This window comes from Triticum dicoccoides, chromosome 6A, assembly GCF_002162155.2.
Source record: "Triticum dicoccoides isolate Atlit2015 ecotype Zavitan chromosome 6A, WEW_v2.0, whole genome shotgun sequence".
In the NCBI taxonomy this organism is placed as follows: Eukaryota; Viridiplantae; Streptophyta; class Magnoliopsida; order Poales; family Poaceae; genus Triticum; species Triticum dicoccoides.
Genome location: NC_041390.1, coordinates 177321137 through 177393225, shown reverse-complemented (window position 1 = coordinate 177393225; position 72089 = coordinate 177321137).

The following is a 72089-nucleotide window of genomic DNA, read 5'->3' as shown; positions in this document are numbered from 1 at the left end:
GTACCTGGGCCGGCCCATTATGGCCCGCGAAATCTTGAGGGCCTTTAGCTGGGCCAGCCCATTATGGTCCACAAAATCTCGTGGGCCTTTAGCTGGGCCGGCCCATTATGGTCCGTGAAATCTTGTGGGCCTTTAGTTGGGCCGGCCCATTTAAACTTGTTGGGCTGTGCCACGTGTCGACGTATCATAGGCGCCTTCTATCTAGTGAGTGGATGACATCTGTCCCGACGATGAGCCGACACGTGTTTCCTCTAGCCAATGATGATTTTACACGTGGAAAATCCCCATTGGTCGGGGCTGTTAACGGGTTATCGGATCCAAAACCCGACCCGGTAGCTTAACGGCATTCCGTTACGGTGGATGCCACGTGTCGGTCACCCTTGACGAAAGCACTTCTGTGACGCGCGATTTATCGTCATGGAAGTGGACACTTCCGTGATGATAATTTTGGTAATGTCATGGAATACTTCTACGACAGCACAGGTATGACTATCTTGATTCTGTCATAAATTTGGCATGGATGTACATGCATGACAAAAAAAGCGACCTACTGTGACAAACACGTATCATCACGGAAGTGTATTTTTTTGTAGTGTAAGTACCCGATACCCCCCGAAACACTTTTGGTGTCCGAATACCATCATCCTATATATCAATCTTTACCTCTCGGACATTTTGAGACTCCTTGTCATGTCTGTGATCTCATCTGGTACTCCGAACAACATTTGGTCACCAAATCACATAACTCATATAATATTATATCGTCATCGAACGTTAAGCATGCGGACCCTACGGGTTCGAGAACTATGTAGACCTGACCGAGACACCTCTCCGGTCAATAACCAATAGCGGAACCTGGATGCCCATATTGGCTCTTACATATTCTATGAAGATCTTTACCGTTATGACAACATATGTAATTCCCTTTGTCCATCGGTACGTTACTTGACCGAGATTCAATCGTCGGTATCTTCATACCTAGTTAAATCTCGTTACTGGCAAGTCTCTTTACTTGTTCCGTAATACATCACCTCGTGACTAACTCCTTAGTTGTTTGCTTGCAAGCTTATGATGTGTATTGCCGAGAGGGCCCAGAGATACCTCTCCGATACTCAGAGTGACAAATCCTAATCTCGATCTATGCCAACTCAATAAACACCTTTGGAGATACTAGTATAGCATCTTTATAATCACCTAGTTAAATTGTGATGTTTGATAGCACACAAGGCATTCCTCCGGTATCCGGGAGTTGCATAATCTCATAGTCGAAAGAATATGTATTTGGCATGAAGAAAGCAATAGCAATAAAACTGAACAATCATTATGCTAAGCTAACGGATGGGTCTTGTCCATCACATCATTCTCCTAATAATGTGATCTCGTTATCAAATGACAACTCATGTCCATGGTTAGGAAACCTTAAGCATCTTTGATCAACGAGCTAGTCTAGTAGAGGCTTACTAGCGACAGGTGTTTGTTTATGTATTCACACGTGTATTAAGGTTTCCGATCAATATAGTTCTAGCATGAATAATAAACCTTTATCATGAATAAGGAAATATAAAATAACAACTTTATTATTGCCTCTGGGGCATATTTCCTTCAGTCTCCCACTTGCACTAGAGTCAATAATCTTGATTACATAGTAATTAATCTAACACCCATGGAGTCTTGGTGATGATCATGTTTTTCTCGTGGAAGAGGCTTAGTCAACAGGTCTGCTACATTCAGATCCGTATGTATCTTGCAAATTTCTATGCCTCCATCCTTGACTTGTTCACGAATGGAGTTGAAGCTTCTCTTGATGTGTTTGGTTCTCTTGTGAAACCTAGATTCCTTCGCCAAGTCAATTGCTCCAATGTTGTCACAAAAGGTATTCAATGGACCCGATGCACTAGGTATTACACCTAGATCAGATATGAACTCCTTCATCCAGACTCCTTCATTTGCTGCTTCTGAAGCAGCTATGTACTCTGCTTCACACGTAGATCCCGCCATGATGCTCTGCTTGGAACTGCACCAACTGACAGCTCCACCATTCAATATAAATATGTATCCGGTTTGTGACTTAGAGTCATCCGGATAGGTGTCAAAGCTAGCATCAACATAACCATTTACGATGAGCTCTTTGTCACCTGATAAACGAGAAACATATCCTTGGTCATTTTCAAGGTACTTCAGGATGTTCTTGACCGCTGTCCAGTGATCCACTCCTGGATTACTTAGGTACCTCCTTGCAAGACTTATGGCAAGGCACACATCAGGTCTGGTACACAACATATATAGCATACATAATAGAACCTATGGATGGGGCATAGGGAATGACTTTCATTTTCTCTCTGTCTTCTGCAGTGGTCGGGCTTTGAGTCTGACTCAACTTCACACCTTGTAACATAGACAAGAACCCTTTCTTTGACTGATCCATTTTGAACTTCCTCAAAACTTTGTCAAGGTATGTGCTTTCTGAAAGTCCTATTTAGCGTCTAGATCTGTCTCTATAGATCTTTATGCCCAATATATAAGTAGCTTCACCGAGGTCTTTCATTGAAAAACTCTTATTCAAGTATCCTTTTATGCTATCCAGAAATTCTATATCATTTCCAATCAATAATATGTCATCTACATATAATATTAGAAATGCTACAGAGCTCCCACTCACTTTCTTGTAAATACAGGCTTGATACGTCTCCAACGTATCTATAATTTTTTATTGTTCCGTGCTAATATGTTATCTGCTTTGGATGTTTTATATGCATTAATTTGCTATTTTATATTATTTTTTGGGACTAACCTATTAACCTAGAGCCCAGTGTCAGTTTCTGTTTTTCCTTGTTTTTGAGCTTCGTAGAAAAGGAATACCAAGCGGAATAAAACCTTCACGATGATTTTTCTTGGACCAAAAGACACCCAGGAGAGATGGAGTGCAAGTCAGAGGAGCCACGAGGTGGCCACAAGGGTGGAGGGCGCGCCCAGGGGGGTAGGGCGCGCCCCCTGCCTTGTGGGCCCCTCGTGACTCCCCTGACCTAATTCTTCGTCCTATATATTCACATATATTTCCAAAACCTCCAGAAGCATCCACGAAAACAGTTTTCCACCACCGCAACCTTCTGTACCCGTGAGATCCCATCTTGGGGCCTTTTTCGGCATCCTGCCGGAGGGGGATTCGATCACGGAGGGCTTCTACATCAACTCTATTGCCCTTCCGATGAAGCGTGAGTAGTTTACCTCAGACCTACGGATCCATATCTAGTAGCTAGATGGCTTCTTCTCTCTCTTTGATTCTCAATACCATGTTCTCCTCGATGTTCTTGGAGATCTATCCGATGTAATCTTCTTTTGTGGTGTGTTTGTCGAGATCTGATGAATTATGAATTTATGATCAGGTTATCTACGAATATTATTTGAATCTTCTCCGAATTCTTATATGCATGATTTGATATATTTGTAATTCTCTTTGAACTATCGGTTTAGTTTGGCCAACTAGATTGGTTTTTCTTGCAATGGGAGAAGTGCTTAGCTTTGGGTTCAATCTTGCGGTGTCCTCACCCAGTGACAAAGTAGGGACAGCAAGGCACGTATTGTACTGTTTCCATCAAGGATAAAAAGATGGGGTTTACATCATATTGCTTGAGTTTATTCCTCTACATCATGTCATCTTACTTAAAGCGTTACTCTATTCTTCGTGAACTTAATACTCTAGATGCAGGCGGGAGTCGGTCGATGTGTGGAGTAATAGTAGTAGATGCAGGCAGGAGTCGGTCTACTTGACACGCACGTGATGCCTATATTTCATAATCATTGCCTAAGATATTGTCATAACTTGGCGCTTTTCTATCAATTGCTCGACAGTAATTTGTTCACCCACTGTATTATTTTCTATCTTGAGAGAAGCCTCTAGTGAAACCTATGGCCCCCGGGTCCATTTTCCATCATATAAGTTTTCGATCTACTATTTTGCAATCTTTTACTTTCCGATCTATAAACCAAAACCCCCAAAATATTTACTTTATCTTTTGTTTAGTTTCATCTATCTCTATCAGATATCACTTTTGTAAGTGATCATGAAGGGATTGACAATCCCTTTATCGCATTGCGTGCAAGTGTTTGATTGTTTGTGCATGTATTGGTGATTTGTGTGTTGTCCCCTACTGGATTGATACCTTGGTTCTCAAACTAAAGGAAATACTTATCTCTACTTTGCTGCATCACCCTTTCCTCTTCAAGGGAAAAATGATACAAGCTCAAGAAGTAGCAAGGCTTCACCGAAATTTTATATAAAACCATATGCTTTGATCACCTCATCAAAGCATATATTCAAACTCCGAGATGCTTGCTCCAGTCCATAGATGGATTGTTGGAGCTTGCACATTTTGTTAGCACCTTTAGGATCAACAAAACCTTCTGGTTGCATCATATACAACTCTTATTTAAGAAATCCATTAAGGAATGCAGTTTTGATGTCCATTTGCCAGATTTCATAATCATAAAATGCGACAATTGCTAACAAGATTCGGACGGACTTAAGCATCGCTCTGGGTGAGAAAGTCTCATCATAGTCAACCCCTTGAACTTGTCAAGAACCTTTTGCGATAAGTCGAGCTTTGTAGATAGTAACATTACCATCATCGTCAGTCTTCTCTTGAAGATCCATTTATTCTCTATGGCTTGCCGATCATCGGGAAAGTTCACCAAAGTCCACACTTTGTTCTCATACATGGATCCTATCTCCGATTTCATGGCCTCAAGCCATCTGTCGGAATGTGGGCTCATCATAGCTTCTTCATAGTTCGTAGGTTCACCATGGTCTAATAACATGACTTCCAGAAGAGGATTACCGTACCACTCTGGTGCAGATCGTGCTCTTGTTGACCTACGAGGTTCAGTAACAACTTGATCTGAAGCTTCATGATCATTATCATTTGCTTCCTCTCTAGTTGGTGTAGGCATCACGTGAAGGAAATATGCCCTAGAGGAAATAATAAAGTTGTTATTTATATTTCCTTATATCATGATAAATGTTTATTATTCATGCTAGAATTGTATTAACCAAAAACTTAATACATAGACAAACAGAGTGTCCTTAGTATGCCTCTACTTGACTAGCTCGTTAATCAAAGATGGTTATGTTTCCTAGCCATAGACATGTGTTGTCATTTGATGAACGGGATCACATAATTAGAGAATGATGTGATGGACAAGACCCATCTATTAGCTTAGCATAATGATCGTTTAGTTTTATTGATATTTGTTTCTTCATGACTCATACATGTTCCTATGACTATGAGATTATGCAACTCCCGAATATCAGAGGAACACCTTGTGCTCTATCAAACGTCACAACGTAACCGACTGATAATAAAAATGCTCTACAGGTGTCTCCGATGGTGTTTGTTGAGTTAGCATAGATCGAGATTAGGATTTGTCACTCCGTGTATCGGAGAGGTATCTCTGGGACCTCTTGGTAATGCACATCACTATGAGCCTTGCAAGAAATGTGTCTAATGAGTTAGCCACGGGATGATGCATTATGGAACGAGTAAAGAGACTTTCCGGTAACGATATTGAACTAGGTATGATGATAACGACGATCGAATCTCGGGCAAGTAAAATACCGATGAAAAAGGGAACAACGTATGTTGTTATGCGGTTTTGACCGATAAAGATCTTCGTAGAATATGTAGGAGCCAATATGAGCATCCAGGTTCCGCTATTGGTTATTGACCAGAGATGTGTCTCGGTCATGTCTACATAGTTCTCAAACCCATAGTGTCCGCACGCTTAACGTTCGATGACAATTTGTATTATGAGTTATGTGATTTGATGACCGAAGATTGTTTGGAGTCCCGGATGAGATCATGGACGTGATGAGGAGTCCCGAAATGGTCGAGGTAAAGATTCATAGAATGGAAGGTTACATTCGGACACCGGAATGGTTCGGGTCGTTTTAGATAAGTTTCGGAGTACCGGTTGTTCCGGACCCCCCCCCCCCGGGGGGGGGGGGAAGTTCATGGGCCTTAGTGGAAAGGAGAGAAGGGCCACAAGGGAGGCCCCGCCCCATGGCCAGTCCGAATTGGACTAGGGAGGGGGGCGGTGCCCCCTCTTTCCTTCTCCCCTCTCCTCCTTCCCTCTCTTGGAAAGGAAGGGGACTCCAACTAGGATTGGGAATCCTAGTTGGACTCCCCATGGCGCGCGCCCCCCTTGGGTCGACCACCTCTCCTCCCCCCTTTATATACGTGGGAGGGGGCACCCCAAAGGTACACCAAGTCTTCTCTCAGCCGTGTGTGGTGCCCCCCTCCATAGTTACACACCTCGGTCATATCGTCGTAGTGCTTAGGTGAATCCCTACGCCGGTAACTTCATCATCACCGTCGCCACGCCATCGTGCTGATGGAACTCTCCCTCGTCCTCAACTAGATCAAGAGATCGAGGGACGCCATCGAGCTAAACGTGTGCTGAACACGAAGGTGCCGTACGTTCGGTGCTAGGATCGGTTGGATTGCGAAGACGTTCGACTACATCAACCGCGTTACTAAACGCTTCCGCTTTCGGTCTACGAGGGTACGTGGACACACTCTCCCCTCTTGTTGCTATGCATCTCCTAGATAGATCTTGCGTGATCGTATGAATTTTTTTGAAATACTGCATTCCCCAACAGTGGCATCCGAGACAGGTTTATGCGTAGATGTTATATGCACGAGCAGAACACAAAGATTTGTGGGCGATAATAGTCATACTGCTTACCGGCAATGTTTTACTTTGATTCGGCGGTATTGTTGGAAGAAGCAGCCCATACCGACATTACATGACCGCGTTCATGAGACTGGTTCTACCGACGTGCTTCACACATAGGTGGCTAGCAGGTGTCTGTTTCTCCAACTTTAGCTGAATCGAGTTTGACTATGCCCGGTCCTTGTTGAAGGTTAAAACATCACACTTGACAGAAAAATCATTGTGTTTTTATGCGTAGGTAAGAACGGTTCTTGCTCGAAGCCCGTAGCAGCCACGTAAAACTTGCAACAACAAAGTAGAGGATATCTAACTTGTTTTTGCAGGGCTTGTTGTGATGTGATATGGTTAAGATGTGATGAGATATAAATTTTTGTAAGAGATGATCATGTTTTGTAACAGTCATCGCCAACTGGCAGGAGCCATATGGTTGTCGCTTTATTGTATGAAATGCAATCGCCATGTAATTGCTTTACTTTATCACTAAGAAGTAGAGATAGTTGAGGGAGTCCTGGACTAAGGGGTCCTCGGGCGTCTGACCTATTGGACATGGGCCGGACTCATGGGCTGTGAAGATGCGAAGACCGAAGACTCTACCCGTGTCCGGATGGGACTCTCCTTGGCATGGAAGGCAAGCTTGGCGTCCAAATATGAAGGTTCCTTTCTCTGTAACCGACCTTATGTAACCCTAGATCCCTCCGGTGTCTATATAAACCGGAGGGCTAGGTCCGTATATAGATATCCTCATAATCATAGTCAGACATGCTAGAATTTTAGGGTTTAGCCATTACGATCTTGTGGTAGATCAACTCTTATAATACTCATATTCATCAAGATCAATCAAGCAGGAAGTAGGGTATTACTTCCATAGAGAGGGCCCGAACCTGGGTAAATATTGTGTCCCTTGTCTCCTGTTACCATCGACCTTAGACGCATAGTTCGGGACCCCCTACGCAAGATCCGCCGGTTTTGACACCGACATTGGTGCTTTCATTGAGAGCTCCGCTATGACATCAAAAGATAGGATCGATGGCTCACCTTGTTCTCAAGGACAACGTCACCTCCGGAGGAACACTGGTCCCAGGCCAAACCCTCCGGCTGGGCGGCTTCATCATGACCGCCCGTTCGGCCATTAAGCCGACGATGACTTCTCGGGTCATCAAAAATCCCCTCCATGTTGACTCCAAGTACTCCAAGCAGATGGATCCGGCGGAGCTGTCATCTTTAAACAAGCTCCTAGATCACATCGCTGCCCTGGGGGTCGCCACAGACTACGATCGGATTGGGCTTAAACCCGACCAGAGAGAAATTAAAACTCTGCCGATCACCCATCAAATAGCGGTAGTAGAGGAGCAAGACGACAACTCTTCCTCTATATTGAGGACGAACTACGTTCGGATCTCTGAGCCTGAAGAGCCGAACACCTACCTGCAGAAAGACATGTCTTGTCCTCCAAACATAGGATCGGACGACAAGCCCAAAAAATTAATTGACATCCCGGAGCCCGAACTACTAAATCCTGAAGTTCTTCAAACTCCGGATCCTAAATTGGGTCAGGGTTTGGATTTCAAACCAGCCACCCACCCAGATATAAGCACTCTCATGGGCATACGGCAGCAGTCTCTGGAAACATTCCACCACTTCTGGGCCAGATTCCTCCTTGTCAATGATAAGATTGAAGATTGCCACAACGGAGACGCGATCTCAGCGTTCTGCAGCAATTGCACGGATGTAGGAATCCTCAACGCCATCGACCATCATCGCATATCATGCTTCGCAGACTTGGCAACCATAGTATACAAGTACTGCGCAATGGAAAGCGCCTAGGAAACTCAGGCAGCTCACTGGGAACCGCCGGTTTCCACCCAATCCCTCGTTCAGGTGAAAAGGACGCACACTCGTGGCACGCTCGGCCCAATCATAAAGAAATATAAGCCCGTTACGGGACACAGAACCGTTCTGGAGGGATGGCTCGATGGACCATGCAAGTTACACACAACACTGGATACTATATCAACACACAGCCTTAGAGCATGTTGGATACTCCGGCGGGTGGCCAAGAGAGGCGAGGATATCCTCACCAAAAATAACCTAGAGCAATATCCCCCAGAAGACGACGACCTCATAGTATTGACGGTCTTCGAGACTTTCGCTTCAAACAATAAGCGCAAAAGGGCACTCCGCGACCTCGTCGAAGTCTGCCAAATCGCAGCAACAAACCCTTGGAACGACACGGCCATAACTTTCAATGCCGATGACGAACCAACATTCAGGACAATCAGGGCACCAGCCGCCTAGGTCCTCAGTCCGATCGTGGATGGCTTTCGGCTCACCAAGGTTCTCAGGGACAGCCGCAGCGGACTAAACCTCATTTACGAGGATACACTCAGTAAAATGGAAATAGACAGGAGCCGCATCAAGCAAAGTAGCATGACCTTCCGAGGAATTATTCCTAGTAGGGAGGCGCAATGCACGGGAAAAATCACGCTCGACGTGGTATTCGGCACACCGGAGAACTATCGGACCGAAGAACTAACCTTCCAAGTGGCCCCTTTCAATAGTGGATATCACGCCCTATTGGGGCGAGATGCATTTACATGCTTCCAGGCTGTACCTCACTATGGGTATATGAAGCTCAAGATGCCTGGGCCCAACGGCATAATCACTCTTGCTAGTGATCCAGACATAGCACTCCGCGCCGAAAATAAAACCGCATCCCTGGCCCTTCAAGCATTATCTGAAGCCCTCGCAGCCGAAGAATTAACCGCATTACGCTCCATGGTGGATAGGGATGATGTAATCCTGGACAAACGACCCAAATCCACCTCCTTCAAACCAGCAAAAAAAATAGTCAAATTCCAAGTCCATCCACGGACCCCAAGAAGATAGCATCTATCGGGGCACAACTAGACCCAATGGTCGACACCGCGCTACGAGATTTTCTGCGCGAGAACTGGGATATATCCGCCTGGCACCCTTCTGATTTGCCAGGAATCCCACACAGATTGGCCGAACACAGCCTCAATATATTGAAGGGATATAAACCGGTCAAGCAAACACTGCGGCACTTTTTCGAACCCAAACATCAAGCTATGGGGGAGGAGCTAGCCAAGCTAATCGAGGCCGGATTCAATAGAGAAATAAAACACCCGGACTGGCTAGCAAACTTGGTGATGGTGCCAAAGAAGGATAAATCCTGGCGCTTGTGCGTCGATTTCAAAGACCTCAATAAGGCCTGCCCAAAGGAACCCTTCCCCCTCCCCTGCATAGACCAGATTATTGATGCCATTTCAGGACACGACTCATTGTGCTTCCTTGACGCATATTCTGGATACCACCAAATCAAAATGAAGGAGTCCGATCAAGCTGCAACGGCATTCATTACCCCATATGGGCCATTCTGCTTCAACACCATGCCCTTCGGGCTCAAAAATGCTGGGGCCACCTACCAACACATGATTCAAACATGCCTAGAGAAACAGATAGGCAAGACAGAGGAAGCATACATGGGCGACATCGTCATTAAAACTAGGCACGTCGACTCACTAATAGACGATTTACGTCTCACATTCGACAACCTCCGTGCATATGACATCAAGCTCAATCCGGAAAAGTGTGTTTTTGGCGTCCCTGCCGGTAAGCTGTTGGGCTTCATCGTTTCCAATAGAGGAATTGAAGCAAATCCAGCCAAAATCCGAGCTTTGTCACAATTGGCTACGCCAACGGACAATAAACAGGTCCAAAAGCTCACAGGATGTGTGGCAGCTTTAAGCCGCTTTGTCTCCAGATTAGGAGAAAAGGCATTGCCACTGTATCGCCTCCTCCGGCGCACTGATCACTTCGAGTGCACGGATGCGGCAACAACCAGATTGGAAGAAATAAAAACCCTTCTTGCGAGAAACCCAATCCTGGCCACACCGAACGTCGGCGAACCCATGTTATTATACATATCGGCAACACGCCAGGTGGTGAGCGCCATGCTTGTCGTTGAGCGATTGCAGGACGGACACAAATTCCCACTTTAGAAGTCGGTATATTACATATCCACCATCCTCACACCATGCAAACCCCGGTATGCCTCATTATCAAAAGATAGCATACGCAGTCTTCATGGCATCCCAGAAGCTATGACACTACTTCCAAGAATGTTCTGTCACGGTGGCTTCCGAAGTACCAATCAATGATATAATAAACACCGCGATGCTACGGGCCGGATACCCAAATGGGCCATTGAGCTCCTTCCATTCGACATAACATACGAACCGCGTCCAGCCATCAAATCCCAAGTACTGGCAGACTTCGTCGCCGAATGGACAGAGGCCGAACTCCCTAAAGAGTACGACACATATTCCAACTGGGTTATGTATTTTGATGGTTTCAAAATGCTGGCAGGATTAGGAGTGGGCGTCGTCTTAACGTACCCCACTAGAGACATAGTCCAATGCGTGCTCCAAATATTATACACAGACTCCAATAACGCAGCCGAATACGAGGCCTTATTGCATGGTCTCCGGATGGCTGTGTCCATGGGCATACAACACCTGGAAGTGCGCGGGGACTCAAACCTTGCAATATCTCAAATAAATGGAGATTTTGATGCCAAAGATCCGAAGATGGTGGCTTAACGCAATGTCGTCCTAAAAATGTCGGCTTGGTTCGAGGGGCTCGAGTTTCATCACGTGGCTCGAGAAAGTAATCAAGTGGCGGACGTCTTTGCTCGCATTGGCGCTAAGCGCGACCTCATCCCACCTAACATCTTTTTGGAAAGGCTTTTTAATTCGTCTGTTGTGTGGCAAGGGGAGAGCGGCAACACAAGTGCGGATCCGAACACAACCCCAGATTTCGAACATAACGATATCATCGGGGGCTCAACCACCGAAATAACACCGTCGTCCCATCTCATCATGGCAGTCATTGCCCCATGGACCGAACCCTTCTTGGCCTACCTTAATAGGAGAGAACTCCCGGAGGATCAGAATGAGGCTCGCCGCATTGTCTGGCATTCGAAGGCCTACATGGTCCACGACAGAGAGCTCTACAAGAAAAGCGCTATCGGAGTTCTTCAAAGATGTATCTCCGAGGAAGAGGGGCGGCAGCTCTTGCCTGAAATTCATGCCGGTTTCGGCGGGCACCATGCTGCAGCGCGGGCCCTTGTTAGCAAGGCCTTCCGTATAGGTTTTTACTGGCCAACGGCCCGAGCAGATGCACAGGACCTGGTCCAATGTTGCGTCAGATGCCAGCTCTTTGCCAACCAAAGCCATTTGCCCCCCACCGCTCTACAAACGATCCCCATCACTTGGCCTTTCGCGGTCTGGCGGCTCGATATGGTCGGACCCCTTAAAGGAGGAAGCCATAAGAGAAAGTATCTGCTGGTCATGGTGGATAAATTCTCTAAGTGGATAGAGGCCAAACCAGTTAAAACGGTCGAGGCGGGGCCAGTGATAGAATTCATATCCGGCGTGGTGCACCATTATGGTGTTCCACATAGCATCATCACCGATAACGGCTCCAATTTCACAGCCGATGAGGTGAAAACTTGGCGTGCTAATTTGGGCATTAAGCTCGATTATGCCTCTGTTTATCACCCGCAAACAGACGGCCAAGTCGAACGGGCCAATGGTCCTATTATGAGCGGCATCAAACCTAGACTAGTGCAGTCTTTGAGAGAATCAGACAAGCATTGGGTTGAGGAGCTCGACTCCGTACTCTGGGGGCTGTGGACCATGCCCAACCGCACTACTGGATATACACCTTTCTTCATGGTGTATGGCGCGGAGGCTGTGTTGCCCTGCGATATTATTCATGACTCACCTCGAGTGCGCATGTACGAAGAGAGAGAGGCTGAGCTTGATCGGCAGGACAGCCTAGACGCCCTGGAGGAAGAGCGCGATGTTGCAAAAGCTTGTTCCGCATTTTATCAACAATAGGCTTGCAGATATCAAAGCATAGAAGTACGGGCCAAGACTTATAATGTTGGTGAACTCATTCTACGCTTGCCGGAGAAGAAAAGGGACAAACTCAAGCCCAAGTGGGAAGGTCCCTTCATCATTGACGAAGTTCTCACTGGAGGAGCATACCGCCTATGTGTTGCATCAGAAAATCGCCTAGAGCCGAACCCCTGGAACGCAGCCAGACTCCGAAGATTCTATGCCTAGCGCCAAACTATTCGTTTAACTCCATCTCCCTGTTGTTTTCTTTATTTTTTTTCTCTCTTTTCGTTCTTCTTTTTTTCTAAGCCTTAAAGCTTCCGCACGGCTAAACCATGCACCTGTGATGTACACATCCTTGAACATGTACGTCATTATACCTGGGGGCTTCCCGGATAGAAGCTTATTCTTATTTTCCGAGCATCAAGCTCATCACATATGCGTTTTTCCCATATGTACCTTCTCTTCGCCATTATATGCATCGATATGACTTCAGTTTTGGCCAAGCTGGGTTGCTTGGCTCCTGTGCTTATGCCCTACGTTCCAATTAGTTCGACTAGGGCATAAAAGGAGCACCTCTGCGATTGTTATTGTCGGGTTATCCAGATGTGTACCTCAGACTGTGTGAAGCCGAAAGCTAGTGTTCTTAAGGGAATATTCGGTCGGAGGACTAAAGATGTTTTATATTCCTTCCACTATGAACCCCCAGATGATTACTTATACTGTGATGTTACCAATCATAGTTTGGACATGCATTTTAACGCATGCACACCTAGGGAAAGGAACCCTTAACGGAACTATTCTCTCTAGAAGATGTTTCTTACAATCATGATGTAATATAACATAACTAGCCGGATACAAACTTGTCTGTTCAAGCAATGATGACCCCTACGCCTGGTTTCCATGCATACCCCGGTCTACTTTACCGCTCGGGTATTCGGAAACACTCCGCACCTTCGGGTCCACAGGTCAAAGCGAAAAGTTCTGCCATGACAATCGTTTTTAGAATTCAGCTAGAGTTACATATGTCAAGGAAAGTACATAGTCACTAGGACTCAAAAATTTCCTCCTCTATACCGTCCAGCAGGCGGTCTAACTTACAATCCTACTGGGAATACTTGGCGGCTACTTCTACTTGGTCATACACCAAATTAACAGGAATTTATTTTCCATCTGACCCTAGAGGTCCGACCCGAGCCATATGATTCGGATCAAGCTTGGTATATCGTGTTTTCACCATGGCCCAGGCTTCTCCTGCACCTTCCCGGCAGGCCGATATCTTCCACAGTCGAACGCGCCGTCGTGCTCCCTTGAATAGCTGTATAAGCTCCTCCATCTTTCCCGGAGGGGAGGCGGATGGCCATAAGGCCTTGGCAACACTTTGCATCGCCTGCCGAGCCTGCTCGTGCACTTGCGACAGCTCTTGTAGCAGATCGCTCGAGAATTTGGACATCTCCTCTTCGGGGCGACCGGTTAGCATACTTGCAGACATAACTCTGTCAGTCCCCTCTATCTCCGAATTATTCGAAGGTAAGTTCGACCACATACTGAATATGCCGCCTCGCAGCCTTTTATTCTCCTTTACGGAGTCAGCCAGCTGGGCCCATACATCTTTCAGTTCCTCGCCCAGTTGGGTATTTGAATCTTGGAGCTTGTTTTTCTCCATCACGACTTTTGTTAGTACACGCTCGCCCGCGGCTAGCAGTTTTTTGGCTTCTCGTTCTCCGCCTTGAGCGGCTTTTAGTTGCTCTTGCAGTTGATCTAGTGATCCTATTAAGAGGTAAGCAACCGTGTTAGCATTATTGGTATACCATTATGTTTTCTCGATGGAGGGGAACATTACCAGGAAACGCCTTCTTGGATTTCTCCAGTTCGGCATTGGCAGCAGTTAGCTCGGTCCGATACTTTTCTAGTTCCTGAGATAATAGGCTATTCTTCTCCGTAAGCACCTGGTTATACAATGATCCTTAAATCAGTTGTATCAACTACTTTAAGTCTCGGGGGCTACTGGTGTATGATTATTAAATCGACGCTCACCCGCATATCTTTCATATGCTGGTCCGTGGCTCTGGCAAGCCCATCCCGAGCAGCTCGGATGTACGCACCGGCCAAGCTGAAGGCATCAAATGCCTCCTTTGAAAAGCCGGGGTCACGAAGAGCGGCCCTCCGACGACGATGATTCATAGTGCTCTCCACTTCAGTGTTCGTGACAGACATATCGTCTGAATCCTCTATGGAAGGATAGTTCGGCGCCACTGATACGTCTCCAATGTATCTATAATTTTTTATTGTTCCATCCTATTATATTATCTGTTTTGGATGTTTATGGGCTTTATTAAACAATTTTATATTATTTTTGGGACTAACCTATTAACCCAGAGCCCAGTGCCAGTTTCTGTTTTTTTGCCTATTTTAGGGTTTCGAAGAAAAGGAAAATCAAACGGAGTCCAATTGACCTGAAACTTCACGGAACTTATTTTTGGAAGGAAAGCAACCCGGGAGACTTGGAGTCCATGTAAGGGAAGCAACAAGGAGGCCACGAGGCAGGGGGCGCGCCCTCCACCCTGATGCGCCCCTTGTGGCTCCCCTGACGTACTTCTTCCGCCTATATATCTCCATATACCCTAAAAACATCCGAGAGCACAATAGATCGGGAGTTACGCCGCTAGGAATCCCTCTTCGGTGGCCATCTTCATCATCCCGGTGCTCTCCATGACGAGGAGGGAGTAGTTCTCTGATACATCTCCAACGTATCTATAATTTTTGATTGCTCCATGCTACTTTATCTACTGTTTTGGACTATATTGGGCTTTATTTTCCACTTTTATATTATTTTTGGGACTAACCTATTAACCGGAGGCCCAGCCCAGAATTGCTGTTTTTTGCCTATTTCAGTATTTCGAGGAAACAGAATATCAAACGGAGTCCAAATGGAATGAAACCTTCGAGAACGTGATCCAGGAGACTTGGACCCTACTCCAAGAAGTTTCCGGGGAGGTCATGAGGGTGGAGGGCGCCCCCCTGGGCGCTCCCCCTGCCTCGTGGGCCCCCCGGAGCTCCCCTGACGTACTTCTTCCGCCTATATATCTCCATATACCCTAAAAACATCCGGGAGCAAACATAGATCGGGAGTTCCGCCGCTAGAAGCCTCCGTAGCCACCGAAACTCAATCTAGACCCGTTCCGGCACCCTGCCGGAGGGGGCAATCCTTCTTCGATGGCCATCTTCATCATCCCGGTGCTCTCCATGATGAGGAGGGAGTAGTTCTCCCTCGGGGCTAAGGGTATGTACAAGTAGCTATGTGTTTGATCTATCTCTCTCTCTCTCTCGTGTTCTTGAGATGATACGATCTTGATGTATCGCGAGCTTTGCTATTATATTTGGATCCTATGATGTTTCTTCCCCCCTCTTCTCTCTTGTAATGAATCGAGTTTCCCCTTTGAAGTAATCTTATCGGATTGAGTCTTTAAAGACTTGAGAACACTTGATGTATGTCTTGCCGTGGATATCTGTGGTGACATGGGATACCACGTGCCACTTGATGTACGTTTTGGTGACCAACTTGCGGGTTTCGTGACATTGGGAACCTATGCATAGGGGTTGGCACACGTTTTCGTCGTGATTCTCCGGTAGAAACTTTGGGGCACTCTTTGAGGTTCTTTGTGTTGGTTGAATAGATGAATTGAGATTGTGTGATGCATATCGTATAATCATTCCCACGGATACTTGAGGTGACATTGAAGTATCTAGGTGACATTAGGGTTTTGGTTGATTTGTATCTTAAGGTGTTATTCTAGTACGAACTCTAGGGCTGTTTGTGACACTTATAGGAATAGCCCAACGGATTGATTGGAAAGAATAACTTTGAGGTGGTTTCGTACCCTACCATAATCTCTTTGTTCGTTCTCCGCTATTAGTAACTTTGGAGTGACTCTTTGTTGCATGTTGAGGGATAATTTTATGATCCAATTATGTTAATATTGTTGAGGGAACTTAGACTAGTGAAAGTATGAACCCTAGGCCGCATTGCAATACCGTTTATGCTCACTTTTATCATTAGTTACCTTGCTGTTTTTATTATTTCAGATTTCAAAAACCATTATCTACTATCCATATTGCACTTGTATCACCATCTCTTCAACGAAATAGTGCACCTATACAATTTACCATTGTATTGGGTGTGTTGGGGACACAAGAGACTCTTTGTTATTTGGTTGCAGGGTTGCTTGAGAGAGACCATCTTCATCCTACGCCTCCTACGGATTGATAAACCTTAGGTCATCCACTTGAGGGAAATTTGCTACTGTCCTACAAACCTCTGCACTTGGAGGCCCAACAACGTCTACAAGAAGAAGGTTGTGTAGTTGACATCATTCTCCCTCGGGGCTGAGGATATGTACCAGTAGCTATGTGTTTGATCTCTCTCTCTCGCTCTCTGTCTCTCTCTCTCTCTCGTTCTTGAGGTGATATGATCTTGATGTATCGCAAGCTTTGCTATTATAGTTGGATCCTATGATGTTTTCTCCCCCTCTACTCTCTTGTAATGAATTGAGTTTCCCCTTTGAAGTTATCTTATCGAGTTGAGTCTTTAAAGATTTGAGAACACTTGATGTATGTCTTGCCGAGCGTATCTGTGGTGACAATGGGATACCATGTGATTTACTTGATGTATATTTTGGTGATCAACTTGCGGGTTCCTCCCATGAACCTATGCATAGGGGTAGGCACACGTTTTCGTCATGATTCTCCGGTAGAAACTTTGGGGCACTCTTTGAGGTTCTATGTGTTGGTTGAATAGATGAATCTGAGATTGTGTGACGCATATCGATAATCATACCCACGGATACTTGAGGTGACATTGGAGTATCTAGGTGACATCAGGGTTTTGGTTGATTTGTGTCTTAAGGTGTTATTCTAGTACGAACTCTAGGGCTGTTTGTGACACTCATAGGAATAGCCCAACGAATTGATTGGAAAGAATAACTTTGAGGTGGTTTCGTACCCTACCATAATCTCTTCGTTCCTTCTCTGCTATTAGTGACTTTGGAGTGACTCTTTGTTGCATGTTGAGGGATAGTTATGTGATCCAATTATGTTATTATTGGTGAGGGAACATGCACTAGCGAAAGTATGAACCCTAGGCCTTGTTTCAATGCATTGCAATACCGTTTACGCTCACTTTTACCACTTGTTATGTGGCGACCCGACCCGAATGGATCAAGTGCTCTGTGCTTCGGTGTCATCCCTGGATCAGTAATGCTGACACCACATAGTACATCAAAGGATTTATAGCAGAGTGGCAATCACACACTTATTACATCGTTGTCTCAAGAGAGAACTTATTACAATAAATATGGCTTAAGGCCATCTAGTACGATAACAGCGGAAGACTCGGAAGATAAATGGGTCCATCAACTCCAACGGCATCACTGAGTATAGAACCACGACCTAAAAGCACCTTACTCGTCGTCTGAAAAGTCTGCAACATGAGAAGTTGTAGCCCGAAAACGGGTCAGCACATGGAATATGCTGGCAATGTAACACATAGAGAGTAATGAACAGTAATGAGCTATACTATATGCATGTATGGCTGGTGGAAAGCTCTATGGTTATAGTTTTGCGTAAAGCCATTTTTTCCCTACTGCAAAGGAATAAATTTATTTAACTATCATGGTAGTTGTTAAACATCGAGAATGGTTGACAGCATTCCGATCCCAATTAAGTAATTAAAACCCAACAACATTAATTAGAGTAACATGTTGAGATTCACATGATATTCAAGTACTAGATACTCAAGTTGTCCATAACCGGGGACACGGCTAATCATGATTAGTTTGTACACTCTGGAGAGGTTTGCGCACTTTTCCCCACATGACTCGATCGCCTCCGTTTGTTTTCTCGCACTACATGGTGTTTGAGAAACGGATGACCGAGACATAGTCTTTCAGAAGCGCTAGCACCTTACATGTGGGGTAGACCGTACCACCTACAACCCCTACATCTGCTAGTCCACCCCGTAAGAGTTCGCACAACTTAGTCAACTATGCCAGAGCCCATAGTAGCATGTGGCTGCACACGGAAGTTTCTAGCATGAATTATCTTATGATCCCTTTGAGCCTGGGTGGCGGTCCATAATAAAATAGGCAAGTCCTGATAGACATCAGGTGCCTCAATCCACCCAGATGTGTGTTTAAGTGGCCACCTTAGATAAACCATTAAAATTATCAACTCACATCTGTCATGGATATCACTTCACCCAATCCACGTCTACTAGCATAGCATGGCATAATAAGCAAATGTAGAAGTAACTCCCAAAGGTTTCATAATAATACAGATAATAGGTACTACCTCATCTACTTCCCATCCCACAATTTAATTAGATCCTAATCATGCAATGTGAGAGGATTGATCTAATGCAATAAAACATGGGTTGTAGAAAAGGTATGATCAAAGTGTTACTTGCCTTGCTGATGATCCGCGAGACCTAGGGTTTCGAAGTAACAGGCGGCGCAGTCCGGGTAATCTATCGTAGACAAACAACAAGCACACAATAAGTACTCATCTAATGCACAGGTAAAACTCGAACAAGAGAACGAACCAGAAAGTTCAACTTAAGAACTCCGGTTGAAAAGAAAGAACGAACCGAACAAAGAAACGGAAAACAAACGGCGGAAGAAAACAACTCGGTTCTAGCAAGTTGAAACTAGGTCAAATTTTACTGTAGCAAAGGCTTGTTCAAGTTGATTAGTCGGAACGGCGGTTTCGAAACAAAACTCCAGGCGCTTGAATCACCTGATTCCGATAAACGAGGGGGAAGAAAGACTAGAACAAAGATCGGATCTGAGATCGCGATCGCGGAATAAATCCGACGAAAAGAAAGAGACGAACGGTTAAACAAATGGGCGTCGTTAACCGGGGAATAATCGGTGATCATGTTCGTTGAGACGAACGGTCCGAAAGAAGAACGAAAACCGATCTAGGGTTTTCGGAAAAGAAAACCGAAACAAAAACCGGAAAAGAAAACGGAAAAGAAACGGAATGGTTCTTTAGAGGAAAAACCAAACCGAGGAAAAGAAAAAGAGGCGCGGCGCGGGGCTACCTCGGGAGGTAGGGCGAACAGCGGCGAGTGAGGGAGCGGCTTAGGGCGGCGGTGGCTATAGGCGGCGGCGGCTATAGGCGGCGGGGGCGGCTATAGGCGGCGGGGCTGGCGGCTTAGGGTGGAGAGGGGCTTGGGATTGATGTGAGGAGAGGGGGGGGGTTGGGGTGTATTTATATTGGTGGGGGGATTACTTGGGGTAGGGGGCAAGCAAAAGAGGGAAAACAAAACAAGGAAAGGGGGGGCTAACCGGCCTAGAGTCCCTCTGGGACTCGGCCTAGAGCGAGGGAGGCGGCGGCCTGGCGCTGCGCCTGGCGCACGCGCTGGCTGGGGAGGCGGCCGGCTGGCTGGGCCTTTGGCCCGGCTGGCCTTGGTCCTTTTTTTTGACTGGATTCGCGCGCAGAAAAACAAAAGAAAACTAAACTAAACGAACTCCAAAATTACTAAAGTAAATTTTTCCCGACTCCTACGAATGAGCCGAACAAAATGAACTTTACTCGGGGCCTAGAATGCAATTTTGGAAACACGCATTTTTCCCTATCCAAATAAAAAGCAAACAAAACTCCGGTGAAACCAAAACTTGACTTATTCATTAAATCTTCATTTTTCCTAACTTTGGGAAAGTCATATTATTCCCTCTCTCATGTTTTTGATATTGGAAAAATAATTGAAGATGAAATAAATAAATCTAATGATCCTCTTTTCAAATTTGAGAAAACTCTCAAATATGAAAATAATGAAATCTCCAACCCTCTCCGAAGGTCCTTGAATTGCGTGAAATTTCTAGGATCAACCAAAATGCATGAAAATATGATATGCATGATGATCTAGTGTATAACATTCCAAATTGCAAATTTGGGATGTTACAAACCTACCCCCCTTAAGATGAATCTCGCCCTCGAGATTCGGGTTGGCTAGAAAATAGGTGAGGGTGGTCCTTGAGCAAATCTTATTCTCTTTCCCAGGTGGCTTCATCCTCTGAGTGGTGGTTCCACTGAACTTTGCAAAACTTGATAACCTTGCTGCGGGTAACTCTGCTGGCATAATCGAGAATCTTGACTGGCTTCTCCTCATATGTTAAGTCGTCCTTCAACTGAATCGCTTCGAGTGGCATGGTATCTCTTAGCGGTACCTCCGCCATCTCGGCATGACATTTCTTCAGCTGGGAGACATGGAATACATCATGAACTCCTGACAGCTCCTCTGGTAATTCCAACTTATAAGCGACTTCTCCCATACGTTGCAAGATCTTATATGGTCCAACGAAACGCGGTGCTAATTTTCCCTTAACTCCAAAGCGCTTAACTCCTCGAAGTGGGGATACTCGAAGATAAACTCTGTCTCCGGTTTCATAAACTGTCTCCTTGCGTTTAGAATCTGCGTAGCTCTTCTGCCTGGATTGGGCTACCTTGAGCCTATCGCGAATCAACTTAACCTTCCGTTCAGACTCCTTAATCAAATCTGGACCAAAGAATTGACGGTCTCCAACTTCGTCCCATGAAAACGGTGTCCTGCACCTCCTTCCATATAAAGCTTCGAAAGGTGCCATTTTCAAACTGGTTTGGTAACTGTTGTTATAAGAAAACTCCGCATACGGCAAGTTATCGTCCCAACTAGATCCATAATCTAGTGCACAAGCTCTCAGCATATCTTCCAAAATCTGATTGACTCTCTCGGTCTGTCCATCTGTCTGCGGGTGAAAAGCTGTGCTGAACTCTAGTCTGGTTCCTAAAGTTTCATGCAACTGATTCCAAAACTTTGAGGTAAATTGGGTTCCTCTATATGATACGATACTCCTCAGAACTCCATGCAAACAAATGATCCTAGTCATGTATATCTTCGCCAACTTAGCACTGGTTGTAAGTGGTCTTAACTGGAATAAAATGTGCTACGTTCGTCAAACGATCAACTACTACCATTATCGAGTCATAGCCTGCTTTCGTCCTGGGTAGTCCTGTGATAAAATCTATGCCTATCTTATCCCACTTCCATTCGGGTATCGGCAATGGTTGTAACAATCCTGCTGGCTTCTGATGCTCTGCCTTTACTCTCTGACAAACGTCACAAACTGCTACATATGCTGCAATATCCTTCTTCATTCCGGTCCACCAGAATGTTTCCTTCAAATCCAAATACATCTTATTCCCTGGGTGAATCGAATATGGTGAATCATGTGCCTCGTGCAAAATCAACTTCCTGATCTCCGGGTCATTTGGCACATAAACACGGTCCTCAAACCATAAGGTATCGTGCTCATCCTCACGAAATCCCTTTGATTTTCCTTCGCTCAATTTCTCTTTTATAGCAGCAATCTCCTTGTCAGATTTCTGAGCTTCTCTGATCTTATCCATCAATGTTGACTGAATCTCCAATGCTGCTACATAGCCTCTCGGAACTATTTCCAAACATAGCTCACGAAGGTTTTCTGCTAACTCCTTTGGTACTTCTCCTGTCATTACCATATTGACATGGCTCTTACGGATCAATGCGTCAGCTACTACATTAGCTTTTCCGGGATGGTAATGCAATCTCATATCATAATCCTTGATGAGCTCCAACCATCTCCTTTGTCTGAGGTTCAACTCCTTCTGCGTGAAAATGTACTTCTGAAAGTGCAACTATCCCTAGGTGGTTTTGGTAATTCATAACAACATATAGCTCATTGAGCTAATGCTATTCCAAGATGATTATTTCAGGAAAGCTCAATGATTGGCATGGCATGGATGTGAAAGTGGAACCCTCAAAATGCTAAGGACAAAGGATTGGCTCAAGCTCAAAAGCTCAAGACTCTTCATTTCATATTTTAGTGATCCAAGATCACATTGAGTCTTTAGGAAAAGCCAATACTATTAAGGAGGGATGAGGTGTTGCTTAATGAGCCTCTTGCTTCATGTGCTTAGTGATATGCTCCAAAACCCTCAACTACTTTCCCATATCCACATATGACCTAAACTCTAAGCTAAACTCGGTCCTACCGATTCTTCCTATCCGGCGCCACCGAGTTTCACTTGTCATTAGCCACTGCCAAACCCTAGCAATTCGGTTCTACCGATAAGGATCTCGGTCCCACCGAGATGGGGTTGCAAACTCTCTGTTTCCCTTTCGTAACTTTTCGGTCCCACCGAAAGAGCGAATTGGTCCCACCGAGATTGCAATGTAAACTCAGTGTTTCCCCTTTGTAACTTTTCGGTCTCACCGAGTTCCACTCGGTCTCACCGAAAGAGCAAATCGGTCCCACCGAGTTTGCCTGACCAACTCTCTGGTTAGCTAATTACCAAATTCGGTCTCACCGAGTTTGTGTAATCGGTCTCACCGAGATTACGTTATGCCCAAACCCTAACCGAATCGGTCCTACCGAGTTGTATGTCAGTCCCACCGAAATTCCTAACGGTCACTAGGTTTACTACTTCCGTCAGATCGAGTTTTCTGATTCGGTCCCACCGAGATTGGTAAATTGTGTGTAACGGTTGGATTTTGTGTGGAGGCTATATATACCCCTCCACCTCCTTCTCATTAGAAGAGAGAGCCATCAGAACACACACACCATTCCTACTCATATGTTCTGAGAGAAAACCACCTACTCATGTGTTGAGATCAAGACATTTCATTCCTACCATATGAATCTTCATCTCTAGCCTTCCCAAGTTGCTTTCCACTCAAATCTTCTTTCCACCAAATCCAAATCCTATGAGAGAGAGTTGAGTGTTGGGGAGACTATCATTTGAAGCACAAGAGAAAGGAGTTCATTACCTACACACCATTGTTACTTCTTGGAGAGTGGTGTCTCCTAGATTGGCTAGGTGTCACTTGGGAGCCTCCGACAAGATTGTGGAGTTGAACCAAGGAGTTTGTAAGGGCAAGGAGATCGCCTACTTCGTGAAGATCTACCGCTAGTGAGGCAAGTCCTTCGTGGGCGATGGCCATGGTGGGATAGACAAGGTTGCTTCTTCGTGGACCCTTTGTGGGTGGTTGCTTCTTCATGGACCCTTCGTGGGTGGAGCCCTGTGTGGACTCGCGCAACCGTTGCCCTTGGGTGGAGACCTGTGTGGACTCGCGCAACCGTTACCCTTCGTGGGTTGAAGTCTCCATCAACGTGGATGTAGGATAGCACCACCTATCCGAACCACGGGAAAAACATCCGTGTCTCCAATAGCGTTTGAATTCTCCAAACCCTTCCCTTTATATTCTTGCAAGTTGCATGCTTTACTTTCCGCTGCCAATATACTCTTTGCATGCTTGCTTGAATTGTGTGATGATTGCTTGACTTATCCTAAAATAGCTAAAATCTGCCAAGAACTAAAATTGGGAAAAGGTTAAGTTTTTATTTGGTCAAGTAGTCTAATCACCCCCCCTCTAGACATACTTTCGATCCTAGAAGTGGTATCAGAGATTTGGTCTCCATTTGCTTGATCTCCATAGCTTTTGGTGGTCATAGCCTTGGTCTCACAACCTAGGAGAGTGTGGCGTCTAGCGAGGGAAATTATCACCGTAGAGGTCCTTACTTTGATGGTACTAATTTTGCTAGTTGGAAGCATAAAATGAAAATGCATATTCTTGGACATAACCCCGCTGTTTGGGCTATTGTGTGTGTTGGTTTGCAAGGTGACTTCTTTGATGGGAGAGAACCAAACCGTGAAGCTACCGCGGATGAGTTGAAGATGTTGCAATACAATGCTCAAGCTTGTGATATTCTCTTCAACGGATTGTGCCCCGAAGAATTCAACAAAATCAGCCGCCTTGAGAATGCAAAGGAAATTTGGGACACTTTGATTGATATGCACGAAGGTACCGACTCCGTCAAGGAATCCAAGTTGGATGTGCTTCAAAGCCAACTTGACAAGTTCAAGATGAAGGATGGTGAAGGTGTCGCTGAAATGTACTCTAGGCTTGCTCTCATCACAAATGAGATTGCCGGCTTAGGAAGTGAAGAGATGACCGATAGATTCATCATCAAGAAGATCCTAAGATCCTTGGATGGAAAATATGATACCGTGTGCACATTGATCCAAATGATGCCCAATTACAAAGATCTTAAGCCAACGGAGGTGATTGGAAGAATTGTTGCTCATGAGATGTCACTTAAGGATAAAGAGGAACTTCACAACAAATCAAGTGGTGCCTATAAAGCCTCATGTGAAGCCCCTACATCATCAAGTGAGAAACAAGACTTCAATGAAGAATTGAGCTTAATGGTGAAGAACTTCAACAAGTTCTACAAGAGTAGAAGCAAAGATAGAAGCTCCAAGTCAAGGTCCTACAATGACAAAAGATCTTCTAGTCGAGAGTGAAACTGTTACAACTGTGGAAGACCCGGACACTATTCCAATGAGTGTACGGCTCCCTACAAGAGAAGAGAAGATTCTCCAAAAAGAAGAAGCAAAGGATCACCACCAAGAGAGAGAAGGAGTAGAGATGATTGTTATGAACGAAGATACTCACGGAGAAGCAAGGATTCAGAAAGGAAGGAAAAATCATCAAGGAGCTATACAAGACGAAGACATCAAGCTCATGTTGGTGAATGGGTATCCGGCTCCGACTCCGACAGCCACTCCGAGAGAAGTTATCACTCCGACTCCGAAGATACTCAAGATGAAGGTGTTGCTGGTCTAGCACTTGTGTCAACCAACTCCTACGACATATTTGACTCACCAAATGAAGGAATTGGAAGATGCTTCATGGCCAAAGGTCCTAAGGTAACACACCCCGAGTATGTTGATTTCAATAGTGATGAAGATGACTTGTTAGGTGATGATTTGCTTGGTGACAACTCTAGTGATGAATACTATGATAAAAGACCAATTAATCATGCTAATCAAGATAAAATGAGTGACAATGATAAGGAGACGATTGAGGCTCTAACTAAAGAACTAAAAACTCTTAATTTAGCTCATGACACTATCTTCGAAGGTCACCGAGAACTTTTAAGAGCTCATGAGAAACTACGCTTTGAAAAGCTCAATCTTGAGCAAGAGCATGAGCTCTTAAAGGCAATCAATGATGATCTCCACAAGAAAAGTTCTTCTTACATTGCCAAGTGTTTACTCTTATCCACTTACATGCCTCAAGTCAAGTCTAGTAACAAGAAAGATTCTTCCTCTAGTAGTAACAATGATCATGCTAAATCCAATATTGTTGCTTCTAGTAGTTCTCTTGATTCCACTAATGATTCTCTTAGCCAAGTTACACTTGAGCAAGAAAATAGCTTATTGAAGGGAATTATAGAGAAAGGAGTGTACAAGAGCCTTGCCGGGAGTAAGCAATTCGAGGAAATTGTGCACAAGCAAGGAATGCACCGGAAGAATCAAGGTGTTGGTTTTGAACGAAAGTTCAATGCCAATGGAGTTGAATGGGAAGAAGATCAATACCCCAAGACGAAGTTTGTCCCTCAACAAGAGAAGTATACTTCTTTCAAGGGGACACAAGCTCAGGATGATCTTCCACCACAAGACTACGAGCAAAAAGGCAAGGACAAGCTTAAAGAGGAAATTGATGCATTTGAAGAAGCTCCAAAGACCTTAGTCAAGTGGATTCCCAAGACTACTTCAAGTTCCACTTCATCAAGTACGACTACAACTCCAAGGATTCCCATCAAGATGATGTGGATCCAAAAGAAGAAGAACTAGAGAGTTCTTGAGGGTGACTCCGCCAACATACTTCACTCTTATCATTTTGGCAAGAACAAGTGCAATCAACTTCCATATCTTGCACTAGTTCAAGGAGTCACAAACCCTCTTGTTGGTAAGACAAGGGACAAGGTAACCTAAAAGTTTTCATGGACATCATCTTTTGTGTGCATCACTCTATGTCTATGGATATCCTTGTTTGTTCCTTGTGGGACTAACCCATGTAGGTATTGAAAGTGCAATTCACTCAAATGGATAGCTCCAAGAGATCTACATCAACATTGAGCATCCACATCTTCAATATCTACATGAAGTCATCATCGACAAAACCCAAGGTTAGTTCATCCCTCTTAGGGGGGATATCACATCTAGGGGGAGCTTTACTCTAAGACTTGAGCTAAAGCAACTCTAAAGATGTGAACAAAACAATGCCTTATGTAAAAGTGGTAACCCCGCTTGAGCTTAAACGATGAGTATGACCTACAATCAAGTGTTCTCACTTGACTCCTAAGTCAATATACTCATATATAGATGACCTAGTCATCGCAAATTGCTTGATAGATGCTAGAATTGGTTGTGCATGCTTTGCCACATATTTCATTTGCTATCTTATTATGTGAGCATGTTGGTTGCATATTTTACTCATTCAAGGACATCCACTTGTTGTTTTGATTGTTTGGCTTTATCTTCTTTTGCCAAGTGGATGGACAAGAATGCCTAAGAATCTCCTCTAGCTATCTATGCTTTTCTCGTCTCAAACTCTATTCATGCTGCATCACAAAATTTGATCAAGTCAGATTCGAACCACTCTGTGTGAGGAGCGCTCGGAGTCCCCGATTCATCATAGACTTAAACTTCCAAAACCTCTTTATGATTCTCGGTCTGACCGATACTCCACTTTCGGTCCTACCGAGATCATTAAGTTGATCTAGGTTTTCGATCTCGGTGCAACCGATTTGAACCTTTCGATCACACCGAGTTTCAGTAACTGCACGCAGTTATGAATCTTGGTGCCACCGAGTTGTTCCACTCGGTCACACCGACAGGGTCGGGCTATATATAGTCACGGGCAAAATTTGGAAATTTCTCCGAACCCCTTCGCCCGCGCGATAGCCTGCTCTGCCCCCGAGGTCTCCGGATCGTCTTCTCGCCGCCAGCAGCCTCCTGTCGCTGGTCTCCGCCGCTGTCAACGGGAAATCTGCCCCGCCGTTGCCGCCATAGCAAGTCCCCGCCGAACTAGGGTATGGACTTGATCTTTGTGCTATTCCTCAATCTGATTCCTAGCACATTGTGATCACATTGTTTCTGGCCACGTTTGATAAACTTCTATCCAGTCAAAACACTCATAGATTAGGTTTGATTCGAAAATTCTAGGTTTAGGTTTCCGCCGAAACCATCTCGGACCCACCGAGTTGAAAAACTCGGTCCCACCGATTTGGCTTATGCCATTGCACAAGTAAAACTTGGTCTGACCGAGAATTACTATCGGTGTGACCGATTTTTGAACTCAGTGAAACCCTAGCAGTGTTGGTGCCACCGAACTGTGACTCGGTCCTACCGAGTTCACTAGTTTAGGTTCCAAAACTGCTTCGGTATCACCGAGTTTGAAAATCGGTAGATCCGAGATGATTTCAGTGGGAAACTAAAACTAAGTTTTTAGATCATTCTTTTTGCAAAAATCTCTGCATTTTGTGATGCTCATCCACTCTATCTCCTCTATGATCTATTCACAGGGTCAGCAGTCAGTTTGCAACATGTCAGACCAGAGTGACAGCCAAAACTTGTCAGAGCAGCAAGTGCAGTTGAGTGAGGGCACTAGCCCCTCAAGTTCCTCAGATGATGGCAGCAGGAGCACACCCAGCAACCTGCCTAAAGCTGCCACGAGACAAAGGAAGAAGAAAACCTCAGATTCTGAAGATGAGGACTATGTGGCAGAGGAAGAGGCCACCTCCAAGAGAGTTGAGCCAGCTCAAGGCTCAAAGCCAGGCCTGAAAATCAAGAGGCCAGCAGGCAGGCAGCCCATGTCAAAGGCTAGGGCCTCAACTGAGAAGCCCACTTCCCAAGAGCCAGCTGCAGCTGAGGGCAAGAAAAGGAAGGACAGGGTGAAAAAGACTGTGGCTAGGGTGCTTGGCAAGGCCTCCATCATGGTAGAAGAGGATGAGGAAGAAGAGGCAGCTGCACCAGCGCCCAAGGCAGCCAAACTTATGGGAGATGCCATAAGGTCAGGGGGAGCTGCATCCAAGCCCAAGGAAGCACCTAAGGCTGCATCTAAGCCTAAGAGTGCACCTAAGAGAAACACAAGAAGCATACCAGCCACTGAGAAGAACAAGGCCCCAGTGCCTGAGACTGTTGCTGAGGATGAGGAAGAGAATGTCCTTCGGAAGCTCAAGCCTAAGATCCCAGACCACAATGACGCTCATCCTGTGGCTGAGGATATGAAGCTCAGGAGAGACTCAGGGCTCAGGAAATGGAGAGAAGCAGATCCATATGCTTCTAGGAGAAGGACTGCAGTGGACTACAGATTTCATACCAAGGAGCAGCAAGATTTCTATGAGACAGTGCTACTTGACAAGAAGCCAATCGTATGTGACATGAGATGGGTCGACTGGACCTATATCAAGGATAATGAAGAGTACTACCCAGGAGTTCAGGACAGCTTCAAGGCGTGTGGAGTAGAGGACTTTGTTGGGCAGAAGCTCACAAAGTGGAACGAGGAACTCATCATGCAGTTCTACTCCACAGCTCACTTTTATCCAGATGGGAGGATTACATGGATGTCTGAGGGTACGAGGTACCACTCTACTGTTGAGGAATGGGCGAAGCTGATCAATGCCCCAGAGGAGCAAGATGATGACTTGGATATCTATGCCAAGAAAAAGATGGACCACAACTCAATGTCAAATATGTACAAGGAGATCCCAAATGAAGCACTTGATACCTTCAAGTTTGGCTCAGTACATTACCTTCTGTCAGGGCTCCCGACGATCAATTGGATACTAAGGCACACCTTACTGCCCAAGTCTAGAGATCACAAGATGATCAGAGGCCATGCTATCAACTTGCTACATGTGTTTGATGTGCCTCGGAAGTTCAAGGTCATGAGCCTCATAGTGGAAACGATCAAAAGGACTGCGGCAGATCAGAAGAGGAGCTGTGGATATGCCCCTCAGATTCAGGAGCTCATCAACTCCAAGATGGGCACGGGCGTATATTTGTTGGATAAGGAACACCTGCCCATCCGTCCAGATTTCGGGGACAATGAAGTTGTTATGACTGAGAATGAACCATCGTCTGCACAAGCATTTGCAAAGAAGGAGAAGGCGAAGAAGGAAAAAGCTGCCAGGATGCCTACTCAAGCAGAGGCATCTGATTATTTCTTGAAGACCAAACAAGAGCAGCTCAGTTACTTGATTGCATCCATGCTGAGAATTGAGCAAAGTCTAGCCAACCTCACTAAGAATCAGCAGAGCCTAGAGAGGATCATGGAGCAGAAGTTCTATGACTTGGATGTCAAAGTAATGGAAGTTCAGTCTGCAGTGGAGCAGCTCCAGGAGGACATGAATGAGAGGAGAGGCAGGACCACGACTCATGCGTTTGCGAGGGTGCCACGAGGTCCGAGGTCATCTGCACTGCCAGTTGCTGACACCAGAGCTACTACTTCAGCACCAGCCACAGCCTCAGTTCCAGCGTCTACTTCAGCTCAAACTCCAGCGACTACTTCAACATCTACAGAAGCCTTCGTCCTTGGAGTGATCCGGACTCCACCACCACCTGAAGATCAAGCCTGAGCGTCGATCTAGTGCTATGCATTTTCTAGGAACTTTTTGGTAACTTGTTGCCAAAGGGGGAGAAGATGTATAGATCATAGGCTTCGAGAGAGAGAGTGTTGCATTTCTCTCTTGCTTTATTTGGTGGTTTTTCGAACCTTTTCTGCTTTTGAGTGCTTGATACTACGTCATTATTTGTGAGACATCGATGATCATGTGTTTGATCATAAGCTACACTTAATGTTTGCTTAATGCTTGCTTAAATACTATCATTCTATCTATCGTTTGTGATCATTCACTATTCTTGGTGATGAGTGCATGTATGTCATTCTTATCATTTTGAGCGCTCCACCAAGATGTATGTGACATGGAAGAGTAACCCATGACTCTAACTCTTTGTGCATTTGCAGTCCAAAGCAAATTTTAAATATGCACAAATTTAGGGGGAGCTCTTACTTATCACATACTTCTCAAAGCGATGATATATTTCATGCTTATTATCATTTGTCGAAGCTTTGATCTATATGTTGTCATCAATTACCAAAAAGGGGGAGATTGAAAGTGCAACTATCCCTAGGTGGTTTTGGTAATTCATAACAACATATAGCTCATTGAGCTAATGCTATTCCAAGATGATTATTTCAGGAAAGCTCAATGATTGGCATGGCATGGATGTGAAAGTGGAACCCTCAAAATGCTAAGGACAAAGGATTGGCTCAAGCTCAAAAGCTCAAGACTCTTCATTTCATATTTTAGTGGTCCAAGATCACATTGAGTCTTTAGGAAAAGCCAATACTATTAAGGAGGGATGAGGTGTTGCTTAATGAGCCTCTTGCTTCATGTGCTTAGTGATATGCTCCAAAACCCTCAACTACTTTCCCATATCCACATATGACCTAAACTCTAAGCCAAACTCGGTCCTACCGATTCTTCCTATCCGGCGCCACCGAGTTTCACTTGTCATTAGCCACTGCCAAACCCTAGCAATTCGGTTCTACCGATAAGGATCTCGGTCCCACCGAGATGGGGTTGCAAACTCTCTGTTTCCCTTTCGTAACTTTTCGGTCCCACCGAAAGAGCGAATCGGTCCCACCGAGATTGCAATGTAAACTCGGTGTTTCCCCTTTGTAACTTTTTGGTCTCATCGAGTTCCACTCGGTCTCACCGAAAGAGTAAATCGGTCCCACCGAGTTTGCCTGACCAAATCTCTGGTTAGCTAATTACCAAATTCGATCTCACCGAGTTTGTGTAATCGGTCTCACCGATATTACGTTATGCCCAAACCCTAACCGAATCGGTCCTACCGAGTTGTATGTCAGTCCCACCGAAATTCCTAACGGTCACTAGGTTTACTACTTCCGTCAGATCGAGTTTTCTGATTCGGTCCCACCGAGATTGGTAAATTGTGTGTAACGGTTGGATTTTGTGTGGAGGCTATATATACCCCTCCACCTCCTTCTCATTAGAAGAGAGAGCCATCAGAACACACACACCATTCCTACTCATATGTTCTGAGAGAAAACCACCTACTCATGTGTTGAGATCAAGACATTTCATTCCTACCATATGAATCTTCATCTCTAGCCTTCCCAAGTTGCTTTCCACTCAAATCTTCTTTCCACCAAATCCAAATCCTATGAGAGAGAGTTGAGTGTTGGGGAGACTATCATTTGAAGCACAAGAGAAAGGAGTTCATTACCTACACACCATTGTTACTTCTTGGAGAGTGGTGTCTCCTAGATTGGCTAGGTGTCACTTGGGAGCCTCCGACAAGATTGTGGAGTTGAACCAAGGAGTTTGTAAGGGCAAGGAGATCGCCTACTTCGTGAAGATCTACCGCTAGTGAGGCAAGTCCTTCGTGGGCGATGGCCATGGTGGGATAGACAAGGTTGCTTCTTCGTGGACCCTTTGTGGGTGGTTGCTTCTTCATGGACCCTTCGTGGGTGGAGCCCTGTGTGGACTCGCGCAACCGTTGCCCTTGGGTGGAGACCTGTGTGGACTCGCGCAACCGTTACCCTTCGTGGGTTGAAGTCTCCATCAACGTGGATGTAGGATAGCACCACCTATCCGAACCACGGGAAAAACATCCGTGTCTCCAATAGCGTTTGAATTCTCCAAACCCTTCCCTTTATATTCTTGCAAGTTGCATGCTTTACTTTCCGCTGCCAATATACTCTTTGCATGCTTGCTTGAATTGTGTGATGATTGCTTGACTTATCCTAAAATAGCTAAAATCTGCCAGGAACTAAAATTGGGAAAAGGTTAAGTTTTTATTTGGTCAAGTAGTCTAATCACCCCCCCTCTAGACATACTTTCGATCCTACAACTTCAAACTCTTGTGATCCGTGTACACCTCACAATGATTTCCAATGAGGAAATGTCTCCACATTTTCTATGCATGCACTACGGCTGCTAACTCCAAATCATGCGTGGCATAATTCAACTCATGAGGCTTCAGTTGCTGTGAAGCATACGAAACAACTCTTCCTTCCTGCATAAGCACTGCTCCAAGTCCTCGACGTGAAGCGTCGCAATACACCTCATAATCCTTGGTCTGGTCTGGCAAAATCAATACTGGTGAGGTGACCAAACGTTTCTTCAATTCCTAAAAACTAGCCTCACATTCCTTAGTCCAATTGAACTTAGTATCCTTCTTCAACAATTCAGTCATAGGCTTTGCAATCTTTGAAAAGTTCTCAATGAACCTCCGGTAGTATCCTGCGAGTCCAAGAAAACTCCGGATCTCTCCAACTGTCGTTGGTGATTCCCATTCGGTTACGGTCTCAACCTTTGTGGGGTCAACTGCTATACCTTCTCCGGATATAACATGTCCAAGAAATCCAACTTCCTTTAACCAAAACTCACATTTGCTGAATTTGGCGTATAACTGATGTTCCCTTAGTTTCTCCAAAACCAAACGCAAATGTTCCTTATGCTCCTCTTCATTCTTTGAATAAACCAGGATGTCATCAATGAACACTACGACGAACTTATCCAAAAACTCCATAAACACTTTGTTCATCAGGTTCATAAAATAGGCAGGTGCGTTAGTCAATCCAAATGACATAACGGTATACTCATACAGTCCATATCTTGTGGTGAATGCTGTCTTAGGTATGTCCTGCTCTCGAATCTTCAATTGATGGTACCCTGATCGCAAATCAATCTTGGAAAACACTTTAGCTCCTTGCAAACGATCAAACAGATCATTAATCATTGGCAGTGAGTACTTATTCTTGATGGTTACTTCATTCAATCCCCGATAATCTACAACCATCCTTAATGATCCATCCTTCTTTTCCACTAGAAGTACGGGTGATCCCCAAGGCGAAGAACTTGGGCGAATGTAACCTTTATCCAATAACTCCTTAATCTGATTCTTAATTTCCACCAAATCCTTTGCTGGCATCCGGTACGGTTGCTTCGGTATTGGGCCTGTACCTGGCAATAACTCACTCAAAAACTCAATGTCTCTATCCGGTGGCATGCCTGGCAATTCCTCAGGAAATACATCAGGAAAATCCTTTACCACTGGTACTTCCTCTTGCACAACTCCTGTTAGGCAGTTTACTTGTGTCCTGTTTGGCACATGCCGGGATACATACTTGATCCTTCTTCCTTCTGGTGTGGTAAGCAAAATTTACTTACTAGCACATTCAATGTTCCCTTCATACTTCGATAACCAATCCATGCCTAATATCACATCCAATCCTTGAGATTCCAATACGATTAGGTCTGAGGGAAACACATAGTTACCAATCCTTAATGGTAACCGATCACACCATCATCTAGCCATATACTCCGCTCCTGGTGAGCTTACTAGCATAGGCGTTTTAAGAATCCTAGTGGGCAGGCTATATTTTTCCACAAATCCCCTTGATATGTATGAATGCGATGCACCAGTATCAAAAATAACGAGTGCGGTAAATGTCTTAACCAAAAACTTACCGATTACTGCATCAAGTTGATCTTCAACCTCCTCCACATTAACGTGGTTCACCTGTCCCCTATTGAAAGGGTTCGGCTTCTTCCCAGAGCTTCCATTGCCATTTCCATTCTGGCCTTCGGGACATTCATTGGCATAATGTCCGGTCTTGGAACACTTGAAACAAGTGACTTGACTCAGATCTCTCTTGGTTGGGGTCGATGGGGTGGTACGGTTCTGGCCGTTGCTTCCTCCATTCCCATTACCATTCTTGTGGCCATTATGGTTGTGCGAGCTACCTCCTCCATGGGTATGCTGAAACTGAAATCTCGGTTTAGGGGTAAAACAGGGCTTCTGCTGGGCTCCAGAGTTATACTTCCCCTGTCCATACTTCCTCTTACGGTTCTCAATCTGCTGTTACTTTCCTTCAATCATGATGGCACGATCTACCAACTCCTGGTAGTTGTTGAAACTTGCTACCATCAATTTCATGCTTAGTTCATCATTCAATCCTTCCAGAAACTTCTCCTGCTTAGTTGCATCCGTAGCAACGTCATCTGGGGCATAATGTGCTAACTTGCTGAAGTCGTCAACGTACTGGCCAACTGTCCTTCCTCCTTGGCGTAAGTTGCGAAACTCACGCTTCTTCATGGCCATAGCTCCTGCTGAAACATGGGCAGTGCGGAAAGCTTGCTGAAACTGATCCCATGTGACAGTGTCAACTGGGTAAGTGGCTGTGAAATTTTCCCACCATGCTGCCGCGGGTCCGTCAAGCTGATGTGCGGCAAACTTCACTTTCTCAGCATCCGTGCATCCTGCAGTGGTCAACTCCCTTCCTATCTTGTGGAGCCAATCGTCTGCTACTATTGGCTCGGTGCTACTGGAAAACACCAGCAGATTCAGCCTAAGGAAACGGGCTAAGTGGTCAACAGGTGGTGGTGGTGGGTTGTTGTTGTTGTTCTGCTGGTTCTGGACTAACATCTGCATCAACTGATTCTGCTGCTGGATCAACTGAGTGAGCTCCGGTGGGAATCCATTGTCACGTCTCGGAGGCATCTAAGGGTTTAGAAAAGATGAGATATAAGAATAGAGGGGGTCTAAAGAGAAAAACTACCCTTATGCACATGAGCAAATTCACACAAAATCACTTCATTCAATCAAACAAGGGCTTACAATCGGTCTAAAACTATCGCAAAAGTGCTCGACTATTGTGTTTACATGGGGGAATACTACTACTATCTGGTGGTCATCTAGAAATTTGAACCGGTGGAAGACTCCATGATATCTTCTCCAGCTTCGTCTTCAAAGTCGGGTTCACTTGGATCCGAATCGTTGTCGTCGATGATGATGTAGTTGTCCGGACATGCGACGTACTCGTCTTCCTCCTTGGATGCTAACTTCCTCTTGAGTTCTTCAATCTCCTACTTAAGATCACCATTGTGTCTCGCTAGAGCTATGATCTCGTCCATGTAGTCCTTGCGTGTAGACTTCAGTTCTCCTTCTAGCTCGATGATCCTTGCCTTTGCATTCTTCAACTCTATCATATCATTGCACATCTGGTTCTCGTGGCGTCGAATGTGCTGGTTTAACTCCTGGATGAAATATGCAATGGATCTATCCTTCTTGGTGCTGACTAACTCCCATTGTTCGTCTCGGCGTCCGCAAATCTAGTAGATAGTGTCCTTAAGGTCTTCTTGATAAACTTCTCCAATGCGTCCCATGGTGATATGAGCTGCCATGCTCCTTCCCAGACTCCAGGTTGGTGCATTGAAAACACTATCTATGGGCTTCGTGATTGGCGCGAATGTCCTTCACGGAACGTGAGCTTGAATCTTCCAGCGCTCCTCTTCAGGCAGAGTGGCGTTGAAGGTTCCCGTGAAGCTTGATAATCCAATGTTCAGGTACTTGGTGACTTCCTTCAAGTGAAATCCAAAAGGTGTGCCTTCATCCGGTTGAGCGTACTTAATCTTCGCGTTCGTCATCCTAATAGAGTAGAAAAGATGAGGAGTTAGAAAATGAGAAGAGAATGGTGATCTATGGCTTTAACTTAGTGGTCGTCCTACAGTCGGCGTGTGCTCTGATACCATCTCTGTGGTGACCCGACCCGAATGGATCAAGTGCTCTGTGCTCCGGTGTCATCCCTGGATCAGTAATGCTGACACCACACAGTACATCGAAGGATTTATAGCAGACTGGCAATCACACACTTATTACATTGTTGTCTCAAGAGAGAACTTATTACAATAAATATGGCTTAAGGCCATCTAGTACGATAACAGCGGAAGACTCGGAAGATAAATGGGTCCATCAACTCCAACGGCATCACTGAGTATAGAACCACGACCTAAAAGCACCTTACAGGTCGTCTGAAAAGTCTGCAACATGAGAAGTTGCAGCCCGAAAACGGGTCAGCACATGGAATATGCTGGCAATGTAACACATAGAGAGTAATGAACAGTAATGAGCTATACTATATGCATGTATGGCTGGTGGAAAGCTCTATGGTTATAGTTTTGCGTAAAGCCAGTTTTTCCCTACTGCAAAGGAATAAATTTATTTAACTATCATGGTAGTTGTTAAACATCGAGAATGGTTGACAGCATTCCGATCCCAATTAAGTAATTAAAACCCAACAACATTAATTAGAGTAACATGTTGAGATTCACATGATATTCAAGTACTAGATACTCAAGTTGTCCATAACCGGGGACACGGCTAATCATGATTAGTTTGTACACTCTGCAGAGGTTTGCGCACTTTTCCCCACATGACTCGATCGCCTCCGTTTGTTTTCTCGCACTACATGGTGTTTGAGAAACGGATGACCGAGACATAGTCTTTCAGAAGCGCTAGCACCTTACATGTGGGGTAGACCGTACCACCTACAACCCCTACATCTGCTAGTCCACCCCGTAAGAGTTCGCACAACTTAGTCAACTATGCCAGAGCCCATAGTAGCATGTGGCTGCACACGGAAGTTTCTAGCATGAATTATCTTATGATCCCTTTGAGCCTGGGTGGCGGTCCATAATAAAACAGGCAAGTCCTGATAGACATCAGGTGCCTCAATCCACCCAGATGTGTGTTTAACTGGCCACCTTAGATAAACCATTAAAATTATCAACTCACATCTGTCATGGATATCACTTCACCCAATCCACGTCTACTAGCATAGCATGGCATAATAAGCAAACGTAGAAGTAACTCCCAAAGGTTTCATAATAATACAGGTAATAGGTACTACCTCATCTACTTCCCATCCCACAATTTAATTAGATCCTAATCATGCAATGTGAGAGGATTGATCTAATGCAATAAAACATGGGTTGTAGAAAAGGTATGATCAAAGTGTTACTTTCCTTGCTGATGATCCGCGAGACCTAGGGTTTCGAAGTAACAGGCGGCGCAGTCCGGGTAATCTATCGCAGACAAACAACAAGCACACAATAAGTACTCATCTAATGCACAGGTAAAACTTGAACAAGAGAACAAACCAGAAAGTTCAACTTAAGAACTCCGGTTGAAAAGAAAGAATGAACCGAACAAAGAAACGGAAAACAAACGGCGGAAGAAAACAAATCGGTTCTAGCAAGTTGAAACTAGGTCAATTTTACTGTAGCAAAGGCTTGTTCAAGTTGATTAGTCGGAACGGCGGTTTCGAAACGAAACTCCAGGCGCTTGAATCACCTGATTACGATAAACGAGGGGGAAGAAAGACTAGAACGAAGATCGGATCTGAGATCGCGATCGCGGAATAAATCCGACGAAAAGAAAGAGACGAACGGTTAAACGAACGGGCGTCGTTAACCGGGGAATAATCGGTGATCACGTTCGTTGAGACGAACGGTCCGAAAGAAGAACGAAAACCGATCTAGGGTTTTCGGAAAAGAAAACCGAAACAAAAACCGGAAAAGAAAACGGAAAAGAAATGGAACGGTTCTTTAGAGGAAAAACCGAACCGAGAAAAATAAAAAGAGGCGCGGCGCGGGGCTACCTCGGGAGGCGGGGCGAACAGCGGCGAGTGAGGGCGTGGCTTAGGGCGGCGGTGGCTATAGGCGGCGGCGGCTATAGGCGGCGGCGGCGGCTATAGGCGGCGGGGCTGGCGGCTTGGGTGGAGAGGGGCTTGGGATTGATGTGAGGAGAGGGGGGGTTGGGGTGTATTTATATAGGTGGGGGGGATTACTTGGGGTAGGGGGCAAGCAAAAGAGGGAAAACAAAACAAGGAAAGGGGGGCTAACCGGCCTAGAGTCCCTCTGGGACTCGGCCTAGAGCGAGGGAGTCGGCGGCCTGGCGCTGCGCCTGGCGCGCGCGTTGGCTGGGGAGGCGGCCGGCTGGCTGGGCCTTTGGCCCGGCTGGCCTTGGTCCTTTTTTTTTGACTGGATTCGCGCGCAGAAAAACAAAAGAAAACTAAACTAAACGAACTCCAAAATTACTAAAGTAAATTTTCCCCGACTCCTACGAATGAGCCGAACAAAATGAACTTTACTCGGGGCCTAGAATGCAATTTTGGAAACACGCATTTTTCCATATCCAAATAAAAAGCAAACAAAACTCCGGCGAAACCAAAACTTGACTTATTCATTAAATCTTCATTTTTCCTAACTTTGGGAAAGTCATATTATTCCCTCTCTCATGTTTTTATATTGGAAAAATAATTGAAGATGAAATAAATAAATCTAATGATCCTCTTTTCAAATTTGAGAAAACTCTCAAATATGAAAATAACGAAATCTCCTACCCTCTCCGAAGGTCCTTGAGTTGCGTGAAATTTCTAGGATCAACCAAAATGCATGAAAATATGATATGCATGATGATCTAGTGTATAACATTCCAAATTGCAAATTTGGGATGTTACATGTTACCTTGCTGTTTTTATATTTTCATATTACAAAAACCATTATCTACTATCCATATACCACTTGTATCACCATCTGTTCGCCGAACTAGTGCACCTATACAATTTACCATTGTATTGGGTGTGTTGGGGACACAAGACACTCTTTGTTATTTGGTTGCAGGGTTGCTTGAGACAGACCATCTTCATCCTATGCTTCCTATGGATTGATAAACCTTAGGTCATCCACTTGAGGGAAATTTGCTATTGTACTACAAACCTCTGCACTTGGAGGCCCAACAACGTCTACAAGAAGAAGGTTATGTAGTAGACATCAAGCTCTTTTCTGGCGCCATTGCCGAGGAGGTGAGCGCTTGAAGGTATATCTTTAGATCTTGCAATCAAGTCTTTTAGTTTCTTGTTTTATCACTAGTTTAGTTATAAAAGAAAACTACGAAAAAATGGAATTAAGTTTGCCTCATAGGCTTCATCTTTTTAATATCTTTCGTGAGTATGATGGAAAGGAAAATTTTGCCAAAGTGTTAGAAGAAGAATGCATTAAAATGTTTGGCACTAAATATTTGAATGATGAGCATGATTGCAATGTTGTTAGTATGAATTCTTTGAATATCTATGATGCTAATGATATGCAAAGCCACAAGCTTGGGGAAGCTATGTTTGATGAAGATGATATTTTTTGTCCCCCAAGTTTTGATGAGCAAATTTATTATGATGAATGCATGCCTCCTATTTATGATGATTATATTGATAAAAGTGGATTTGGAGAGGTCATGACTTTATTTTGTGATGAATCCACTATTCCGGAAGAGGTTCTAATTGATTATGAGAACAAAGTTGTTATCTATGATAATTATTGTGATGACTTGTATGCTATAAAGAATAATGATAACCATGAAACTTGTCACCATGATTTTAGTTTTCAATTGGATTATGCCTCACATGATAGTTATTCCGTTGAGTTTGCTCCCACTACTATTCATGAGAAGAAATTTGCTTATGTGGAGAGTAATAAAATTTCTATGCTTATATATCATGAAAACAATGCTTTAGGTGCTGGTTATATTGTTTAATCCATTCATGATACTACTGAAAATTATTATGAGGGAGGAACATATGCTTGTAGGAATTGCAATAATATCAAGTTTCCTCTCTATGTGCTTAAAATTTTGAAGTTATCCTTGTTTTACCTTCCTATGCAAGTTGATTCTTGTTCCCACAAGTTGTTTTCTCACAAAATCCCTATGCATAGGAAGTGTGTTAGACTTAAATGTGCTAGTTATATTCTTCATGATGCTCTCTTTATGTTTCAATTCTTATCTTTTATGTGAGCATCATTGAAATCATCATGCCTAGCTAGGGGCGTTAAACGATAGCGCTTGTTGGGAGGCAACCCAATTTTATTTTTATTCCTTACTTTTTATTCCTGTTTAGTAATAAATAATTCATCTAGCCTTTGTTTATATGTGGTTTTATGCTTTTAATTAGTGTTTGTGGCAAGTAGAACCTTTGGGAAGACTTGGGAGAAGTCTTGTTGATCATGCTGTAAAAAACAGAAACTTTAGCGCTCACGAGAATTGCTGTCATTTTTATTTGGAGAGTGATATTTAGTTAATTCTTTCTGAATATGATTAATAGATAAATTCCTCAGGTCCATAAATTTATTTGAGAATTTTATGAGTTCCAGAAGTATACGTTTGATTCATATTACTACAGACTGTTCTGTTTTTGACAGATTCTGTTTTTCATGTGTTGTTTACTTATTTTGATGAATCTATGGCTAGTAAAATAGTTTATAAACCATAGAGAAGTTGGAATACAGTAGGTTTAACACCAATATAAATAAAGAATGAGTTCATTACAGTACCTTGAAGTGGTGATTTACTTTCTTATACTAACGGAGCTTACGAGTTTTCTGTTAAGTTTTGTGTTGTGAAGTTTTCAAGTTTTGGGTAAAGATTCAATGGACTATGGAATAAGGAGTGTCAAGAGCCTGAGATTGGGGATTCCCAAGGCACCCCAAGTTAATATTCAAGGACAACCAAAAGCCTAAGCTTGGGGATGCCCCGGAAGGCATCCCCTCTTTCGTCTTCGTTCATCGGTAACTTTACTTGGAGCTATATTTTTATTTACCACATGATATGTGTTTTGCTTGGAGCGTCAATTTATTCTGTTAGGATTTTCTTTCTGTTATTTATAACAATGTTTTGCATCTTTTATTTCAATAAAAGTGGCATTGATAGCCTTTACTATGCCTCTTTCACAAGTCTTCATGTTGCTGTTTGAAAACAGAAAGTTTACCGCTGTTGCAATAATTCCCTAGAAAAGTCAGAATGTGATAAAATGTTGAAACCTTTTGCATATTAAGATCTGATAAATTTTCTACAGTGGTAATTTTCTTTCATAATTTTTGGAGCTAGGGAAGTATGGATGTTGCTGCATTCTTTACAGACTGTCCTGTTTAGGCAGATTGCTGTTATGTTTGCATTGTTTGCATATGTTTGCTTCTTTAATGATTCTATTTGAGGATAGGACTATTAAATATGCAGAGGAATTTAGTATGCAATGTTGAATAATAATTTTAGTGATTTGCTACAGTATAGTATGATAAGGTTTTGGCAATGGTTTATACTAACTTATCACACGAGTCCTTGTCGAGTTTTGTGTGGATGAAGCTTTTGAGATTTAGGGAGACCGTGATATGAGAGGAATTAAGGAGACCCAAAAGCTCAAGATTGGGGATGCCCAAGGCATCCCAAGATAATATTTCAAGAAGTCTGAAGCATCTAAGCTTGGGGATGCCCCGGTTGGCATCCCACCTTTCTTCTTCAACAACTATCGGTTAGTTTCGGTTGATCCTAAGTTTTTATTCCTTCACATGATGTTTGCCATTCTTAGAATGTCATTTTCTTTTGCTTTGCTTTCTGTTTGAATAAAATACCAAGATCTGAAATTCTTAAATGTTAGAGAGTCTTCACATAGTTGCATAATTATTCGACTACTCATTGATCTTCACTTATATCTTTCGGAGTAGTTTGTTGTTGCTCTAGTGCTTCACTTACATCTTTTTAGAGCACAGCGGGGGTGTTATTTTGTAGAAATAGATGAACTCTCATGCATAACTTATATTATTTTGAGAGTCCTAAACAGCATAGTAATTTTCTTTGGTTATGAATTTAGTCCTAATATGATGGGCATCCAAGAGGGATACAATAAAAACTTTCATATAGAGTATTGAATACTAAGAGAAGTTTGATGCTTGATGATTGTTTTGAGATATGGAGATGGTGATATTAGAGTCATGCTAGTTGAGTAGTTGTGAATTTGAGAAATACTTGTGTTGAAGTTTGTGATTCCCGTAGCATGCACGTATGGTGAACCGTTATGTGATGAAATCGGAGCATGATTTATTTATTGATTGTCTTCCTTGTGAGTGGCGGTCGGGGACGAGTGATGGTCTTTTCCTGCCGATCTATCCCCCTAGGAGCATCCGTGTAGTACTTTGTTTTGATAACTAATAGATTTTTGCAATAAGTATGTGAGTTCTTTATGACTAATGTTGAGTCCATGGATTATACGCACTCTCACCCTTCCACCATTGCTAGCCTCTCCAGTACCGCGCAACTTTCGCCGGTACCATAAACCGACCATATACCTTCCTAAAAATAGCCACCATACCTACCTATCATGGCATTTCCATAGCCATTCCGAGATATATTGCCATGCAACTTTCCACCATTCTGTTATTATGACACGCTTCATCATTGTCATATTGCTTTGCATGATCATGTAGTTGACATCGTATTTGTGGCAAAGCCACCATTCATAATTCTTCCATACATGTCACTGTTGAGTCATTGCACATCCCGGTACACCGCCGGAGGCATTCGTATAGAGTCATATTTTGTTCTAAGAATCGAGTTGTAATTCATGAGTTGTAAGTAAATAAAAGTGTGATGATCATCATTATTAGAGCATTGTCCCAGTGAGGAAAGGATGATAAAGACTATGATTCCCCCATAAGTCGGGATGAGACTCCGGACGGAAAAAAAGAAAAAAGAGGCCATAAAAAAAGGAGAAAAGGCCCAAATAAAAAAAATGAGAGAAAAAGAGAGAAGGGGCAATGCTACTATCCTTTTACCACACTTGTGCTTCAAAGTACCACCATGATCTTCATGATAGAGAGTCTCATATGTTGTCACTTTCATATACTAGTGGGAATCTTTCATTATAGAACTTGGCTTGTATATTCCAATTATGGGCTTCCTCAAAATTCCCTAGGTCTTCGTGAGCAAGCGAGTTGGATGCACACCCACTAGTTTCTTTTGTTGAGCTTTTATACATTTATAGCTCTAGTGCATCCGTTGCATGGCAATCCCTACTCACTCACATTGATATCTATTGATGGGCATCTCCATAGCCCGTTGATATGCCTAGTTGATGTGAGACTATCTTCTCCTTTTTGTCTTCTCCACAACCACCATTCTATTCCACCTATAGTGCTATGTCCATGGCTCACGCTCATGTATTGCGTGAAGATTGAAAAAGTTTGAGAACATCAAAAGTATGAAACAATTGCTTGGCTTGTCATCGGGGTTGTGCATGATTTAAATACTTTGTGTGGTGAAGATGGAGCGTAGCCAGACTATATGATTTTGTAGGGATAGCTTTCTTTGGCCATGTTATTTTGAGAAGACATGATTGCTTTGTTAGTATGCTTGAAGTATTATTATTTTTATGTCAATATTAAACTTTTGTCTTGAATCTTATGGATCTGAAATATTCTTGCCACAATAAAGAAGAATTACTTAGAGAAATATGTTAGGTAGCATTCCACATCAAAAATTCTATTTTTATCATTTACCTACTCGAGGACGAGCAGGAATTAAGCTTGGGGATGCTGATACGTCTCCAACGTATCTATAATTTTTGATCGTTCCATGCTATTATATTATCTGTTTTGGATGTTTATGGGCTTTATTAAACACTTTTATATTATTTTTGGGACTAACCTATTAACCCAGAGCCCAGTGCCAGTTTCTGTTTTTTTTGCCTATTTTAGGGTTTCGAAGAAAAGGAAAATCAAACGGGGTCCAATTGACCTGAAACTTCACGGAACTTATTTTTGGAAGGAAAGCAACCCGGGAGACTTGGAGTCCACGTAAGGGAAGCAACGAGGAGGCCAAGAGGCAGGGGGCGCGCCCTCCACCCTCGTGGGCCCCTCATGGCTCCCGTGACGTACTTCTTCCACCTATGTATCTCCATATACCCTAAAAACATCCAAGAGCACAATAGATCGGGAGTTCCGCTGCCAGGAATCCCTCTCCGGTGGCCATCTTCATCATCCCGGTGCTCTCCATGACGAGGAGGGAGTACTTCTCCCTCGGGGCTGAGGGTATGTACCAGTAGCTATGTGTTTGATCTCTCTCTCTCTCTCTCTCTCTCTCTCTCTCTCTCTCTCGTTCTTGAGGTGATACGATCTTGATGTATCGCGAGCTTTGCTATTATAGTTGGATCCTATGATGTTTTCTCCCCCCTCTACTCTCTTGTAATGAATTGAGTTTCCCCTTTGAAGTTATCTTATCGGATTGAGTCTTTAAAGATTTGAGAACACTTGATGTATGTCTTGCCGTGCGTATCTATGGTGACAATGGGATACCACGTGATTTACTTGATGTATGTTTTGGTGATCAACTTGCCGGTTCCGCCCATGAACCTATGCATAGGGGTTGGCACACGTTTTCGTCTTGATTCTCCAGTAGAAACTTTGGGGCACTCTTTGAGGTTCTATGTGTTGGTTGAATAGATGAATCTGAGATTGTGTGACGCATATCAATAATCATACCCACGGATACTTGAGGTGACATTGGAGTATCTAGGTGACATTAGGGTTTTGGTTGATTTGTGTCTTAAGGTGTTATTCTAGTACGAACTCTAGGGCTGTTTGTGACACTTATAGGAATAGCCCAACGGATTGATTGTAAAGAATAACTTTGAGGTGGTTTCGTACCCTGCCATAATCTCTTCATTCGTTCTCCGCTATTAGTGACTTTGGAGTGACTCTCTGTTGCATGTTGAGGGATAGTTATGTGATCCAATTATGTTATTATTGTTGAGGGAACTTGCACTAGCGAAAGTATGAACCCTAGGCCTTGTTTCAACGCAGTGCAATACCGTTTACGCTCACTTTTACCACTTGTTACCTTGCTGTTTTTATATTTTTAGATTACAAAAACCATTATCTACTATCCATATACCACTTGTATCACCATCTCTTCGCCGAACTAGTGCACCTATACAATTTACCATTGTATTGGGTGTGTTGGGGACACGAGAGACTCTTTGTTATTTGGTTGCAGGGTTGCTTGAGAGAGACCATCTTCATCATACGCCTCCTACGGATTGATAAACCTTAGGTCATCCACTTGAGGGAAATTTGCTACTGTCCTACAAACCTCTGCACTTGGAGGCCCAACAACGTCTACAAGAAGAAGGTTGTGTAGTAGACATCAGCCACTCCCGTGTCAGCCCCCGTCCTTAGGGCAGGGTCCGGAACCTAACTAGTGGAGGCACATCTGGCCGGATCCCCCGACATAGTCCGGCGGATACTTTTCCTGATAGAATGCGTCCAATGGCATCACGATTTGATGTGGTGATCAGAAGGTGTATTCTTGAAAAGAAAGCCTTACCTATTTGACGAGGGCTATGTCGTGTTATCATTTGCCTTCCTCTTCGGAAATATGCTCGGCGCGGGCGCCGTTCTCCTCGGAGACGCTTCTGGTGCATGTTGTGGCGTCGAGCGCCTCCCCATTAGAACATGAAATAGTGTGGTGGGTGAGGCATAGTAAGGAAACTCTTTCGAAGAAGGTGTCTTCTAAATTACTTACATGCGAAGCAGGGAGGAGACCGGGGTAATCGGCAGTGATGGGTACTTCGATACCATCGTAACTCGTCTGATAGAATACTCCATCCTCGAGATCCACAAATATGTCCGGATCTTCTTTGAATCCAGGGTCAAGGTCCCGGTTGTGACCCTCTGGCTAGGGAGTAGGGCTATGGATCTCCTCGATAGCCTTCTGCCATTCTTGTAGCGAGTGGATAGGTTACTGTCCATTGAGAATAATTCAGGGAGAGGAGTAAAATGATGGGATTGGAGCTTACCCAGCTGGGAGGGTTATACATGGAAAATCCATCTCGACATTAGAGATGAGTGAACTTCTCCTTCTCCCCTTTGTATAGTTCGGCTAATATTTTGACCAAAGCAGCGGGGGTTTTCATACCCTTCTGACCATAGCGTGAGGCGTCATCTTCCCCATTATAGTGCCACATGGGAAGCCCTCTGTATTGGAGTGGTTGGACCCCCGCACTATGGAAATCGCCATTACCTCGACTATTGACAATCCGGACTAGGCAAGCATCTTAATCTTACCCATCAACAGACTGACTTCGGTGCTATCTTCCTCCTCGAGGCTTCGACGACGCCAGCCATGGCGTTTCTTCAATGGAGCGCTTGAAAACTCGGGGAGGCCCATTCGGACTGGGTCAGGAAGAGCGACGTCGTCAATATAGAACCATTCGGAAGGCTACTCTTCGGAAGCCTTCTTCGGCGTGCTGGACAGGTATCCGGTCTCGGCGATGCGCCACACTTCGGCTCCTCCCACTTTGAATATTGACCCCCTTGATTACGAGGGATGAGGCAGAACAATCTTCTCCATAAATCAAAATGGTCCTCGCAGCCTAGGAATAGCTCGCATAGAGCAACATAACCCGCAATGTGCAGGATGGAGGCAGGAGTGAAACTATGCAGTTGGAGACCATAATACTCCAGAAGCCCTCGGAGGAAGGGATGGATTGGAAATCCGACGCCTCTTAGCAAGAAGGGTACAAAGCATAGTCGTTCCCCCTGGACGGATTAGGAAAGTCCTCCGCCTGAACCCCGCCATTGAAGGACGTCAACCCTGCTCGTACAGGGACTAGATCCGCGGGGGAAGGAAGCCCTGTTTTCGGACTGTGAGATACGGAGCATCTCTCCCAGTCGCCCTTTTTGGAGCTATGGGGACGAGAGGAAGAGCTGGGAGCGTCAGCCATGTTGGGGTGGTTCTGCCTAGCAAGCTCTGAGGATTTTTCCATGGGGTGTGGAATGGATCTAAGATCTATTCTCTTTAACTAGGCACCTCTTTTGTACGGTTAGGGTGGTATATGCAAATATACCCCGACCTCTCGTATTCACTTGCCATGTGGAAGATGAGGTCAGAAAGCATGGAAGCCGGAGGGCACGGCATTAAATGGAAGGCCGAATACATCACTTTGAAGGAGGAACCCGCCTTGCAATGTCGAAGACTACCTGCGCGCCGGACACCTCGTCATTGAAGTCTGGTTCGGGGGCTACTGAGAGAGTCCTAGACTAAAGGGTCCTCGGGCGTCCGACCTATTGGACATGGGCTGGACTCATGGGCTATGAAGATGCGAAGACCGAAGACTCTGCCCGTGTCTGGATGGGACTCTCCTTGGCGTGGAAGGCAAGCTTGGCGTCCAAATATGAAGATCCTTTCTGTGTAACTAACCTTATGTAACCCTAGATCCCTCCGGTGTCTATATAAACCGGAGGGCTAGGTCCGTAGACAGATATCCATATAATCATAGTCCGACAGGCTAGACTTTTAGGGTTTAGCCATTACGATCTCGTGGTAGATCAACTCTTGTAATACTCATATTCATCAAGATCAATCAAGTAGGAAGTAGGGTATTACCTCCATAGAGAGGGCCCAAACCTGGGTAATATTGTGTCCCTTGTCTCCTGTTACCATTGACCTTAGACGCACAGTTCGGGACCCCCTACCCGAGATCTGCCAGTTTTGACACCGACAATAGTCGTAGAAGCAATAGTTGGCGAGACGACAACGATGCTACGATGGAGATCAAGGTGTCAGGACGGTGATGATGGTGATCATGATGGTGCTTTGGAGATGGAGATCAAAGGCACAAGATGATGATGGCCATATCATATCACTTATTTTGATTGCCTGTGATGTTTATCCTTTATGCATCTTATTTTGCTTAGTACGGCAGTAGCATTATAAGATGATCTCTCACTAAATTTCAAGGTATAAGTGTTCTCCCTGAGTATGCACCGTGCCGAGACACCACGTGATGATCGGGTGTGATAAGCTCTGTGTTCACATATAACGGGTGCAAGCCAGTTTTGCGCAAGCAGAATACTCAGGTTAAACTTGACAAGCCTAGCATATGCAGATATGGCCTCGAAACACTGAGGCCGAAAGGTTGAGCGTGAATCATATAATAGATATGATCAACATAGTGATGTTCACCATTGAAAACATCACCATCTCACGTGATGATCGGACATGGTTTAGTTGATATGGATCACATGGTCATTTAGATGACTAGAGGGATGTCTATCTAAGTGGGAGTTCATAAGTAATATGATTAATTGAACTTTAATTTATCATGAACTTAGTACCTGATAGTATTTTGCATGTCTATGTTATTCTAGATCAATGGCCCGTGCTACCGTTCCTTTGAATTTTAATGCGTTACTAGAGAAAGCTAAGTTGAAGGATGATGGTAGCAATAACATGGACTGGGTCTGTAACTTGAGGATTATCCTCATTGCTGCACAGAAGAATTACGTCCTGGAAGCACCGCTAGGTGCAAAACCCGCTGCAGGAGCAACTCCAGAGGTTATGAACGTCTGGCAGAGCAAAGCTGATGACTACTCTATAGTTCAGTGTGCCATGCTTTACGGCTTAGAATCGGGACTTAAACAATATTTTGAATGTCATGGAGCATATGAGATGTTCCAGGAGTTGAAATTAATATTTGAAGCAAATGCCCGGATTGAGAGATATGAAGTCTCCAATAAGTTCTACAGGTGCAAGATGGAGGAGAATAGTTCTGTCAGTGAACATATACTGAGAATGTCTGGGTACCACAACCACTTGACTCAACTAGGAGTTAATCTTCCTGATGATAGTGTCCATGACAGAGTTCTTCAATCACTGCCACCAAGCTACAAAAGCTTCATGATGAACTATAATATGTAAGGGATGGATAAGACAATTCCTGAGCTCTTCGCAATGCTAAAGGCTGCAGAGGTAGAAATCCAGAAGGAGCATCAAGTGTTGATGGTTAACAATACCACTAGTTTCAAGAAGAAGGGCAAAGGGAAGAAGGGGAACTTCAAGAAGAACGGCAAACAATTTACTGATCAAGTGAAGAAGCCCAAGTCTGGACCTAAGCATGAGATTGAGTGCTTCTACTGCAAAGGGACTAGTCACTGGAAGCGGGACTGCCCCAAGGATTTGGCGGATAAGAAGGATGGCAAAGTGAAAGGTATGTTTGATATACATGTTATTGATGTGTACCTTACTAATGCTCGTAGTAGCGTCTGGGTATTTGATACTGGTTCTGTTGCTCATATTTGCAACTCGAAACAGGGGCTACAGATTAAACGAAGATTGGCTAAGGACGAGGTGACGATGCGCATGGGAAATGGTTCCAAATTCGATGTGATCATCGTCGGCACACTACCTCTACATCTACCTTCGGGGTTAGTATTAGACCTGAATAATTGTTATTTGGTGCCAGCATTAAGCATGAACATTATATCTGGATCTTGTTTGATTCGATATGGTTATTCATTTAAATCAGAGAATAATGGTTGTTCTATTTATATGAGTAATATCTTTTATGGTCATGCACCCTTGATGAGTGGTCTATTTTTGTTGAATCTCGGTAGTAGTGATACACATATTCATATTATTGAAGCCAAAAGATACAAGTTTAATAATGATAGTGCAACTTATTTGTGGCACTGTCGTTTAGGTCATATTGGTGTAAAGTGCATGAAGAAACTCCATGCTATTGGACTTTTGGAATCACTTGATGCTTGCGAACCATGCCTCATGGGCAAAATGACTAAGACTTTGTTCTCCGGAACAATGGAGCGAGCAACAGACCTACTGGAAATAATACATACTGATATATGCAGTCCGATGAGTGTTGAGGCTCACAGCGGGTATCGTTATTTTCTGACCTTCACAGTTGATTTGAGCAGATATGGGTATATCTACTTGATGAAACATAAGTCTGAAACATTTGAAAAGTTCAAAGAATTTCAGAGTGAAGTGGAAAATCATCGTAACAATAAAATTAAGTTTCTATGATCTGATTGTGGAGGTGAATATTTGAGTTATGAGTTTGGTCTTCATTTGACACAATGAGGAATAGTTTCGCAACTCACGCCACCTGGAACACCACAACGTAATGGTGTGTCCGAACGTCGTAACCGCACTTTATTAGATATGGTGTATCTATGATGTCTCTTACTGATTTACCGCTACCGTTTTGAGGTTATGCTTTAGAGACGGCTGCATTCACGTTAAATAGGGCACCATCTAAATCTGTTGAGACGGCACCATATGAACTGTGGTTTGGCAAGAAACCCAAGTTGTCGTTTCTTAAAGTTTTGGGCTGTGATGCTTATGTGAAAAAAGCTTCAACCTAATAAGCTCGAACCCAATTCGGAGAAATGTGTCTTCATAGGATACCCAAAGGAGACTGTTGGGTACACCTTCTATCACAGATCCAAAGGCAAGATATTCGTTGCTAAGAATGGATCCTTTCTAGAGAAGGAGTTTCTCTCGAAAGAAGTGAGTGGGAGGAAAGTAGAACTTGATGAGGTAATTGTTCCTTCTCCCGAATTGGAAAGTAGTTCATCATAGAAATTAGTTTGAGTGATTCCTACACCAATAGTGAGGAAGCTAATGATGATGATCATGAAACTTCTGATAAAGTTACTACCGAACCTCGTAGATCAATGAAAGTAAGATCTGCACCAGAGTGGTATGGTAATCTTGTTCTGGAGGTCATGTTACTTGACCATGAGGAACCTACGAACTATGAAGAAGTGATGATGAGCCCAGATTCCGCAAAATGGCTTGAGTGCATGAAATCTGAGATGGGATCCATGTATGAGAACAAAGTGTGGACTTTAGTTGACTTGCCCGATGATCGGCAAGCAATAGAGAATAAATGGATCTTCAAGAAGAAGACTGACGCTAACGGTAATGTTACTGTCTACAAAGCTCAACTTGTTGCAAAAGGTTTTCGACAAGTTCAAGGAGTTGACTACGATGGGACCTTCTAGCCCGTAGCGATGCTTAAGTCTGTCCGAATCATGTTAGCAATTGACGCATTTTACGATTATGAAATTTGGCAAATGGATGTCAAAACTGCATTCCTTAATGGATATCTTAAAGAAGAGTTGTATATGATGCAACCAGAAGGTTTTGTCGATCCAAAAGGTGCTCACAAAGTGTGCAAGCTCCAGCGATCCATTTATGGACTGGTGCAAGCCTCTCGGAGTTGGAATATACGCTTTGATAGTGTGATCAAAGCATATGGTTTTATACAGACTTTTGGAGAAGCCTGTATTTACAAGAAAGTGAGTGGGAGATCTGTAGCATTTCTAATATTATATGTGGATGACATATTGTTGATTGGAAATAATACATAATTTCTGGATAGCATAAAAGGATACTTGAATAAGAATTTTTCAATGAAAGACCTCGGTGAAGCTGCTTATATATTTGGCATCGAGATCTATAGAGATAGATCAAGACGCTTAATTGGACTTTCACAAAGCACATACCTTGATAAAGTTTTGAAGAAGTTCAAAATGGATCAGTCAAAGAAAGGGTTATTGCCTATGTTACAAGGTGTGAAGTTGAGTCAGAATCAATGCCCGACCACTTCAAAAGATAGAAAGAAAATGAAAGTCATTCCCTATGCTTCAGCCATAGGTTCTATCATGTATGCAATGCTATGTACTAGACTTGATGCGTGCCTTGCTATTAGTTTAGCAGACAGGTACCAAAGTAATCCTGGAGTGGATCATTGGAAAACAGTCAAGAACATCCTGAAATACCTGAAAAGGACTAAGGATATGTTTCTTGTTTATGGAGGTGACAAAGAGCTCGTCGTAAATGGTTACGTCGATGCAAGCTTTGACACTGATCCGGATGACTCTAAGTCACAAACCGGATACATATTGATATTGAATGGTGGAGCTGTCAGTTGGTGCAGTTCCAAGCAGAGCGTCGTGGAGGGATCTACGTGTGAAGCGGAGTACATAGCTGCTTCGGAAGCAGCAAATGAAGAAGTCTGGATGAAGGAGTTCATATCCGATCTTGGTGTCATACCTAGTGCATCGGGTCCAATGAAAATCTTTTGTGACAATACTAGTGCAATTGCCTTGGCAAAGGAATCCAGGTTTCACATGAGAACCAAGCACATCAAGAGACGCTTCAATTCCATCCACGATCAAGTCAAGGAGGGAGACATAGAGATTTGCAGGATACACACTGATAACCCACAAGTATAGGGGATCGCAACAGTTTTCGGTAAGTAAGAGTGTCGAACCCAACGAGGAGCTAAAGGTAGAACAAATATTCCCTCAAGTTCTATTGACCACCGATACAACTCTACGCACGCTTGATGTTCACTTTACCTAAAACAAGTATGAAACTAGAAGTACTTTGTAGGTGTTGTTGGATAGGTTTGCAAGATAATAAAGATTACGCAAATAAAATGTAGGGGCTGTTTTAAGTAAAGAAACAATAAAGTAAATATAGCGAGTGTGGAAAAGTGGTGGTAGGAGTTGCGGAATTGTCCCTAAGCAATTGACTACTTTACTAGACCGATAGCAAGTATTATGTGGGCGAGGCCACTGCTAGCATGTCATCCCTGACTTGGAATTCTATGCACTTATGATTGGAACTATTAGCAAGCATCCGCAACTACTAACATTCATTAAGGTAAAACCCAACCATAGTATTAAGATATATTGGTCCCCATTCAATCCCGTATGCATCAATTTCTATGCTAGGCTAAAGTTTCTGTCACTCTTGCCCTCCAATACATAGTCCTATCAACATACAACTAACCCTATGGTGTGATCCACGCGCGCGCTCATATGATGGGCACCAAAGGACAGCAACATAGCCACAAGCAAATTAAATCAATCATAGCAATTCATCAACCACCGATAGGACAACGAAAATCTACTCAGACATCATAGGATGGCAACACATCATTGGATAATAATATGAAGCATAAAGCACCATGTTCAAGTAGAGGGTACAGCGGGTTGCAGGAGAGTGGATCGCTGTCGATAGAGGGGGGAAGGTGATGGATATGTTGGTGAAGATGGCGGATGTGTTGGTGTAGATCGCGGTGATGATGATGATGGCCACGGCAGCGTTCCGGTGCCACCGGAAGAGAAGGGGAGAGGGGGGCCCTTCGTCTTCTTCTTCCTTGACCTCCTCCCTAGATGGGAGAAGGGTTTACCCTCTGCTCCTTGGCCTCCATGGCATGGGAGGGGCGAGAGCCCCTCCATGATTGGATTCGTCTCTCTGTCTCTCTCTGTTTCTGCGTTCTCAGATTCTAACCTTTCGCCGTTTCTTATATTCCCGAAGATCCGTAACTCCGATTGGGCTGAAATTTTAACATGATCTCTATCCGGATATTAGCTTTCTTGTGGCGAAAGAAGGGCACCAACCGCCATATGGGGTGGCCATGAGGGTCAGGGGCGCGCCCCCTGCCTCGTGGCCCCCTCGGGCATCGTCTCGCGTGGATTTTTATTCCCAAAAATCATATATATTTCAAAAAAAATCTCCGTCAGTTTTTATCCCGTTTGGACTCTGTTTGATATGGATATTCCGCGAAACAAAAACCATGCAACAAACAGGAACTGGCACTAGGCGCTGGATCAATATGTTAGTCCCAAAAAGAGTATAAAAAGTTGCCAAAAGTATATGAAAGTTGTAGAATATTGGCATGGAACAATCAAAAATTATATATACGACGGAGAAGTATTAGCATCCCCAAGCTTAATTCCTGCTCGTCCTCGAGTAGGTAAATGATAAAAAAGATAATTTTTGATGTGGAATGCTACCTAGCATAATCTTGATCACATATCTAATTATGGCACGAATATTAACATACGAGTTATTCAAAGCAATAGTCTATCATTTGACATAAAAACAATAATACTTCAAGCCTACTAATAAAGCAATCATGTCTTTTCAAAATAACATGGCCAAAGAAAGTTACCCCTACAAAATCATATAGTCTGGCTATGCTCCATCTTCACCACACAAAATATTCACATCATGCACAACCCCGATGACAAGCCAAGCAATTTTTTCATACTTTTGATGTTCTCAAACCTTTTCAACTTTCACGAAATACATGAGTGTGAGCCATGGACATAGCACTATAGGTGGAATAGAATGGTGGTTGTGGAGAAGACAAAAAGGAGAAGATAGTCTCACATCAACTAGGCGTATCAATAGGCTATGGAGATGCCCATCAATAGATATCAATATGAGTGAGTAGGGAGTGCCATGCAACGGATGCACTAAGAGATATAAGTGTATGAAAGCTCAAACTGAAACTAAGTGGGTGTGCATCCAACTTGCTTGCTCATGAAGACCTCGAGCGTTTGAGGAAGCCCATCATCGGATTATACAAGACAAGTTCTATAATGAAAATTCCCACTAGTATATGGAAGTGATAACTCAAGAGACTCTCTATATGAAGAACATGGTGCTACTTGGAAGCACAAGTGTGGTAAAAGGATAGTAACATTGCCCCTTCTCTCTTTTTTATTTGGGCTTCTTGGCCTCTTTTATTTATTTTTAAAGTCCAGAGTCTCGTCCCGACTTGTGGGGGAATCATAGTCTCCATCATCCTTTCCTCACTAGGGCAATTCTCTAATAATGATGATCATCAAACTTTTATTTACTTACAACTCAATATTACAACTTGATACTAGAACAAATATATGACTCTATATGAATGCTTGCGGCGGTGTACCAGGATGTGCGATGATCTAGCATAGCAATGACATCAAAAAACGGACAAGCCATGAAAACATCATGATCATACGATCATGCAAAGCAATATGACAATGAATTCTCAAGTCATGTATATGATGATGATGGAAGTTGCATGGCAATATATCTCGGAATGGCTATGGAAATCCCATGATAGGTAGGTATGGTGGCTGTTTTGAGGAAGGTATATGGTGGGTTTGTGGTACCGACGAAAGTTGCGCGGTACTAGAGAGGCTAGCAATGGTGGAAGGGTGAGAGTGCGTATAATCCATGGACTCAACATTAGTCACAAAGAACTCACATACTTATTGCAAAAGTCTATTTGCTATAGAAACAAAGTACTACGAGCATTCCCCTAGGGGGATAGATTGGTAGGAAAAGACCATCGCTCGTCCCCGACTGCCACTCATAAGGAAGACAATCAATAAATAAATAATGCTCTGACTTTGTTACATAACGGTTCACCATACGTGCATGCTACAGGAATAACAAACCTCAACACAAGTATTTCTACTAATCCACAACCACTAGCATGACTCTAATATCACCATCTTTATATCGCAAAACTATTGCAAGGAATCAAACATATCATATTCAGTGATCTACAAGTTTTATGTAGGATTTTATGACTAACCATGTGAATGACCAATTCCTGTCATCTCTTTAAATAGATATAAGTGAAGCAAGAGAGTTTAATTATTTATACAAAAGATATGCCCACGCTCTAACAAATATAAGTGAAGCAAAAGAGCATTCTACAAATGGCAGTTTTCTATGTAAATAGAAACATGCAATCCAAACTTCAAATGATATAAGTGAAGTGCATGAAGCATTCTACAAAGCCATACTCAAAAGATATAAGTGAAGTGCATAGAGCATTCTATAAATCAACCAAGGACTATCTCATACCAGCATTGTGCATAAAAGAAAAATGAAAACTAATTGCAAAAGACACTCCAAGATTGCACATATCGCATGAACGAAACGAATCCGAAAACATATTGATACTTGTTGAAGAAAGAGGGGATGCCTTCCGGGGCATACCCAAGCTTAGACGCTTGAGTCTCCTTGAATATTTACTTGGGGTGCCTCGGGCATCCCCAAGCTTGAGCTCTTTCCTCTCTTCCTTCTTCTCACATCGAGACATTCTTGATCATCGAACACTTCATCCACACAAAACTTCAACAGAAAACTCGGTAAGATCCGTTAGTATAATAAAGCAAATCACTACTCTAATTACTGTTGCAAACCAATTCATATTTTGTTTTTTCATTGTGTCTACTGTAATACAGCTTTTCCATGGCTTAATCCACTGATATAAATCGATAGTTTCATCAAAACAAGCAAACTATGCATCAAAAACAGAATCTGTCTAAAACAGAACAGTCTGTAATAATCTGAACATTCACCATACTTCTGATACTTTAAAAATTCTGACAAAATTAGAAAACAAATTGTATAGAAATACAGTGCAAAAAGAATCAGAACCGTTTGACCTTCCAGAAAAAATGTAAAATCGCGCACTACAGCCAAAGTTTCTATCCTGCACCATACAAACCAACAGGCAAAGTAAACATCCTAAAGGCAAACCTTGGCACATTATTTTTATAATACAATGGAATTGTAAAAGGGGATAATTATTTTTGTTGAGAAGTTTCTGTAATCAAGATTCACAAAGTTGTCGTGAGCATGAACAAAGTTCAAGGAGCTCTCCCGCTTCAACAATGATTGTATTTCTCACTTCCACTTTCCTTTTTGAAAAAGTCTTGGGTTCCCCTCTTTATTTTATTTTGTTTTTAAACTATATAAAAGCACTCAACAGAAATAAATGACTCTCTAAAACTTCTGGGTTGTCTCCCTGGCAGCGCTTTCTTTAAAGCCATTAAGCTAGTCATATAGTGCTCAAGTAGTGAATCCACCTGGATCCCAAGGTATATCAAAGCCAATTTTAATTAGCAATGATTTGTAATTTAGTAGTGAGCACAAAGTAACATATATCATGTAATGATGAAGTCTAACTCTCTTCCTATGCATCGGCATGTCATAAAAGAACAATTAATGCACACATAGTAAAGGCCAATGCATAGTATAAGCAGTTTCTTGCAATTTTATCATGTGGAGAACATAGAGAGGTGGAGATATAGTTCCTCTCTCATAATAATTGCAAGTAGGAGCAGAAAGCACATGCATATTATATTCATCAAAATCATCATGTGCAATGGTATAAGGCAACCCATCAATATAATCCTTAATAAGGGTAAACTTCTCCGATATAGTGTAGTTGGGAGAATTCAAAAAGATAATAGGACTATCATGCGTGGGTGCAATAGCAACAATTTCATGTTTAACATAAGGAACTATAGCAAGTTCATCTCCATAAGCATAATTCATATTGGCATCTTGGCCACAAGCATAGCAAGCATCATCAAAAAGGGATATTTCAAAAGAATCAATGGGATCATACAATCATCATAGCAATTATCCTTCGGTAAGCATGAAGGGAAATTAAACAATGTATGAGTTGAAGAGTTACTCTCATTAGAAGGTGGGCACGGGTAGCTAATCCGCTCTTCCTCCTTTTGTTCTTTGCTCTCCTCCTCATCTTTTTCATCCAATGAGCTCACAGTTTCATCAATTTCTTCTTCCATAGGCTCCTGCAAAATATTAGTCTCTTCTTGGACAGCGGGGTAGTCCTCAATATATGGTTCAACATAGGCATTAGAAGCATAATTATCATAGCAATATTTAAGTATGTCAAAATTTTCAGATTTGTAAAGAGTAGCATCATACATTTCAACCAAAGAAGCAATTTCATAAGCACCCTTAAAAGCAACAAATTCTTCAATTTGTTGAACATCATAGTAACTATAAACACCCTTAGCATACGAAGATACGATTCCATTATCACTAAACTCACATTGATAGGGAAGGTGTTTCTTAGGGTTTTCAGAACAACAAGTAATCATATATTTCGCATAAATTCCAAGCATAGCATTGCAAACGATGAATTTGACCCAGTAAAATTTTCCCTTTTTCAGATATTCGGTGTCGCACATAACAAGCATAATCATCTAAAGATTTTCCCTCAACTAAGCTAGTTGGGGTTTCAGCACGAGCACATAGGGATCGAAGATGATCCAAGTAATAAGCTTCAACAGTGTGATAGATTTTGAGTGATTCTTCAACCATTGGTTTAGTAAGTACAACTAATTATTTTGGTATTTTGTGTTTCCTACACATAACTAAAGATAGAAAACAACTAAGAACAGCAAATAAAAATTACTTAGTGATAAAGCAAACAAGAACACACGAGAATATTCACCCCACACTATTGCTCCCCGGCAACGGCGCCAGAAAAAGGTCTTGATAACCCACAAGTATAGGGGATCGCAACAGTTTTCGATAAGTAAGAGTGTCGAATCCAACGAGGAGCTAAAGGCAGAACAAATATTCTCTCAAGTTCTACCGACCACCGATACAACTCTACGCACGCTTGATGTTCGCTTTACCTAGAACAAGTATGAAACTAGAAGTACTTTGTAGGTGTTGTTGGATAGGTTTGCAAGATAATAAAGATTACGTAAATAAAATGTAGGGGCTATTGTAAGTAAAGAAACAATAAAGTAAATATAGCGAGTGTGGAGAAGTGGTGGTAGGAGTTGCGAAATTGTCCCTAAGCAATTGACTACTTTACTAGACCGATAGCAAGTATTATGTGGGCGAGGCCACTGCTAGCATGTCATCCCTGACTTGGAATTATGATTGGAACTATTAGCAAGCATCCGCAACTACTAACATTCATTAAGGTAAAACCCAACCATAGCATTAAGATATATTGGTCCCCTTCAATCCCGTATGCATCAATTTCTATGCTAGACTGAAGTTTTTGTCACTCTTGCCCTCCAATACATAGTCCTATCAACATAAAACTAACCCTATGGTGTGATCCACACGCGCGCTCATATGATGGGCACCAAAGGACAGCAACATAACCACAAGAAAATTAAATCAATCATAGCAATTCATCAACCACCGATAGGACAACGAAAATCTACTCAGACATCATAGGATGGCAACACATCATTGGATAATAATATGAAGCATAAAGCACCATGTTCAAGTAGAGGGTACAGCGGGTTGCGGGAGAGTGGACCGCTGTAGATAGAGGGGGGGAGGTGATGGAGATGTTGGTGAAGATGGCGGAGGTGTTGGTGTAGATCGCGGTGATGATGATGATGATGATGATGGCAACGACAGCGTTCCAGTGCCACTGGAAGAGAAGGGGAGAGGGGGGGCCCTTAGTCTGCTTCTTCCTTGACCTCCTCCCTAGATGGGAGAAGGGTTTCCCCTCTGGTCCTTGGCCTCCATGGCATGGGAGGGGCGAGAGCCCCTCCGTGATTGGATCCGTCTCTCTGTCTCTCTCTGTTTCTGCGTTCTCAGATTCTAACCTTTCGCCATTTCTTATATTCCCGGAGATCCGTAACTCCGATTGGGCTGAAATTTTAACATGATCTCTATCCGGATATTAGCTTTCTTGCGGCGAAAGAAGGGCACCAACCGCCTTACGGGGTGGCCACGAGGGTCAGGGGCGCGCCCCCTGCCTCGTGGCCCCCTCGGGCATCGTATCATGTGGATTTTTCTTCCCAAAAATCATATATATTCCAAAAAAATCTCCGTCAGTTTTTATCCCGTTTGGACTCTGTTTGATACGGATATTCCGCGAAACAAAAAACATGCAACAAACAGGAACTGACACTGGGCACTGGATCAATATGTTAGTCCCAAAAATAGTATAAAAAGTTGCCAAAAGTATATGAAAGTTGTAGAATATTGGAATGGAACAATCAAAAATTATAGATATGATGGAGACGTATCACACACGGATCTGAATGTTGCAGACCCGCTGACTAAGCCTCTCTCACGAGCAAAACATGATCAGCACCAAGACTCCATGGGTGTTAGAATCATTACTATGTAATCTAGATTATTGACTCTAGTGCAAGTGGGAGACTGAAGGAAATATGCCCTAGAGGCAATAATAAATTCATTATTTATATTTCCTTATATCATGAAAAATGTTTATTATTCATGCTAGAATTGTATTAACCAGAAACTTAGTACATGTGTGAATACATAGACAAACAGAGTGTCCCTAGTATGCCTCTACTTGACTAGCTCATTAATCAAAGATGGTTATGTTTCCTAGCCATAGACATGTGTTTTCATTTGATGAATGGGATCACATCATTATAGAATGATGTGATGGACAAGACCCATCCGTTAGCTTAGCATAATGATCGTTTAGTTTTATTGCTATTTCTTTCTTCATGACTCATACATGTTCCTCTGACTATGAGATTATGCAACTCCCGAATACTGGAGGAACACCTTGTGTGCTATTAAATGTCAAAACATAACTGGGTGATTATAAAGATGCTCTACAGGTGTCTCCGATGGTGTTTGTTGAGTTGGCATAGATTGAGATTATGATTTGTCACTCCGTGTATCGGAGAGGTATCTCTGGGCCCTCTTGGTAATGCACATCACTATGAGCCTTGCAAGAAATGTGTCTAATGAGTTAGCCACGGGATGATGCATTACGGAACGAGTAAAGAGACTTGCCGGTAACGAGATTGAACTAGGTACGATGATACCGATGATTGAATCTTGGGCAAGTAACATACGGATGACAAAGGGAACAATGTATGTTGTTATGTGGTTTTGACCGATAAAGATCTTCATAGAATATGTATGAGCCAATATGAGCATCTAGGTTCCACTATTGGTTATTGACCGGAGATGTGTCTCGGTCATGTCTACATAGTTCTCGAACCCGTACGGTCCACACGCTTAACGTTCGATGATGATTTGTATTATGAGTTATGTGATTTGATGATCAAAGATTGTTCGGAGTCCCGGATGAGATCACAGAAATGACGAGGAGTCTCGAAATGGTCGATAGGTAAAGATTCATATATTGAAAGGTTACATTCGGACACCGGAATGGTTCAGGTCGTTTCGAATAAGTTTCGGAGTACCAGGGGTTACCGGAACCCCCCGGGAAGTTCATGGGCCTTCATGGGCCTTAGTGGAAAGGAGAGAAGGCCCACAAGGGAGGCCACCCCCCCAATGGCCAGTCCGAATTGGACTAGGGAGGGGGGCAGCGCGCCCTCTTTCCTTCTCCCCTCTCCTCCTTCCCTCTCTCTCCCTTTCTTGGAAAGGAAGGGGACTCCAACTAGGATTGGGAATCCTAGTTAGACTCCCCATGGCGCGCGCCTCCCTTGGTCCGACTACCTCTCCTCCCCCTTTATATACATGGGAGGGGGGCACCCCAAAGGTACACCAAGTATTCACTTAGCCCTGTGAGGTACCCCCCCCCCCTCCACAGTTACACACCTCGGTCATATCGTCGTAGAGCTTAGGTGAAACCCTATACCGGTAGCTTCATCACCGTCGCCACACCATCATGCTGACGGAACTCTCCCTCATCCTCAACTGGATCAAGAGATTGAGGGACGTCATTGAGCTGAACGTGTTCTCAATGTGGAGGTGTCGTACGTTTGGTGCTAGGATCGGTTGGATCGCGAGGACGTTCGACTACATCAACCGCGTTACTAAACGCTTCCTCTTTCGGTCTATGAGGGTACATGGACACACTCTCCCCTCTCATTACTATGCATCTCCTAGATAGATCTTGCGTGATCGTAGGAATTTTTTTGAAATACTGCGTTCCCCAATATCACGTGAATTGATTTCTCTGATGTACTACTTCCCAATTCGAGAGAAGGTACGATTAATTACCTCATCAAGTTCTACATTCCTCCCACTCACTTCTTTCGAGAGAAACTCCTTCTCTAGAAATGTTTCATTCTTGGCAACAAAGATCTTGCCTTTGGATCTTTGGTAGAAGGTGTACCCAATTGTTTCCTTAGGGTATCCTATGAAGACGCACTTCTTCCATTTGGGTTCGAGCTTATCAGGTTGAAGCCTTTTGACATAAGTGTCGCAACCCCAAACTTTAAGAAACCACAGCTGCTACCTCTTGAGCACTGCGTTGGTTTTCCCTTGAAGAGGAAAGGGTGATGCAACAAAGTAGCATAAGTATTTCCCTTAGTTTGTGAGAACCAAGGTATCAATCCAGTAGGAGATCACGCTCAAGTCCCATGCACCTACACAAACAAATAAGAACCTCGCAACCAACGCGATAAAGGGGTTGTCAATCCCTTCACGGTCACTTACGAGAGTGAGATCTGATAGATATGATAAGATGATATTTTTGGTATTTTTATGATAAAGATGCAAAGTAAAATAAAAGGAAAAAGAAATAACTAAGTATTGGAAGATTAATATGATGGAAGATAGACCCAGGAGCCATAGGTTTCGCTAGTGGCTTCTCTCAAGAGCATAAGTATTACAGTGGGTAAACGAATTACTGTCGAGCAATTGATAGAATTGAGCATAGTTATGAGAATATCTAGGTATGATCATGTATATAGGCATCACGTCCGAGACAAGTAGACCGACTCATGCCTGCATCTACTACTATTACTCCACACATCGACCGCTATCCAGCATGCATCTAGAGTATTAAGTTCAGAAGAACAGAGTAATCCTTTAAGGAAGATGACATGATGTAGAGGGATAAACTCATGCAATATGATATAAACCCCATCTTTTTTATCCTCGATGGCAACAATACAATACTCGTCCAAATTGTTTGGGGATGAGTTTATAGATACGTTGGAGATGTTGGGGATGAGTTTATACATACGTTGGAGATGCTATAATTGTCTCGAACGTGATGCCTATATACATGATCATACCTAGATATTCTCATAACTATTATATTGGGAAGTTAATGGACAACAATTTGGGCTAGGCCTCCGGTTAGTAGGTTAGTCCCAAAAATGATATAAAAGTGTAAAATAAAGCCCATTAACATCCCCAAGCAATATAAATGATACAATACTATAGATACGTTGGAGATGTATCAAGCATCCCCAAGCTTAATTCATGCTCGTCCTTGAGTAGGTAAATGATAAAAGAAGAATTTTTGATGTGGAATGATTTCTAACATATTTCAATGTAATTTTTTCTTTATTGTGGCATGAATGTTCAGATCCGAAAGATTCAAGATAAAAGTTCAATATTGACATAGAAATAATAATACTTCAAGCATACTAACTAAGCAATTATGTCTTCTCAAAATAACATGGCCAAAGAAAGTTATCCCTACAAAATCATATAGTCTCGCTATGCTCTATCTTCACCACACAAAATATTTAAATCATGCACAACCCCGATGACAAGACAAGCAATTGTTTCATACTTTTGATGTTCTCAAACTTTTCAATCTTCACGCAATATATGAGTGTGAGCCATGGATATAGCACTATGGTGGAATAGAATGGTGGTTCTGGACAAGACAAAAAAGGAGAAGATAGTCTCACGTGAACTAGGCGTATCAACGGGGTATGGAGATGCCCATCAATAGATATCAATGTGAGTGAGTAGGGATTGCCATGCAACAGATGCACTAGAGCTATAAGTATATGAAAGCTCGACAAAACAAACTATGTGGGTGTGCATCCAACTTGCTTGCTCATGAATACCTAGGGCATTTTGAGGAAGCCCATCATTGAAATATACAAGCCAAGTTCTATAATGAAAAATTCCCACTAGTATATGAAAGTGATATCATAGGAGACTCTCTATCATGAAGAACATGGTGCCACTTTGAAGCACAAGTGTGGAAAAGGATAGTAGCATTGTCCCTTCTCTCGTTTTCTCTCATTTTTTCATTTTTTTGGGCCTTCTTCTTTTATGGCCTTTCTCTTTTTTTTGTTCAGAGTCTCATTCTAACTTGTGGGGGAATCATAGTCTCCATCATCCTTTCCTCATTTGGGACAATGCTCTAATAATGATGATCATCACACTTTATTTACTTTACAACTCAAGAATTGCAACTCAATACTTAGAACAAAATATGACTCTATGTGAATGCTTCCGATGGTGTATCAGGATGTGCAATGATGCATGAGTGACATGTATGAAGAATTATGAACGGTGGCTTTGCCACAAATACGATGTCTACTACATGATCTTGCAAGCAATATGACAATGATGAAGCGTGTCATAATAACGGAACGGTGGAAATTTGCATGGCAATATATCTCGGAATGGCTATGGAAATGCCATAATAGGTAGGTATGGTGGCTGTTTTGAGGAAGGTATATGGTGGGTTTATGGTACCGGTGAAAGTTGCGCGATACTAGAGAGGCTAGCAATGGTGAAAGGGTGAGAGTGCGTATAATCCATGGACTCAACATTAGTCATAAATAACTCACATACTTATTGCAAAAATCTATTAGTTATCGAAACAAGGTATTAGGTGCATGCTCCTAGGGGGATAGATTGGTAGGAAAAGACCATCGCTCGTCCCCGACTGCCACTCATAAGGAAGACAATCAATAAATAAATCATGCTCCGACTTTATCACATAACGGTTCACCATACGTGCATGCTACGGAAATCACAAACTTCAACACAAGTATTTCTCAAATTCAAAACTACTCAACTAGCATGACTCACCATCTCCATATCTCAAAACAATTATCAAGTATCAAACTTCTCACAGTATTCAATGCACTTATATGAAAGTTTTTATTATTGCCATGTTGTTCTAAAGGACTCTCAAAATAATATAAGTGAAGCATTAGAGAACAATAGTTTCTATAAAACAAATCCACCACCGTGCTCTAAAAGATATAAGTGAAGCACTAGAGCAAAAACTATATAGCTCAAAAGATATAAGTGAAGCACATAGAGTATTCTAATAAGTTTCAATTCATGTGAGTCTATCTCAAAAGGTATGTACAGCAAGGATGATTGTGTTAAACTAAAAATCAAAGACTCAAATCATACAAGACGCTCCAAGCAAAACACATATCATGTGGTGAATAAAAATATAGCTCCAAGTAAAGTTACCGATAGACGAAGACGAAAGAGGGGATGCCTTTCGGGGCATCCCCAAGCTTAGGCTTTTTGGTGTCCTTGAATTTTACCTTGGGGTGCCATAGGCATCCCCAATATTATGCTCTTGCCACTCTTTGTTCCATAATCCATCAAATCTTTACCCAAAACTTGAAAACTTCACAACACAAAACTCAAAATAGAAAATCTCGTGAGCTCCGTTAGCGAAAGAAAACAAAACACCACTTCAAGGTACTGTAATGAACTCATTAGTTATTTATATTGGTGTTAAACCTACTGTATTACAACTTTTCTATGGTTTATAAACTCTTTTACTAGCCATAGATTCATCAAAATGAGCAAACAACACAAGAAAAACAGAATGTGTCAAAAACAGAATAGTCTGTAGTAATCTGTAGCTAACGCAAGTTATGGAAGCCCAAAAATTCTAAAATAAATTTATGGACGTGAGGAATTTATCTATTAATCATATGCAAAAGTAATTAACTAAATATCTCCTTCCAAATAAAAATGGAAGCAATTCTCGTGAGCGCTAAAGTTTCTGTTTTTACAGCAAGATCAAAAAGACTTTCCCCAAGCCTTCCCAACGGTTCTACTTGGCTCAAACACTAATTTAACACAAAAACCACAACCAAAACAGAGGCTAGATAAATTATTTATTACTAAACAGGAGCAAAAAGCAAGGAATAAAAATAAAATTGGGTTGCCTCCCAACAAGCGCTATCGTTTAACGCCCCTAGCTAGGCATAAAAGCGAAGATAGATCTAGGTATTGCCATCTTTGGTAGGCAATCCATAAGTGGCTCTCATAATAGATTCATATGGTAATTTAATTATTTTTTCTAGGGAAGTGTTCCATGCCTTTCCTTAACGGAAATTGGAATCTAATATTCCCTTCCTTCATATCAATAATTGCACCAATCCTTCTAAGGAAAGGTCTACCAAGAATAATAGGACATGAAGGATTGCAATATATATCAAGAACGATGAAATCTACGGGCACATAGTTCCTATTTGCAAAAATAAGGACATCATTAATTCTTCCCATAGGTTTCTTAATAGTGGAATCCGCAAGGTGCAAGTTTAAAGAACAATCATCAAAATCACAGAAACCTAGCAAATCACATAAAGTTTTCGGAATCGTGGAAACACTAGCACCCAAATCACACAAAGCATAACACTCATGATATTTAATTTTAATTTTTATTGTAGTTTCCCACTCATCATAAAGTTTTCTAGGTATAGAAACTTCCAACTCAAGTTTCTCTTCATAAGATTGCATCAAAGCATCAATGATATGTTTAGTAAAAGCTTTATTTTGACTATAAGCATGAGGAGAATTTAGCACGGATTGCAACAAGGAAATACAATCTATCAAATAGAAATTATAATAATTAAATTCCTTGAAATCCAAAATAGTGGGTTCATTACTATTTAAAGTTTTAAACTCTTCAATCCCACTTTTAACTATTTTAGCATGAAGATCTAAAGACTCTAAATTTTTGGAATGCCTTCTAGGTAAAGGTGGCTCATCTTCAGCCCTATCATTATCAAGATTCATATTGCAAAACAAAGATTTAATAGGGGACACATCAATCACTTTTAGATCTTCATCCTTATTATCATGAAAACTAGAAGAACATGCTTTCACAAAGAAATCTTTCTTAGCACGCATCCTAGCGGTTCTTTCTTTGCACTCATCAATGGAAATACTCATGGATTTGAGAGACTCATTGATATAATGCTTAGGTGTAATAGATCTAAGTTTCAAAGAATCAATATCAAGATAAATTCTATCAACGTTCCTAGCCAACTCATCAATCTTAAGCAATTTTTCTTCAATCAAAGCATTGAAACTCTTTTGCAAAGTAATAGATTCTTTAATATTAGATTCAAAATCAGAGGGCATATTATTATAATTTCCATAAGAATTGTTGTAGGAATTACCATAATTATTAGAGGAATTACTAGGAAACGGCCTAGGATTAAAATTACCTCTATACGCGTTATTACCAAAATTGTTCCTACCAACAAAATTCACATCCATAGATTCATTATTGTTCTCAATCAAAGTGGAAAAAGGCATATCATTAGGATCACTAGGAGCACTCTTATTAGCAAAAAATTTCATAAGTTCATCCATCTTTCCACTCAAAACATTAATTTCTTCAATTGCATGCACTTTTTTACTAGTAGATCTTTCGGTGTGCCATTGAGAACAATTAACCATAATATTATCTAGGAGTTTGGTAGCTTATCCTAAAGTTATTTCCATAAAAGTGCCTCCCATGGCTGAATCTAAAAGATTTCTAGAAGCAAAATTCAATCCGGCAAAAAAATTCTGTATAATCATCCAAAGATTCAAACCATGTGTAGGGCAATTACGTATCATTAATTTCATCCTCTCCCAAGATTGTGCAACATGTTCATGATCAAGTTGCTTAAAATTCATAATATCATTTCTAGGAGAGATGATTTTAGCGGGAGGAAAATACTTAGAGATAAAAGCATCTTTGCACTTATTCCATGAATCAATACTATTTTTAGGCAAAGACGAAAACCAAGCTTTAGCACGATCTCTAAGCGAAAACGGAAATAGCTTCAATTTAACAACATCATTATCCACATCTTTCTTCTTTTGCATATCACACAAATCAACAAAGTTGTTTAGATGGGTAGCGGCATCTTCACTAGGAAGGCCGGCGAATTGATCTTTCATGACAAGATTCAACAAAGCAGTATTAATTTCACAAGATTCGGCATCTGTAAGAGGAGCAATCGGAGTGCTAAGAGAATCATTGTTGTTGGTATTGGCAAAGTCACACAATTTAGTATTATCTTGAGCCATCGTGACAAGCAAGCAATCCAACACACAAGCAAACAAGAAACAGGCAAAAGAAGAAAATAGAAAAATAGAAGGGGAACGGAAGGAGAGAGAGGGAGGAAAAGAGGGCGAATAAAACGGCAAGGGCGAAGTGGGGGAGAGGAAAACAAGAGGCAAATGGCAAATAATGTAATGCGAGGGATAAGAGTTTGTGATGGCTACTTGGTAATGGCACCAAAAATGACTCATTCTTGGAGTCAAATCTTGACTAGACTTGGCGCGAATCTCCCCGCCAGCGGCGCCAGAAATCCTTCTTGCTACCTCTTGAGCACTGCGTTGGTTTTCCCTTGAAGAGGAAAGGGTGATGTAGCAAAGTAGCGTAAGTATTTCCCTCAGTTTTTGAGAACCAAGGTATCAATCCAGTAGGAGATCACGCTCAAGTCCCACGCACCTACACAAACAAATAAGAACCTCGCAACCAACGCGATAAAGGGGTTGTCAATCCCTTCATGGTCACTTACGAGAGTGAGATCTGATAGATATGATAAGATAATATTTTTGGTATTTTTATGATAAAGATGCAAAGTAAAATAAAAGGCAAAGGAAATAACTAAGTATTGGAAGATTAATATGATGGGAGATAGACCCGGGGGCCATAGGTTTCACTAGTGGCTTCTCTCAAGAGCATAAGTATTACAGTGGGTAAACGAATTACTGTCGAGCAATTGATAGAATTGAGCATAGTTATGAGAATATCTAGGTATGATCATGTATATAGGCATCACGTCCGAGACAAATAGACCGACTCCTGCCTGCATCTACTACTATTACTCCACACATCGACCACTATCCAGCATGCATCTAGAGTATTAAGTTCATAAGAACAGAGTAATGCTTTAAGGAAGATGACATGATGTAGAGGGATAAACTCATGCAATATGATATAAACCCCATCCTTTTATCCTCGATGGCAACAATACAATACGTGTCGGTTCCCTTTCTATCACTCGGATCGAGCACTGCAAGATTGAACCCAAAGCTAAGCACTTCTCCCATTGCAAGAAAGATCAATCTAGTAGGCCAAACCAAAGTGATAATTCGAAGAGACTTGCAAAGATAAACCAATCATACATAAAAGAATTCGTAGGAGAATCAAATATTGTCCATAGATAATCTGGATCAAAAACCCACAATTCATCGGATCTTGACAAACACACCGCAAAAGAAGATTACATCGAATAGATCTCCAAGAAGATCGAGGAGAACTTTGTATTGAGATCCAAAGAGAGAGAAGAAGCCATCTAGCTAATAACTATGGACCCGTAGGTTTAAACTAAACTTCTCACACATCACCGGAGAGGCCATGGATTTGATGTAAAGGCCCTCCGTGATCAATGCCCCCTCTGCGGAGCTCCGGAAAAGGCCCCAATATGGGATCTGTCGAGTACAGAAGGTTGCGGCGGTGGAATTAGGTTTTCGTGGTGCTCCTGGATGTTTGGGGTACGTGGATATATATATAGGAGGAAGAAGTACGTCGGTGGAGCAACGGAGGGCCCACGAGGGTGGAGGGCGCACCCAGGGGGTAGGCGCGCCCCCCTACCCCGTGCTTTCCTCCCTTGTTTCTTGACGGCCACTCCAAGTCTCCTGGATCACGTTTGTTGAGAAAATCACGTCCGTGAAGGTTTCATTACGTTTGGACTCCATTTGATATTCCTTTTCTTCGAAACCCTAAAATAGGCAAAAAAAACAGCAATTTGGGCTAGGCCTCCGGTTAGTAGATTAGTCCCAAAAATGATATAAAAGTGTAAAATAAAGCCCATTAACATCCAAAATAGATCATATAATAGCATGGAGCAATCAAAAATTATAGATACGTTGGAGACGTATCAACAGCTCAGGTGTCTTGCCAAACCACAGTTCATACTATGTGGTCTCAATGGATTTAAATGGTGCCCTGTTTAATGTGAATGCAATTGTCTCTAACGCATAACCCCATAATGATAGTGGTAAATCGGTAAGAGACATCATAGAACGCACCATATCCAATAAAGTATGGTTATTACGTTCAGACACACCATTATGTTGTGGTGTTCTAGTTGGTGTGAGTTGTGAAACTATTCCACATTATTTTAAATGAAGGCCAAACTCGTAACTCAAATATTCGCCTCCATGATCAGATCATAGAAACTTTATTTTCTTGTTACGATGATTCTCCACTTCACTCTGAAATTCTTTGAACTTTTAAAATGTTTCATACTTGTGTTTCATTATGTAGATATACCCATATCTACTCAAATCATCTGTGAAGGTCAGAAAATAACGATACCCACCACATGCCTCAACACTCATCGGACCGCATACATCGGTATGTATTATTTCCAATAAGTCATTGGTTCGCTCCATTGTTCTGGAGAACAAAGTTTTAGTCATCTTGCCCATGAGGCATGGTTTGCAAGTATCAAATGATTCATAATCAAGTGATTCCAAAAGCCCATCTGCATGGTGTTTCTTCAAGCACTTTACACCAATATGAACTAAATGGCAGTGCCACAAATATGTTGCATATCATTATCGACTTTGCATCTTTTGGCATCAATATTATGAATATGTGTATCACTGCAATCGAGATTCGACAAAAATAGACCACTCTTCAAGGGTGCATGACCATAAAAGATATTACTCATATAAATAGAAAAACCATTATTCTCTTATTTAAATGAATAACCGTCTCGCACTAAACAAGATCTAGATATAATGCTCATGCTCAACGCTGGCACGAAATAACAATTATTCAGGTCTAAAACTAATCCTGAAGGTAGATGTAGAGGTAGCATGCCGACGGCAATCATATCGACCTTGGAACCATTCCCGACGCGCATCGTCACCTCGTCCTTAGCCAATCTCCGTTTAATCTGTAGCTCCTGTTTTGAGTTACAAATATGAGCGATCGAACCAGTATCAAATACCCAGTCTCTACTACGAGCATTAGTAAGGTAAACATCAATAACATGTATATCAAATATACCTTTGTTCACTTTGCCATCCTTCTTATCCGCCAAATACTTGGGGCAATTCCGCTTCCAGTGACCAGTCCCTTTGCAGTAGAAGCACTCAATTTCAGGCTTAGGTCCAGCTTTGGACTTCTTCCCGGGAGTGGCAACTTGCTTCCCATTCTTATTGAAGTTCCCTTTCTTCCCCTTGCCCTTTTTCTTGAAACTAGAGGTCTTGTTAACCATGAACACTTGATGCTCCTTCTTGATTTCTACCTCCGCGGCCTTAAGCATTGCGAAGAGCTCAGGAATGGTTTTGTTCATCCCTTGCATATTATAGTTCATCACAAAGCCTTTATAGCTTGGTGGCAGTGATTGAAGAACTCTGTCAATAACACAATCAACTGGAAGATCAACTCCCAGCTGAGTCAAGTGATTATAGTACCCAGACATTTTGAGTATGTGTTCACTGATAGAACTGTTCTCCTCCATCTTGCAGCTATAGAACTTGTTGGAGACTTCATATCTCTCAACCCGGCGATTTGCTTGAAATATTAACTTCAACTTCTGGAACATCTCATATGCTCCATGACGTTCAAAACGTCTTTGAAGTCCCAGTTCTAAGCTGTAAAACATGGCACACTGAACTATCGAGTAGTCATTAGATCGAGCTTGCGAGACATTCAAAACATCAGCATCTGCTCCTGTAGTAGGCCTTTCACCTAGTGGTGCATCAAGGACATAATTCTTCTATGCAGCAATGAGGATAATCCTCAAGTTATGGACCCAATCCGTGTAGTTGCTACCATCATCTTTCAACTTAGCTTTCCCTAGGAATGCATTAAAATTCAGGGGAACGGTAGCACGGGACATTGATCTACAACATAGATATGCAAATACTATCATGACTAAGTTCATGATAAATTAAGTTCAATTAATAAAATTACTTAAGAACTCCCACTTAAATCGACATACCTTAAGTCATCTAAGTGATACGTGATCCAAATCAACTAACCCATGTCTAATCATCACGTGAGATGGGGTAGTCATCAATGGTGAACATCTCTATGTTGATCATATCTATTATATGATTCACGTTCGATCTTTAGATCTCTAGTGTTCTGAGGCCATATATGTACATGCTAGTCTCGTCAAGTTTAACCCAAGTATTCTGCATGTGCAAAATTGTCTTACACTCGTTGTATGTGAACGTAGAGTATACCACACCCGATCATCACGTGGTGTCTCAACACGACAAAATGTAGCAATGGTGCATACTGAGGGAGAACACTTTTACCTTGAAATTTAGTGAAGGGGTCATCTTATAATGCTACCGCCATACTAAGCAAAATAAGACGCATAAAAGATAAACATCACATGCAATCAAAATATGTGACATGGTATGGCCATCATCATTTCGTGCTTTTGATCTCTATCTCCAAAGCAT